The sequence below is a fragment of the Mixophyes fleayi genome, chromosome 3, assembly GCF_038048845.1.
Source record: "Mixophyes fleayi isolate aMixFle1 chromosome 3, aMixFle1.hap1, whole genome shotgun sequence".
Taxonomy (NCBI): Eukaryota; Metazoa; Chordata; class Amphibia; order Anura; family Limnodynastidae; genus Mixophyes; species Mixophyes fleayi.
The window spans coordinates 348,404,204-348,476,292 of record NC_134404.1 but is presented as its reverse complement, the minus strand read 5'-3'; the positions used below and the strand labels follow the sequence as shown (position 1 = coordinate 348,476,292).

At 46.3% G+C, this 72,089-nt stretch overlaps 1 protein-coding gene across 1 annotated transcript; it reads right to left on the bottom strand.

Annotated features, from left to right (window-relative positions):
* Positions 1-16,190: 16,190 nt before the first annotated feature.
* GNMT (glycine N-methyltransferase) lies at positions 16,191-50,560 on the bottom strand. The gene is made up of 6 exons (XM_075204531.1): positions 50,253-50,560; positions 23,823-23,950; positions 23,609-23,722; positions 19,467-19,609; positions 19,280-19,398; positions 16,191-16,757 (listed from the first exon to the last, which is right to left on the bottom strand). The coding sequence occupies exons 1-6, from the start codon at positions 50,456-50,458 to the stop codon at positions 16,586-16,588; spliced, it is 882 nt and encodes a 293-aa protein (XP_075060632.1). The 5' UTR covers positions 50,459-50,560; the 3' UTR covers positions 16,191-16,585.
* Between the last annotated feature and the right edge of the window lie 21,529 nt (positions 50,561-72,089).

Here is a 72,089-nt window from a genome sequence, read left to right as displayed (position 1 = left end):
GCGCTCTGTTTGATTAGTGTGGTCACGTGAGATGTGAGATCTCACGTGACCACACTAAGCAATAAACTGCAGCCACACTGACAGCGCAGCTAACAGCGTCGAATGCTGTTGGCTGCATGATTGGATACAGGAGCATGCGGGACCGCCCCCTTGAGGACAGGGACTGCCCCATTAGAGGAGAAAGAAGCCGATCGCCGGCATTTGAAGGAAAGAAAGAAAGAAAACATCTTGCAATTCTGCCGCGCTGCGCCCCCCAGGACTCAGCGCCCCAGGCTGCAGCCTGATCAGCCTAGTGGTTGATCAGGCCCTGGCCAGAAGTAACCAGCCACTGTAGTGTGTTTTATGTGAGAGATTAGACACATACAGACGTGAACAAATGTATTGGTACCCTTACAGCCTATTGAATCAATACTTCCTTCCTCCTGAAAATGATGTAAAGAAAATATATTGTCTCATGTATACTTGTATGGCTTTGGTATGTTGTAGAATAAAGCAAAGAAAGAGTGAAAAACAGTGTTAAATTATTGTTTATTCTCCAAAGATATTCTAAAATTGGCTGGATAGATTTGTTGGTACCTGTCAGGGGACATCCCCGCACTTTCTCCGTGTGCCGTGGACGTCCGTCTGCCTCTTCCTGCCAGGCACGTCCCGCTCACTAGGCAGCAAGACACTTCTCTTTTCAGTCCGGCACATAGTGGGCACATGCGTAGCAGGCACTGCATCCCGTTCGACCGGCTGAATTCGCTACTGGCCAATCAGGCCTCTCTCCACCTATAAATAGTATTAGGTCAAACCTAGCTCCAGCGTGTTCTCTGCCTGTTCCACTTACCTGTATCCTGCTTCCCTGTTTCTGTGTACCTTCGACTCCAGACCCATCTTGTTCCTGACTTTTCCTTTGGATTGTGATTTGGGGTTATCATCATCATCATCATCATCATCACCATTTATTTATATAGCGCCACTAATTCCACAGCGCTGTACAGAGAACTCACTCACATCAGTCCCTGCCCCATTGGAGCTTACAGTCTAAATTCCCTAACACACACAGACAGGGTAATTTTTTTGTTAGCAGACAATTATGTTTTTGGAGTGTGGGAGGAAACCGGAGCACCCAGAGGAAACCCATGCAAACACAGGGAGAACATACAAACTCCACACAGATAAGGCCATGGTCGGGAATCGAACTCATGACCACAGTGCTGTAAGGCAGAAATTCTAATCACTAATTCGGATCTCTCTGGTTTTGACTCCCTGGACAATCTCTGGACATCTCCTGTACTTCACTGCCTGAATGGTTCTGACCCTAATCGCTTGACTCCTCTAACTTCACCCACCACTTCGCTGGCTTTCAGAGAACCGCAACCTCTGCACCCTTGCAACCAAGTCCATACTTCTTTGCAGGGGTCCCTGGTGAATACCAAGGGTGTGTTAGACTCTTCACCTCCTTGTTCAGTTGCATTAAGCCCAGCAAATGGCCCCATCTAATCCTCAGTTCATGACAGTATACTCTGACACCATTGATGGACAAGGTGAATCCTCTGCTCAAGATCTCCTGATCCACTTGACCCAGCGCGTAGCTTAGCAGGAATCCAACCAAACGCGGCTCTTACCGTGCATTCAAGGAGTAGTCTCCCAGCTGAATTCTCTCCAAGGTTTTTTATCCACATGCCAAGCAACACCAACAGTTTCCTCTCCTCCCACAAGCCCTGCCTGTTCTAGGGGTCTTTGTAAACCTGCCCAGGAAAAGTATGATGGCGACCTGAAAACATGTTGAGGTTTTTTGAACCAATGAGCCATGCAATTGAAGTTAGCTCCTGAGAACTTTGCTACTGAGAGAACCAAGGTGGCCTGTATCATCTCTCTTCTCACCGGCCAGTCCCTTGCCTGGGCCACTCCTCTTTGGGAGCTAGATGACGCAGTTCTTCTTTAAAAGTTTCTAGTCTCCTGGCCCTCCATCAAGGGTCACTCTCAGCAGTACAGTACTCAGTACAGTTCCGGATCTCGACTTCTGAACATAAGTGGAATAAGGTTCTGGTAGCCACCTTCTGGCAAAGTCTATCTGACTGCATTAAGGACAATTTGGCCTCACGCGATCTACCCGCAAGTCTTGATGACCTGGTTTCCCTCTGCATTAAGGTGGATATCCACCATAAGGAACGCACTCAAGAGGGGCTGACGTTCATTTCCTCGGTTGGCACCTCGCTTTCAGTTCCCTGCACTGGCTACTGAAGAACCTATGCAGATTGGCCGCTCTCCCCTTTCTCAAGAAGAGCGAGATCGACGTATTAAGAACCATCTCTGTCTATACTGCGGACGGCTGGCCATTTGTTATTTACCTACCAGAGAGGCCCAGAAAATGCCACCTCCTAGGCAATGACAGACGGGTCATCCTAGGATCCAAGACTCTTACTCCCTGCCCGATGAAAGAATACGATGCCAGTCACCCAGATGGTCCCCTCCAGTTAGATGCGCTTGTGGACTCTGCCGGGAACTTTATTTCTGCTTTTCTAGTTACCAAGTTCCTTCTCTCTGCTCATCCCTTGCAGCATCCTCTAGCACAGACTGTAGATGATGATAATCAGGTCTCCAACGGTTCCATTATCTGTGTCACCTGTCCAGTTCGGTTGCAGGTAGGACCTCTTCACGTGGAGTGGATTAAGTTCCTAATTCTTCCTCAGTTCAATGTAGAAAGTGACATCAATAATTCAAACGAAGTTGAAACATGAAACCTAAATATTAAAATGCACATTGTCAATGGGTCTCCTGGAGGGGATGATGCAACTGCAGAACCACATACAATATAATCTGCAAATCCATTGTGAGTGAAATCCAGAATATGTCTCTACTCGTTTGCTCATTGGATAACTTCATCAGGAATTTTGAATTACTGAATTATTGATATCACTTTCTACATTGTACCTCTCATTTAAAAATACTGGTTGTGCTTATCTATATCCATTTTCTCTCATTCTAACCCCCCCCCCCCCCCCTTGTGCGCCTTTTCCCTTGCAAATTACTTTTGGTTTTATGTACTTAGAGGAATTTAGAGACCCCCATTAGGGTCTGTGGCAGCATCCCAAACCCTCCCCCCCCCCCCTTTCCCTGAGGAGCACCCTACGGATCTCACTATTTTCTGTAACTCCTGGTTTCTGTCTTTATATTCTTTGGTGCAGCACCACTTATCCAAAATATATTTACATATCAAGATGTCAGACACTTTTTTAATGTTGAGGGAATAAAGAGCCCTGACTACCAAATCATTATTATATCCTTAAATATCATAGCCACAAGGCTAATGAAACAAATTTCTGTGATACATTTTAACCTTTAGAGAAAATGCTCATCACAGAAGTAAAATTATGATGGGACACAACCACACTGACATTGGATAGGGACAACACACTCATATCTAGGGGTCTTAGGATTGTAAAAAATACAACCCAGAATTTTGATAGTAAGGAATTTGTGGAAAAGGTGCTGGACCATTGTTACTTATCTCTTATAAGTCTATTAGTTCAACAAAGACAGAGTGAATTTAACAGTTTAGATTTAAAAATGTAAAAAATATACAGGAAATTGAAACAATTTAAAGAAAATGATGACTACAGGGTACTTGAGAATCTAGATAGTAAAAAATTGAAAGGAATGAGTATGATCACAAACAGGATTTCAGGCAGGAGAATGAATCCACCAGTCCCATGCAAAGAATGGGATGTATAACCCCCAAAAAATGAGAAAAATATATGAGAAACTCAACCTACCAGTAATATATGAAACTGGTACATGTATGGTTCTGTATCTCCGGCTAAACAAGGATGACACCACTCTTTACAGTTCTAGCTGTAAGGACACTCCAACTTAATCCCAATATTTTGTAGGACTCAGACAGATATAAAATACCTCCCTGGAACAACCGGTGACATTAAAGAGAAGAAGACACGTCTCATCAGATGAGGAAAGAGAGAAGAAGAAACCCAAAAAAACAAGAAGAAATGATGGGCCAGTCCAACATACAAGATACAGATATGAAGGGGATTTTCAATCTTAGCTCCTTAAACCTAACAGAGGGTTAGTTATCACTACTGCAAAAAGGACGTTTGCCCCTCAAAACAAACTAGACAAGTTTCATACTTATAATGACGTACACAAATTCATATGCAACTTGACACTTAAGAAGCACTTTGCCAAGGAAGATAGGACAGTGCAATCAAATACACATGTGTCCATTTAGAAACACACACAATTGAAACCCTCCTCCATCTTTCATCCCACTTTTGTCAAAGGGAGTTACATAACTGTGTTTCAGAATGTGGTGGATGATGAATTACAAGCATTGGATAAGACAGGAAGTAAAGGGAAGCACAGGAATAATCTAACTAAAAAGAAAGGGAAAGCCTGGAGAAACTTTCAAATAACCAGTGGTTATAAAAGCAGCTGACAAGGGGGAAGGCTTGGTCATACTGGACAAAAGGGATTACTTGAAGAAAGCAAACAACCTATTGAAAGATAGTGATACTTACAGGATACTCCCTGGGAAACCTGTAAACAATTTTAAGAAGGGAATGCAAATCCTGCTAAGGTCAGGTTTGGACAAAGGAATACTAGCACAGAATAAATTTAGATTCCTCTCTGTGACACATCTTAAGTTACCTGTCTTTTACTATTTTCCGAAAGTGCGTAAGGATCGAGCAAATCCACCTGGATGCTCAATCATCTCTGGGATAAACTCACTTACTTCCCCTCTGTCAGAATACATCGATCAGTTTGTACAGGAAGTTGTCAAAAACAGAAATCCTATATCAGGGATACTACCCAAATATTGAAGGTTCCAGATCAGATAAAGTGGGAAAAGCATTTTACATTGGTCACCAGGGATGTTCAGGCCTTATACACGTACGTAGATCATACACAAGAGATGGATAGTGTTAGGCTTTTCCTGGTAAAAGAAAAAATGCTACCAAAAGAACAAATTGACTTCATCTTTAGTGGTATAGGTTTCATACTTACACACATTCATTATTGGTTTGAGGAAGTCTATTATCTACAAGTACAAGGGACTGCAGTGGGGACCAAGTTTGCACCAAGTTATGCCAACCTCCTTATGAGCAGATAGGAGGAGGAGGAATCCATCTGGGCAGATCCTTTCTTGGTTGCAAACTTGGTCCTCTGGAGGAGATTCATTGATATCATCTTTGAATGGAGAGGAGATGATAAGTCACTAAAAAAAAAACCATTACATTGAAAGCCAATTCACAGACCTTTAAGATCAAAAGTATACAAAGGAGGTGGGTGCAAGTGGGAAAGGGTAAATTGCATACACCAGGATACAGATAATATACCGCACTCCTCTTGGGCAATATCACTTGTATGTAAATGTCCCCTGATGAAGTCACAACCTGTGACGAAACGTGTTGAGCCAATCAGAACCATCCACGTAGGAAACACGCCCCCTTGACGTCACAGAGTCTTCACCGGCTCTCTGATGTTGAGGACAGCCATGTTCATCAGAGAAACGGAGGTTTATTAATACCGCACTATCCTGGGAGCATATGAGGAGATTGAAAAGAAACCTTTACAGGAACATATGCTAATACTCAATGTGAGTGTTTTTAATCTTTTATCCAATAAATAGCGTTATCGTTTTTACACTATGAGCGCTTTCCCTTCTTGTCTTTCTTCTCCTTTATATGATACATCCATGGTGAGGAGGACCTAAGACATCATTTGAGTATACTTGTCTACATTGGGAGAGAATTGTACCATCTGAACACTTCAGTCCGTACTTTTACATACAAGTGATATTCCCCAAGAGGCGTGGGGTAGGACTATACGTCTGACACTTTGTATATTGTCTGTCTCCTGGTGTATACAATTTACCCTTTACCACTTGCGCCCACCTCCTTTGTATACTTTTGGATGTTATAATTTGTGAAGCACAGGCTTCTCTTCACACGAGGTAGTGGCAGCACTCCCATCCCTTTCCCCCACCCTTTGGAGAGTGCAGACAAATCAGTCTCGTTTTTGGTTTCTTTAAGATCAAAGACAGAATGACTTGGGATTCCATAGTAGTAGTCTATCTAATCACATGCACTTGCGGCCTACAGTATGTTAGCTGGATACGTAGAAAATTAGGGGCCTGATTCATTAAGGAACTTATACAAGAATTTAATTAAGTTTTCTTACTTAAATGTTCTAGACAAAACCATGTTGCAATGCAAGGGGTGTATATTAGTTTATTATTTTGCAAGTTTAATACTGGCTGCGTTTTCATGGAGCACACAAATATGACCTTTAAATTTCAGTGTGCAAATAAGCTACCAAAAACAGCCAGTATTAACTTATGTGCAAAATAATAAATCTGTCATGTAGAATATTTAACATGCAAAATCTTTGAAAGGTATATGATTGGCTATTGAAAGTATTTAAACACACCTCTTAAACATCAAGGTTTCCCTGATTAAATTAGTCAATGATGAAACGAGTAGAGACATATTCTGGATTTCACTCACAACAGATTTGCAGATTAGATTGCATGTGGTCCTGCAGGTACATGGTCCCCTCCAGGTGACCCATTGCCAATGTGCATTTTGATATTTAGATTTCATGTTTTAAATAAATTTGAATTATTCATATCATTTTCTACATTGTACCTCTCATTTAATATACTTGTAGTACTTGAATAGGATTTATATCAAGCACTAAGGACAGTCGGTAGGACATGTACTCTATGTGGACAAGCTGTTAAAATAAACAAACTTTATTTGATATTCTCTCATTAAACAAATAGATATGATACAAAAGGAAGATACATATGCATGTGAACATAATCAACATAGACCAAATAAATCAACATAAATGTGATGCATCGATTGGCAGGGCACAGTTGAAAGGTGTCCCAATTGGTCCACTCTGTCTAAAAACCATATGATTTGCTATTGAAAGTATTTAAACACACCCCTTAAACATCATATCTATTTGTTTAATGAGAGAATATCAAGTACATACAGTATATGTCCTACCGACTGTCCTTAGCGCTTGATACAAATCCTTTTCAATTTATATCTCTAACAAGTTTGAATCACCTTGTTATATATCTAGCAGCTTGGACAGGATATTAGGCTCCTCATTTATGTCCAGTGCGCATATCATAATTTTTCGACTTATCCATATCCATTTTCTGTCATACATTTCCTTTATTCTCCCACCCCTCCCTTGTGGCCTTTTCTCTTGCATAATACTCGTGACAAAAAATTGAGGGACTGATGCACTTTCAAGATCTTTCGATTGTTTAGATTCCGGCCCAACTGGAGAAGTCTGGCCCATTAGTAGTCCACTCAAGATCCTGGCTCTGACCAAGCCAACAGCCAGTCAAAACCCCACCCCCTGGTTGTTCTTTTGTTGACGCTCATCTTCATATCAAAGTCCTTAAATTGACTCACAATTCCAACTTTTTCGTACATATGGGTATCAAGAAGACCATGGCCCTCTTGTCTCGTAGTTATTGGTGGCATTTCTTGGCTTTGGACATCCATAAATATATTCAAGCCTGCAATGTTTGTGTCCAGCGCAAGGTCTCAAGACAACCTCCAAGCCAAACTTCTTCTTCCCCTTTCTGTTCCGGAGTCACCTTGGACAAGCATCACCATGGATTTTATCTCTGCACTACCTGACAGCCATGGCTATGATACTATTTGGGTCGTGGTAGACTGCTTTTCCAAGATGGCCCATATCATACCACTGAAAGGGTTACCAATGGCCATTGGCAAGCGGTCCCATCCAATCCTCAGTTCGTGACAGTAACCCTTAAAAAATATTAGCAATAGTTTGATTGTAGTGATATTTCAAACAAATTGCTTTCTTGAATTAGCATCACATGTGTCTTCAATCTCCTGAATCAGACATTCTGCCTATCGAAATGGATAAAATAGTCACTCTGCGGTTTGGTATCATCGTGTGCACCACACTGAACATGGACCAGAGAAGGTAAAGTAGAGGGTTGTCTGAGGAGATAAGAAAGATAATTATAGACAAGCATGTTAAAGGTTAAGGCTATAAGATCATCTCCAGGCATCTTGATGTTCCTGTGACAACAGTTGCAAATATTATTAGGAGGTTCATGGGATGGTTTCCAACCTCCCTGGATGCAGCCACAAGAGGAAAATCATCCCAGATTATACAGAAGCAGAGCAATAAATGTAGAAAAAGAGCCAAAGAAATCTTCCAATGAGCGACAAGCTGAACTCCAAGGTCAGAGTAGGTCAGTGTCTGATCGCACCATCCAAAGATTTTTCAGTGACAGTGCGCTCTATGGAAGAAGATCCAGGAGGATTCCACTTTTTAAAGAACTCATAAAAATGTCAGACTGGAATTTGCTAAAATGCATGTTGACAAGTCTCAATGCTTCTGGAAGAATGATGAGATGAATCAAAACTGGAGCTGTTTGACAAATCAGCTCTATGTCCACAGACGAGAAAATTAGAGCTTTCAAAGAAATGATCACTATACCCACTGTGACACAAGGAGGAGGCTCGGTTATGACTATTAAGGTATTCTCGAGTGAAACTGCCCGGATGTCATGGATCCTGCAACAGGGTAATGACCCAAAACACACAGCTAAAAGCACCCAAGAAAGAATAAGTGTCACGGGCACTAGGAGTTCTGCCCAGGATTCACCAGTTGATAATGCTTACCAGAGGGACGGGGTTTACACAGCGGTCCTCTGGCAGTAGGGTGAATAGTAGGAACGGATATAACAGCAGATGGAGAGAGAATGCCAATGGAATAGATGAGAGTCAGTGACTTGCAGCTATGCTGGTACGAGAGTCAGCGACTTGCAGCTGTAGTGGAAAGACAGGTCTCAACCAAGGAGAGCAGAGTGGACGTGAACAGGTAAAGGGAGGTAACGGGAGAGTCAGTGGTCTGCGGATAGCAAGTTGTACCACTGCTGTGAAGGGAAGACTTGTCCAGGTGCAGGTAGGTAACAGGAGAGTCAGTGGTTTGCGTATAGCAAGTTGTACCACTGCTGTGAAGGGAAGACTTGTCCAGGTGCAGGTAGGTAGCGGGAGAGTCAGTGGTCTGCGTATAGCAAGTTGTACCACTGCTGTGATGAGAAGACTTGTCCAGGTGCAGGTAGGTAGCGGGAGAGTCAGTGGTCTGCATATAGCAAGTTGTACCACTGCTGTGAAGGGAAGACTTGTCCAGCTGCAGGTAGGTAGCGGGAGAGTCAGTGGTCTGCGTATAGCAAGTTGTACCACTGCTGTGAAGGGAAGACTTGTCCAGGTGCAGGTAGGTAGCGGGAGAGTCAGTGGTCTGCGTATAGCAAGTTGTACCACTGCTGTGAAGGGAAGACTTGTCCAGGTGCGGATAAGTGGAGTAGTGATAAGAGTCTATAACTTTATAAATACAATTAGAGAGCAGAGGAGCTAGTCCCAAACAGATATGCAGCGTCACAGCTAATAGTCTATAGCGGGTATGTATACCGCTGCTGAGTAGAGAGGCTTGTCCAAAGCGGATATGCAGGATAACAGCTGATAGTCAATAACAAGTATGCATACCGCTGCTGAGAAGAGAAGCTTGTCCAACGAGGATATGCAGGCACAGCAGGAGAGCTGAGAGACTGTAGCGGGTATGGGAACCGCAGGTGAGCAGAGCAGGTAATCCAGCAGACAGCTGAAGACACGAGCAGGACAAAGAAGTCAGTAGCGGGTATGGGAACTGCCGATGAGCAGAGCAGGTAATCCAGCAGGAAACTGAAGATACGAGCAGGACACAGGAGACACCTTCAGAGACTCACAAGGAATGAGACTCACAGGGAATGAGACTCAAGATCAGGCAACGATACAATGGCCACAGGTGCCTTAAATAGGGAGAGGTGACTGATCCACCAATTAGGTTAAAAGCAAGGTCATAAGAGTTCATGGATGCTGCGCATGCGCAGTCCATCAAGATGGCGGACGGCCGCGGCTCAGGACAGGCGCCGGCAGGAAGGATAGAGAACCACGCACCAGCGCAGAGGCACTCACGGTCCGGTGAGTGACAGTACCCCCCTTTTAAAGGTGGGCACAGAACACTTAGAGCCGGGTTTGCCCGGAAACTTGGAGTAAATTTTTTTTAGAAGAGCTGGAGCGTTGAGATCATCTGCGCGGATCCAAGAACGCTCCTCTGGACCAAAGCCCTTCCAATGCACTAGGAAGCGAAGAACTCCTCACGAAATTTTGGCATCCAGAATATGAGTAATTTCAAACTCCTCCTCTTGATGAACTTGTACTGGCCGAGGTACTGAAGGAGGAACAGAGAAACGGTTGATGATAAGAGGCTTGAGTAATGACACGTGGAAGGCGTTGGAGATACGAAGGTTCTTAGGTAATAGTAGTTTGAAGCACACCGGATTTATCACCTGAGTGATTTTATATGGACCAATGAAACGGGGGAGCGAACTTCATGGACGGAACCTTCAGGCGAATATTTTTGGTAGAAAGCCATACGCGGTCTCCAACTTTAAGTGGTGGAATAGCTCGCCTCTTTTTATCAGCAAAACACTTGTATCTGGCAGATGTCTTCAGGGAGGATTTAACCTGAGACCAGATAGTTTTGAAACTCTGACATAAAATCTCCACTGCAGGAACTTGGGTGGGAGGGAGGGCAGGAAATTCTGGGAGAGACGGATGGTGACCGTATACCACAAAGAATGGAGTTTTTGAAGATGACTCGTGATACATATTGTTATGGGCGAATTCAGCCCATGGAAGCAAATCTACCCAATTGTCTTGGTTGGCTGAGGAGAACATCCTTATGAAAGTCTCAAGATCTTGGTTGACTCTCTCGGTCTGTCCATTTGATTGAGGATGGTAGGAGGATGATAGTGACAATTATATACCCAAGGTCTTGCAAAGGGCTCGCCAGAATCTGGAGACGAACTGCACTCCTCTATCTGAAATAATCTCAGATGGACATCCATGAATCCGAAAGATCTCCTTGATAAAATGGTCAGCCAGAGTAGATGAGGAAGGTAATCCGGTCAAAGGAACAAAATGTGCCATTTTCGAAAATCTATCCACCACTACCCAGATGGTATTGCAAGTTTTGCTAGGAGGAAGATCGGTGACAAAGTCCATACTAATATGGGTCCATGGTTAGGAAGGAATGGGTAGTGGTTGAAGTAATCCCGCCGGTGTTCTGCGGGGGTTTTTAAACTGGGAACAAACCTCACACGCGGCCACAAATTCTTTGACATCTCTCCTCATAGAGGGCCACCAGTAGCTTCGAGAAAGGATTTCTAATGTCTTGCGTTCTCCCGAATGTCCAGAAAAACGGGAAGAATGATACCACGATAATATTTTTTTACGTAGAGATGGAGGCACGAGGGTTCTCCCAAATGGTAGCACCTTGGTGGAAGAAGTGGCCAGAGTCACACATTTGGGATCCAATATGGGATGATTAGGACTATCCTCAGTGTCAGAGGACACCACAAACGCCCGAGATAAGGCATCTGCTTTTTTATTCTTGGAAGCTGGTTTGAAGGTTATGATAAGTTCAAAACGAGAAAAGAAAAGTGACCATCTTGCTTGACGAGGATTCAAACACTGAGCTAACTGCAGATATAACAGGTTTTTGTGGTCAGTAAAAATAGTTACAGGAAGACGAGCCCCCTCCAGCAGATATCTCCACTCCTCTAATGCTGCTTTTATGGCCAACAACTCCTTGTCCCCGATGATATAGTTTCTCTCCGCAGGTAGAAGACCTCGAGAGTAGAAGGCACAAGGATGGAATTTGTGTTGCTCCGATCTTTGAGATAGAATGGCCCCTAGACCAACATTAGAGGCGTCTACTTCCAGAAAGAAAGGAAGGGTCACGTCAGGCTGTTGAAGAACAGGAGCGGTAGAGAACGCCTTCTTGAGGAAGTGAAAGGCTTGAAGGGCCTCGGAGGACCATTGTTTAGTATTAGCGCCATTACGGGTCAGAGCCACTATTGGAGAAGCAATGGAGGAAAAACCTTGAATGAAGCGTCTGTAGTAGTTTGCAAACCCTAAAAAGCGTTGTATTGCTCTGAGGGTAGTTGGCTGGGGCCAACGTAGTACAGCGTTCACCTTCTCCGGATCCATCTTTAGACCTACTCCGGACACGATATATCCCAAGAATGGAATCTGGGATAACTCAAAGGAATATTTCTCTAACTTGCAGAATAATTAATTTCTCTGGAGTCTGGAAAGGACCTCTGCCACATGTTGATGATGAGTGGGCAGATCCTGAGAGAAAATTAATATGTCGTCCAGGTAGACGACGACACAAACATACAACAAGTCCCGGAAGATCTCATTCACGAATCCCTGGAAGACAGCTGGGGCGTTACACAACCCGAAGGGCATAACTAGATATTCATAGTGTCCATCCCTGGTGTTAAAAGCTGTCTTCCATTCGTCTCCGGACTTGATGCGGATTAAGTTATAAGCGCCTCGGAGATCAAGTTTGGTGAATATCCGGGCTCCCTTAATGCGGTCAAAGAGCTCGGTAATTAGCGGAATAGGGTACCGATTTTTAATGGTAATGGCATTAAGTCCACGATAATCTATACAGGGTCGTAATGACCCATCTTTCTTCTTAACAAAAAAGAACCCCGCTCCAGCGGGAGAAGTGGAAGGTCGAATAAAACCACGATAGAGATTCTCCTTGATATAATCAGATGTTGCTTGGGTCTCTGGTAGCGAGAGAGGATACACACGACCCCTAGGAGGGTTCTTGCCAGGTTGTAAATCAATCGGACAATCCCACGCCCGATGGGGTGGAAGGCATTCAGACTGGATTTTATCGAACACATCCGCGAAGGACGCATACTGTGGAGGAAGACCCAGCGGACAGGGTGTAATAGAAGCTTGATTTATTTTGAGTGGAACAACTTGAGACAGACATCTATGACGACAATCCGGACCCCAGAAAGTGACTTGAGGAGTGTTCCAGTCAATCTGAGGAGAATGAAGTTGAAGCCATGGAAGGCCAAGTACAATGGGACTGGTGGTAACAGGAAGGACCAGCAAAGAAAAATTCTCCTGGTGTAAGGCTCCGATTTGAAGGGACAATGGAGTCGTACATTGAGTGATGAGCCCATTAATTATGCGAGAACCATCAATAGCGGTGACAGCGATAGCTGCTTTTAAAGGAATCACTGGTAGGGACCATTGATTCACTAGAGAACTAGAGATAAAGTTTCCAGCAGCTCCAGAGTCTAGAAGCGCTTGAGACATAAATGACTTGGTAGCAAAGGAAACGGTAACATCAAAAGCACAGATTTTAGAATCCATAGAACATGGAGAGGACTCCAGGGACCCTAACCTTACCTCTCCAGGACTGGTTAGGGCCTGGCATTTCCCGACCTTCTAGGGCATGAGCTAGCATGTGAGTAGAGTCAGCGCAATAGATGCAGAGTCTATTTTTCACTCGTCGCTCCCTCTCTTCAGATGTTAGTTTAGAACGTCCTACCTCCATGGGTTCTACTGGAGGTGGAAGATGACGAACTTGAGATGCTGAGCGAACAGTCGCTTTGGAAGAAGTTACTCTTTCGGAATCTCTCTCATGAAACCTCATATCTACACGGTGGCATAGAGAAATCAAGTCGTCCAAGGGGGAGGGTAACTCTTGTGAGGTCAGTGTGTCTTTGATCTTATCGGCAAGACCCTGCCAGAAGGCAGCTATCAGCGCCTCAGTGTTCCACTGAAGCTCAGAGGCGAGAATCCGAAATTGGATGACGTACTGGGCTACTGACCGGGATCCTTGGCGTAGTCGGAGAATACTGGAAGCCGCAGAGATAACGCGACCAGGTTCATCAAAAATTCTTCGAAACGTAGAAATAAACATGGCACTATCTTCCAATAAAGGGTCATTTCTTTCCCACAGAGGGGAGGCCCATGGGAGAGCCTGTCCGGAAAACAAAGAGATGAGATAGGCCACTTTAGAACGATGAGTAGAAAAGTTGTGAGGTTGAAGTTCGAAATGAATGGAACATTGGTTAAGAAAACCCCTACAGGTTTTCGGGTCTCCATCATACTTAGAGGGAGTAGGCAGGTGTAGCGTGGAAACGGTAGACACCTGGGATGGCACTGGGAAAGAAGAAGAAGGTACTGGAGGATCAACAGTAGCTGCTACATTTTGCGCAGGGATTCCTCGGGAGGCTAAAGCCTGAAAACATTGGAATAACTGTTGCTGTCGAACATCTTGTTGTTCAATCCGAGTAACCAGGTACTGCTGCATCTCTTTAGCTGTTGGTTCCGATCCTGGGTCTGTCATGGCCTGATCTTACTGTCACGGGCACTAGGAGTTCTGCCCAGGATTCACCAGTTGATAATGCTTACCAGAGGGGCGGGGTTTACACAGCGGTCCTCTGGGCAGTAGGGTGAATAGTAGGAACGTATATAACAGCAGATGGAGAGAGAATGCCAATGGAATAGATGAGAGTCAGTGACTTTCAGCTATACTGTTAGGAGAGTCAGCGACTTGCAGCTGTACTGGTAGGAGAGTCAGCGACTTGCAGCTGTAGTGGAAAGGCAGGTCTCAACCAAGGAGAGCAGAGTGGACGTGAACAGGTGAAGGGAGGTAACGGGAGAGTCAGTGGTCTGCGGATAGCAAGTTGTACCACTGCTGTGAAGGGAAGACTTGTCCAGGTGCAGGTAGGTAGCGGGAGAGTCAGTGGTCTGCGTATAGCAAGTTGTACCACTGCTGTGAAGGGAAGACTTGTCCAGGTGCAGGTAGGTAGCGGGAGAGTCAGTGGTCTGCGTATAGCAAGTTGTACCACTGCTGTGAAGGGAAGACTTGTCCAGGTGCAGGTAGGTAGCGGGAGAGTCAGTGGTCTGCGTATAGCAAGTTGCACCACTGCTGTGAAGGGAAGACTTGTCCAGGTGCAGGTAGGTAGCGGGAGAGTCAGTGGTCTGCGTACAGCAAGTTGTACCACTGCGAGCAGGTGAGGACTTGTCCAGGTGCGGATAAGTGGAGTAGTGATAAGAGTCTATAACTGTATAAATACAATTGGAGAGCAGAGGAGCTAGTCCCAAACAGATATGCAGCGTCACAGCTAATAGTCTATAGCGGGTATGGATACCGCTGCTGAGTAGAGAAGCTTGTCCAACGAGGATATGCAGGCACAGCAGGAGATCTGAGAGACTGTAGCGGGTATGGGAACCGCCGATGAGCAGAGCAGGTAATTCAGCAGGAAACTGAAGATACGAGCAGGACACAGGAGACACCTTCAGAGACTCACAGGGAATGAGACTCACAGGGAATGAGACTCAAGATCAGGCAACGATACAATGGCCACAGGTGCTTTAAATAGGGAGAGGTGACTGATCCACCAATTAGGTTAAAAGCAAGGTCATAAGAGTTCATGGATGCTGCGCATGCGCAGTCCATTAAGATGGTGGACGGCCGCGGCTCAGGACAGGCGCCGGCAGGAAGGATAGAGAACCACGCACCAGCGCAGAGGCACTCACGGTCCGGTGAGTGACAATAAGAACAAAACATTGGACTGTTCTGCTGCGGCCTTCTATGAGCCCTGATCTGAATCTATGGAAAAAGCTGAAACATACAGTCTGGAGAAGGTACCAATCAAACCGAGACAGCTGGAGCAGTTTGTTCAGGAAGAGTAAAATAGTGCAGAAGTCTGAGAGCTGCAGAAACAGATTCATGGCAGCAACTGCAGCTATAGGTTGTGCAACAAACTATCAGGTTCAGGGTCCCATCATTTTTTCCATTTAATTTTCATTTCTTCTATTATTTAAGATATTATGTTAAAACAAAATTCAAATGCAAAGTCTGCTTTCTATTAAATGTGGAATTTAACAATGATGGATGCCAATTACTTTTGTCAGTTTCAAATTATTTCAGCGAAAAATATGGGTTTTTCTTTTCTCATGGAATGATACCAACAAATGTGTCCACGTCTGTAAATGATTTCAGGATAATCTGTAAAGGTGGAGTAAACTGAAAGTGGAATCATAAAATCTCAATTATTAAAGCAAAAATGTAAATTTATCTTATTTAAAATTGTTTTAAGGTTTTTAAAAGTCTATTTTGGTGCTTTGTCAAAATGCTCACTTAACTGGCTGAACGATTAGAACAACATATCACCACTTTTATCCTTTACAGCATGAGAACATTTTGGATTATTCTCCAAAGTAACAGAACAAAAAACACGACACAAAAGGAAAAAAAATACAAAAACATTTAAATGTCAATTCTTCCGAGTAGTTTTCCAGATCAATCTGCTATGAGTGAAATTATTTTAACAATTGGTGGAAAAGATGTTGTGACTACAAAATTATACCATAGACTAAAAATAAATGTTGAAATAAATGTGGAAGATGGTAAATTGTGGAGAAAACTAAATGTACCACTAACTGTACAGACAATGGCGGTTTTAGAATGTAATAAATGAAGACGGTGTGACAAGAAGTTATAATGATAATTAACAATGTAGCAGCTGATTTATTGATCCAGTAAAACAAGTGCGAGATCCTCGGCTGCAGCAATTACAGGTTATTAAAGCTGATGATTCAGTTCTGACAGTTTTTGGACACGTTCATGTGGATTTCTTGGTGCTGTCTCACGCTGTCCTCTTGGTCACATGTATGAAGTAACACGGGTCGTTCTTTTGGCCTGGGGTATAGGGCAGGAAATCTCCATACACCCTGTGCTCACATTGCCCCCCAAAGGCCTCGTGCAGGAGATCAGTGAAGGACCCCAGGCGGTGAGGGTAATACGAGAGGCGGAATTTGCTGTAGAAAGAGAAAGTCTTATATAACGGCACCGAGTATGAAAACGAATCCTCAATAGAACTCAGATAATTCTTATTTGCAGATGAGACACAATAGAACGAACAGGGGAAGCAGCTACTTCTCAGTCTATAATTCAGTATAATAAGTTATATCTGCTCCAACCAGTTGGTGGGTAACGCTGCTGTCATCTGGGTGCGACCGGCATCGTCTTGTCTGTTAGCATAATAGGCCAAATGGGTCCAGCAATGTGGCCTCAGCTTGTGTGAGATGCATTATATTTCTAGCTACACTTTCAGGGGTAAATGCAAGATATCTGAGAGCGAATCATTATATATGTGGTAGGAGAAGTACAGAGCGTTGCCTCTGGTGCTCATTGCCCCTCTCCTATCCATTATAGCCCCCTCCCTTATCCCTAACTGCCCCCTCTCATATCCCTCACTTCCCCCTCTCCCATCCCTAACTGCCCCCTCTCCTATCCCTCATTGCCCCCTCTCCTATCCCTCACTGCCCGCTCTCCTATCCATTATAGCCCCCTCCCTTATCCCTCACTGCCCCCTCTCATATCCCTCATTGCCCCCTCTCCTATCCCTCATTGCCCCCTCTCCTAACACTACGGAGCACACTACAGAGCACACTACAGAGCACACTACAGGGCACACGTACACTACAGGACACACTACAGGGTACACTAGAGGGTACACTACAGGGCACACTACAGGGTACACTAGAGGGTACACTAGAGGGTACTCTAGAGGGTACATGAGAGGACACACTACAGGGCACACTAGAGGGTACTCTAGAGGGTACACGAGAGGACACACTACAGTGCACACTAGAGGGTACACTACAGGGCACACGTACACTACAAGGCACACTACAGGACACACTACAGGGCACACTACAGGGTACACTACAGGGCACACTAGAGGACACACTACAGGGCACACTACAGGGTACACTACAGGGCACACTAGAGGGCACACGTACACTACAAGGCACACTACAGGACACACTACAGGGCACACTAGAGGGCACACGTACACTACAAGGCACACTACAGGACACACTACAGGGTACACTACAGGGCACACTACAGGGTACACTACAGGACACACTACAGGGTACACTACAGGGCACACTACAGGGTACACTAGAGGACACACTAGAGGGCACACGAACACTACAAGGCACACTACAGGACACACTACAGGGTACACTACAGGGCACACTACAGGGTACACTAGAGGGCACACTAGAGGGCACACGTACACTACAAGTCACACTACAGGGTACACTACAGGGTACACTACAGGACACACTACAGGGTACACTACAGGACACACTACAGGGTACACTACAGGGCACACTACAGGGTACACTAGAGGACACACTAGAGGGCACACGAACACTACAAGGCACACTACAGGACACACTACAGGGTACACTACAGGGCACACTACAGGGTACACTAGAGGGCACACTAGAGGGCACACGTACACTACAAGTCACACTACAGGGTACACTACAGGGTACACTACAGGACACACTACAGGGTACACTACAGGGTACACTACAGGACACACTACAGGGTACACTACAGGGCACACTACAGGGTACACTAGAGGGCACACTAGAGGGCACACGTACACTACAAGTCACACTACAGGGTACACTACAGGACACACTACAGGGTACACTAGAGGGCACACTACAGGGCACACGAACACTACAAGGCACACTACAGGACACACTACAGGGTACACTACAGGACACACTACAGGGTACACTAGAGGGCAAACTACAGGGCACACTAGAGGGCACACGTACACTACAAGACACACTACAGGACACACTACAGGGCACACTAGAGGGCACACTACATGGCACACTAGAGGGCACACGAACACTACAGGACACACTACAGGGCACACTAGAGGGCACACGTACACTACAAGACACACTACAGGGTACACTACAGGACACACTACAGGGTACACTACAGGGCACACTACAGGGTACACTAGAGGGCACACTACAGGGCACACGTACACTACAGGGCACACTAGAGGGCACACTACAGGGCACACGTACACTACAAGACACACTACAGGACACACTACAGGGTACACTACAGGGTACACTACAGGGTACACTAGAGGGCACACTACAGGGCACACGTACACTACAAGACACACTACAGGACACACTACAGGGTAAGCTGTCTAACCATAATAATCCTGATAATACATTTTTAGTTGCCACTGAATATTTGATTAGGAGATATTGATATCACGGTGCTCTGTTATTCCACACACTTTTTTAGTACATATTTTAATATATAGATTTTTACACGCCCTCCACTTATTTTCTTGCACAAACGCTGCTATATACATTGTAAACACCTTTTGGTCAATTCGAGAGAAGTCCTATAAATCACTTTTGGACATTATGTCTCCATCTCTCGCAGCGCACAAGATAGAACGGCGGCATTACTGCGCCACACGTATGATTATAACCAATACCTCAGTTCGGGCTGTGACTCCCCTGACGTTGGTAACTGGACCGTGTAATCCAGGGTCACCATGTGCGGCTTGTTATTCACCCACAAGACCGAGGTGCTTATGTCCTGTGTCAGGTCACTCTGTGGAGACAGACAGAGGTTAGAATATGTCCCAAAGTAAGAACCGCTGCTCAGAGGACCCCCCTCACCTTGTAATAAATGTTCTTGCCCTGCGGGGCACAGCCGGTGTTCAGGATGTAGTCATAGTTTCTGTGATCAATGATCAATATTCCCCCAGGTCGGACCATCCCAGCAATGTTATGAAGAGCCAGTCGTTGGTCACTCTGGTCTCCTAGTGTTGAGGGATACAGTGGACAATGAGATGAACGATAGACTCCAGTTACATGTCCCCATATCATAGAACTCCCTGTAGGAATATGCTGGATTATTTTGCACATAAAATGTTGTTCTGGATGATTAAAGCACAGAGGTGGATTTACACTACATATTCCACGTCTGATGGTCCAGCCCCCTTTGCAATCCCCATTTTTGTGCTTTATTACCCTCCAAACTTGTCGGACCTTGTTACTATCCTCTATAGAGCGATACAACATGCAATAAGCCCCTCACCGTATGTCTAAACACCACTCGCCTCATACTTCATTAACCAACAAAACTGTCTCCACAAGTTCATTCTGATATACATCCACATGACAGCACAAAGAGCAAATATCCCTCATGCCTCGTACCTCTGGAAGGAGGTAACACAGAGTGACAACCAATCCATAAGGCGGCGGTTCCCAAAGTGTGCACCGCAGCTCCCAGGGGTGCCGCAGCGCTGTCACTGGGGTGCCGCGGGCCAGCCATTAAAAAAAAACAAAAAGCACAGAAACTAACCAATCCGTCGGGCGCCGGGACCCAGCAGCCTCCTCTCCCCCGCAGCTGTCACTGAATATCAACGTCACTAACAAGCTGCGGGAGAGAGGGGGCTGCTGGGTCCCGGCGCCCGATGGATTGGTTAGTTTCTGTGCTTTTTTTTTTTTTATGGCTGGTGCCTGGCGCGGGGCAGAGTGAGAGGGATCGTGGCAGAGGAGGAGAGCAGAGGATGGTGACAGCGGGACAGAGCAGGGGGACAGCGGGGCAGAGGATGGTGACAGCGGGGCAGAGGAGGGGGACAGCAGGGCAGAGGAAGGGGACAGAGAGCAGAGGAGGGGCACAGAGGGGCAGAGGAGGGGCACAGCGGGGCAGAGGACGGGGACACAGCGTGAGAGGGGCAGTGGAGGGGGACACAGCGTAAGAGGGCAGAGGAGGGGACAGCGTGTGAGAGGGCAGAGGAGGGGGACAGAGAGCAGAGGAGGGGGACAGAGAGCAGAGGAGGGGACAGCGGGGCAGAGGAGGGTGACAGAGAGCAGAGGAGGGGGACAGAGAGCAGAGGATGCGGACAGCGGGGCAGAGGAGGGGGACAGCGGGGCAGAGGAGGGGGACAGCGGGGCAGAGGAGGGGGACAGCAGGGCAGAGGAAGGGGACAGAGAGCAGAGGAGGGGCACAGAGGGGCAGAGGAGGGGCACAGCGGGGCAGAGGACGGGGACACAGCGTGAGAGGGGCAGTGGAGGGGGACAGAGAGCAGAGGAGGGGGACAGAGAGCAGAGGAGGGGGACAGAGAGCAGAGGATGGTGACAGCGGGGCAGCGGATGGGGATAGAGAGCAGAGGATGGGGACAGAGAGCAGAGGATGGGGACATAGAGCAGAGGATGGGGACAGAGAGCAGAGGAGGGGGACAGAGAGCAGAGGATGCGGACAGCGGGGCAGAGGATGGGGACAGAGCAGAGGATGGGGACAGAGAGCAGAGGATGGGGACAGAGCAGAGGATGGGGACAGAGAGCAGAGGATGGTGACAGTGGGGCAGAGGAGGGGGACAGAGAGCAGAGGATGGTGACAGTGGGGCAGAGGAGGGGGACAGAGAGCAGAGGATGGTGACAGCGGGGCAGAGGAGGCGGACAGAGAGCAGAGGATGCGGACAGAGCAGAGGAGGGGGACAGAGAGCAGAGGATGGTGACAGTGGGGCAGAGGAGGGGGACAGAGAGCAGAGGATGGTGACAGCGGGGCAGAGGAGGGGGACAGAGAGCAGAGGAGGGTGACAGCGGGGCAGAGGAGTGGGACACAGCGTGAGAGGGCAGAGGAGGGGGGACAGCGTGACAGAGCAGAGGAGGGGGGACAGCGTGACAGAGGGGGCAGTGTGAGAGGGGGCAGTGTGTCTGGATGCAGAGGGGGCAGAGTGCCTGAGGGCAGAGTGTCTGGATGCAGAGGGGGCAGAGGAGGGGACAGAGGGCAGAGGAGGGGGACAGAGAGCAGAGGAGGGGAACAGCGTGACAGAGGGCAGAGAAGGGGACAGAGGGCAGAGGGGGCAACGTGAGAGAGGGCAGAGTGTCTGGATGCAGAGGGGGCAGAGGAGGGGACAGAGAGCAGAGGAGGGGAACAGCGTGACAGAGGGCAGAGAAGGGGACAGAGGGCAGAGGGGGCAACGTGAGAGAGGGCAGTGTGCCTGGATGCAGAGGGGGCAGAGTGTCTGGATGCAGAGGGGGCATTTTTGCATACAACTAAATAAGTATTTCTGTCCTGACCTAAATACTTATTACAATTTTTTGACCCAACTACTTCTAAAACAGGACTGCTCAGTAATTATTTTGGAGGGGTGCCTTGAAAAAATTTGGAGACTCTAAGGGTCCCCTCCTCTGCCCTCTGTCACGCTGTTCCCCTCCTCTGCTCTCTGTCCCCCTCCTCTGACATCTGTCCCCCTCCTCTGCTATCTGTCCCCCTCCTCTGCTATCTGTCCCCCTCTTCTGCCATCTGCCCTCCTCCTCTGCTCTCTGTCCCCCTCCTCTGCCCCGCGCCAGGCCCAAGCTATAGAAAAAAAGAAAGCAAACAGAAACTTACCAATCCGCGTGGCGCTAGGACCCTGCAGCCTCCTCTCTTGCGCAGCTGTCACTGATGTTGATATTCAGTGACAGCTGCGGGAGAGAGGAGGCTGCAGGGTCCTAGCGCTGCGCGGCTTGGTAAGTTTCTGTTTGCTTTCTTTTTTCTAGGGCTGGCCCGCGGCACCCCAGTGACAGCGCCGCGGCACCCCTGGGAGCCGCGGCGCACACTTTGGGAACCACCGCATTAGAGGATAATGTTTGCTCTGAATCACAAATGACACCAATCCCTGTGGAGAGTCCATCCAACAGTGGGATGTCTAATCGTGAGCATTCTGTTAGTGTACCCATAAAGAGGGACCCTTTCAGCAGTTCTGCTGATGTGTACCTGAACAGCCCGAGTGTAGCTGGTGATACACAAATTGAGGATGCCACTTTGGAATTAGAAGAGGGGGAGATTTGTGTAGGCGACGAGGGCGCTAATGATGATGTTGATGATTATGATGCAGACAGATACCAAATTACCTTTCTCAATTTCTATTTATATTCTAGATTATATAACGGCTGAATAGTTTTCTATTTTACTCATAGTGGAGAGGGGATCTGATGCAGACAGAAACCAAACTGCCTTTGTCCATTTCTTTGTATATTCTAATTCTATAGTCTATGCAGGCTGCTTTTTTTCTATTTTACTACAAGTGGATGATGGGGGGGGGGCTGATGCAGACAGATACCAAACTGCCTTTGTCCATTTATTTTTATATTCTAGTTCTACAGTCTATGCAGGCTGCTTTTGTTCTATTCAACTACAAGTGGAGGGCGGGGGGGAGGGGGGGGGCATAGATAGCCACCAAACTACCTTGGTCCATTTATTTTTACTTTATAATTCTACAGTCTATGCAGGCTGCTTTTTTTCTATTCAACTACAAGTGGAGGGTGTAATATACACCCAAAGATGATGGTTGCATTGCCAATAGGCTAAGATGAAGAGGAAGACAACCAGGTTTGTGTGCAGCATTAAGGATAGCCTACCAGGGATTAAACTGTTTTCTTCCTAATTTATTAGCTTTAGAATTACCTTACTTATCCAAGAAACTGGTGGAGCACTAAATTAGGTTATTTTATGCCCAAAAACATTGATTTTTAAACAAAATTGCAAAACAAAACCAAACAAAACCAAAACCAAAACACGCAAGGGCGGTTTGGCAAAACCAAAACCAAAACACGACGGTAATCCAGATCCAAAACCAAAACCAAAACACGAGGGTCAGTGAGCATCTCTAGTTTTTGTATCATTTATCAGCAAAGTGTATAATTTATAAGAAGTCTGTTTGTATCATGTATCAACAATTCTTTGTACAATTTTCAGCAGTGTATTTATCATTTATCAGCAGTCTCTTTGTATCATTTATCAGCAGAGTGTTTCTATAATTTGTTACCTTTGAAGTCAGGAAGATGAGCAAATGAATTCCCAAGACATATCACAGCATCAAATCCAATCCCAGGACGTGCAATATCTTGATCCAGAGACAGCCAGTTCCCCTCTTCTATCACTGATAGAATAATACAAGGAGACATCATATTCTATCTAGAGACATTTTACAATACATTCCCAGTTTCCCATAGCCCACCACACCCTACCCATTCTCTCACCCCATTTGTCAAATGCTGGCTCCTTTCTCCGGTTCCATCGAGTTTTCAAAGCATATTTCAGCATTTTATCACTGGCATCAACACTGACCACGGAAAACCCCTCTTCTACCAACATCTCTGAGTCCACCCTGAGGGACAGTACAAGGACATGAGTGACTGTTCTCTACTGTTAGTGGTGAGCACACAACTGGGGGGGGGGGACAGACACAACTGGGGGGAGTTCCAGACACAACTGGGGGGGGGGTACAGACACAACTGGGGGGGTACAGACACAACTGGGGGGAGTTCCAAACACAACTGGGGGGGGTACAGACACAACTGGGGGGAGGTACAGACACAAATGGGGGAGGTAAAGACACTACTGGGGGAGGGGGGAGGTACAGACACAACTGGGGGGGGGTACAGACACAACTTGGGGAGGTAAAGACACTACTGGGGGAGGGGGGAGGTACAGACACAACTGGGGGGGGTACAGACACAACTGGGGGAGGTAAAGACACTACTGGGGGAGGGGGGAGGTACAGACACAACTGGGGGGGGTACAGACACAACTGGGGGGGAGGTACAGACACAACTGGGGGGAGGTACAGACACAACTGGGGGGAGGTACAGACACAACTGGAGGGAGTTCCAAACACAACTGGGGGGGGGTACAGACACAACTGGGGGAGGTACAGACACAACTGGGGGGAGGTAGACACAACTGGGGGGAGGTACAGACACAACTGGGGGGGGGTACAGACACAACTGGGGGGAGGTACAGACACAACTGGGGGGAGGTACAGACACAACTGGGGGGAGGTACAGACACAACTGGGGGAGGTACAGACACAACTGGGGGGGGTACAGACACAACTGGGGGGTGTTACAGACACAACTGGGGGGAGGTACAGACACAACTGGGGGGTGTTACAGACACAACTGGGGGAGGTACAGACACAACTGGGGGGGTACAGACACAACTGGGGGGAGGTACAGACACAACTGGGGGGAGGTACAGACACAACTGGGGGGAGGTACAGACACAACTGGGGGGGGTACAGACACAACTGGGGGGGGGGTACAGACACAACTGGGGGAGGTACAGACACAACTGGGGGGAGGTACAGACACAACTGGGGGGGGTACAGACACAACTGGGGGGGTACAGACACAACTGGGGGGAGGTACAGACACAACTGGGGGGGGTACAGACACAACTGGGGGGAGGTACAGACACAACTGGGGGGAGGTACAGACACAACTGGGGGGAGGTACAGACACAACTGGGGGGAGGTACAGACACAACTGGGGGAGGTACAGACACAACTGGGGGAGGTACAGACACAACTGGGGGAGGTACAGACACAACTGGGGGGAGGTACAGACACAACTAGTAAGAAAACTGAATCCATCCGATTTGATATTAACAGAAATTTTAGGAATGAATGATTGGTAGAACATTTTGTGTACCAGGACCATAAGATTAAGTTTTGATATTGTTATATCTCAGTACGTGAAGTATCTGATTACTTATGTTGTTGTGTTGGATGTGAGAGGGTGAATGTTGTGTTGGATGTGAGAGGGTGGATATTGTTGTGCTGGATGTGAGAGGGTGAGTATTGTTGTGTTGGATGTGGGAGGGTGAATATTGTTGTGTTGGATGTCGGAGGGTGAATATTGTTGTGTTGGATGTCAGAGGGTGAGTATTGTTGTGCTGGATGTCAGAGGGTGAGTATTGTTGTGTTGGATGTGAGAGGGTGAGTATTGTTGTGTTGGATGTGAGAGGGTGAGTATTGTTGTGTTGGATGCGGGAGGGTGAGTATTGTTGTGCTGGATGTCAGAGGGTGAATATTGTTGTGTTGGATGTGAGAGGGTGGATATTGTTGTGCAGGATGTCAGAGGGTGAATATTGTTGTGTTGGATGTGAGAGGGTGAGTATTGTTGTGTTGGATGTGAGAGGGTGAGTATTGTTGTGTTGGATGCGGGAGGGTGAGTATTGTTGTGTTGGATGTCAGAGGGTGAATATTGTTGTGTTGGATGTGGGAGGGTGAATATTGTTGTGTTGGATGTGGGAGGGTGAGCATTGTTGTGTTGGATGTGAGAGGGTGAATATTGTTGTGCTGGATGTGGGAGGATGAGTATTGTTGTGTTGGATATGAGAGGGTGAGTATTGTTGTGTTGGATGTGAGAGGGTGAATATTGTTGTGCTGGATGTGGGAGGGTGAATATTGTTGTGTTGGATGTCGGAGGGTCAGTATTGTTGTGTTGGATGTGAGAGGGTGAGTATTGTTGTGCTGGATGTCAGAGGGTGAATATTGTTGTGTTGGATGTGAGAGGGTGAGTATTGTTGTGTTGGATGTGAGAGGGTGAGTATTGTTGTGTTGGATGCGGGAGGGTGAGTATTGTTGTGTTGGATGTGAGAGGGTGAATATTGTTGTGCTGGATGTGGGAGGGTGAATATTGTTGTGTTGGATGTCGGAGGGTCAGTATTGTTGTGCTGGATGTCAGAGGGTGAATATTGTTGTGTTGGATGTCAGAGGGTGAGTATTGTTGTGTTGGATGTGAGAGGGTGAGTATTGTTGTGTTGGATGCGGGAGGGTGAGTATTGTTGTGTTGGATGTCAGAGGGTGAATATTGTTGTGTTGGATGTGGGAGGGTGAATATTGTTGTGTTGGATGTGGGAGGGTGAGCATTGTTGTGCTGGATGTCAGAGGGTGAGTATTGTTGTGTTGGATATGAGAGGGTGAGTATTGTTGTGTTGGATGTGGGAGGGTGAGTATTGTTGTGTTGGATGTGGGAGGGTGAGTATTGTTGTGTTGGATGTAAGAGGGTGGATATTGTTGTGCTGGATGTCAGAGGGTGAATATTGTTGTGTTGGATGTGGGAGGGTCAGTATTGTTGTGCTGGATGTCAGAGGGTGAATATTGTTGTGTTGGATGTCAGAGGGTGAGTATTGTTGTGTTGGATGTGAGAGGGTGAATATTGTTGTGTTGGATGTGGGAGGGTGAATATTGTTGTGCTGGATGTGAGAGGGTGAATATTGTTGTGTTGGATGTGGGAGGGTGAGTATTGTTGTGCTGGATGTGGGAGGGTGAGTATTGTTGTGCTGGATGTGAGAGGGTGAATATTGTTGTGCTGGGTGTGAGAGGGTGAGTATTGTTGTGCTGGATGTCAGAGAGTGAGTATTGTTGTTTTGGATGTGGGAGGGTGAGTATTGTTGTGTTGGATATGAGAGGGTGAGTATTGTTGTGTTGGATGTGGGAGGGTGAGTATTGTTGTGTTGGATGTGGGAGGGTGAGTATTGTTGTGTTGGATGTAAGAGGGTGGAAATTGTTGTGCTGGATGTCAGAGGGTGAATATTGTTGTGTTGGATGTGGGAGGGTGAGTATTGTTGTGTTGGATGTGGGAGGGTGAGTATTGTTGTGCTGGATGTGGGAGGGTGAGTATTGTTGTGTTGGATGTGAGAGGGTGAATATTGTTGTGCTGGATGTCAGAGGGTGAATATTGTTGTGTTGGATGTGGGAGGGTGAATATTGTTGTGTTGGATGTGGGAGGGTGAGCATTGTTGTGCTGGATATGAGAGGGTGAGTATTGTTGTGTTGGATATGAGAGTGTGAGTATTGTTGTGTTGGATGTGGGAGGGTGAGTATTGTTGTGTTGGATGTGAGAGGGTGAGCATTGTTGTGCTGGATATGAGAGGGTGAGTATTGTTGTGTTGGATATGAGAGTGTGAGTATTGTTGTGTTGGATGTGGGAGGGTGAGTATTGTTGTGTTGGATGTGGGAGGGTGAGTATTGTTGTGTTGGATGTAAGAGGGTGGATATTGTTGTGCTGGATGTCAGAGGGTGAATATTGTTGTGTTGGATGTGGGAGGGTGAGTATTGTTGTGTTGGATGTGGGAGGGTGAGTATTGTTGTGTTGGATGTGAGAGGGTGAATATTGTTGTGCTGGATGTGGGAGGGTGAATATTGTTGTGTTGGATGTGGGAGGGTGGATATTGTTGTGCTGGATGTCAGAGGGTGAATATTGTTGTGTTGGATGTGGGAGGGTGAGTATTGTTGTGTTGGATGTGGGAGGGTGAGTATTGTTGTGTTGGATGTGAGAGGGTGAATATTGTTGTGCTGGATGTGGGAGGGTGAATATTGTTGTGCTGGATGTGGGAGGGTGAGTATTGTTGTGTTGGATGTGAGAGGGTGAGTATTGTTGTGCTGGATGTGGGAGGGTGAGTATTGTTGTGTTGGATGTGGGAGGATGAGTATTGTTGTGCTGGATGTCGGAGGGTGAGTATTGTTGTGTTGGATGTGGGAGGGTGAGTATTGTTGTGTTGGATGTAAGAGGGTGAGTATTGTTGTGTTGGATGTGGGAGGGTGAGTATTGTTGTGTTGGATGTGGGAGGGTGAGTATTGTTGTGCTGGATGTGGGAGGGTGAGTATTGTTGTGTTGGATGTGGGAGGGTGAGTATTGTTGTGTTGGATGTAAGAGGGTGAGTATTGTTGTGTTGGATGTGGGAGGGTGAGTATTGTTGTGTTGGATGTGGGAGGGTGAGTATTGTTGTGCTGGATGTGGGAGGGTGAGTATTGTTGTGCTGGATGTGGGAGGGTGAGTATTGTTGTGTTGGATGTCGGAGGTTCAGTATTGTTGTGCTGGATGTCGGAGGGTGAGTATTGTTGTGCTGGATGTCGGAGGGTGAGTATTGTTGTCCTGGATGTGGGAGGGTGATAATTGTTCTGTTGGATGTGGGAGGGTGAGTATTGTTGTGCTGGATGTCGGAGGGTGAGTATTGTTGTGCTGGATGTCGGAGGGTGAGTATTGTTGTGCTGGATGTCGGAGGGTGAGTATTGTTGTGTTGGATGTGAGAGGGTGAATATTGTTGTGTTGGATGTGGGAGGATGAGTATTGTTGTGTTGGATGTGGGAGGGTGAGTATTGTTGTGCTGGATGTCGGAGGGTGAGTATTGTTGTGCTGGATGTCGGAGGGTGAGTATTGTTGTGTTGGATGTGAGAGGGTGAATATTGTTGTGCTGGATGTCGGAGGGTGAGTATTGTTGTGTTGGATGTGAGAGGGTGAGTATTGTTGTGTTGGATGTGAGAGGGTGAGTATTGTTGTGTTGGATGTGGGAGGGTGAGTATTGTTGTGCTGGATGTCGGAGGGTGAGTATTGTTGTGCTGGATGTCGGAGGGTGAATATTGTTGTGTTGGATGTGGGAGGATGAGTATTGTTGTGTTGGATGTGGGAGGGTGAGTATTGTTGTGCTGGATGTCGGAGGGTGAGTATTGTTGTGCTGGATGTCGGAGGGTGAGTATTGTTGTGTTGGATGTGAGAGGGTGAATATTGTTGTGCTGGATGTCGGAGGGTGAGTATTGTTGTGTTGGATGTGAGAGGGTGAGTATTGTTGTGCTGAATGTGGGAGGGTGAGTATTGTTGTGCTGGATGTGGGAGGGTGAGTATTGTTGTGTTGGATGTCGGAGGGTGAGTATTGTTGTGTTGGATGTGAGAGGGTGAATATTGTTGTGCTGGATGTGGGAGGGTGAGTATTGTTGTGTTGGATGTGAGAGGGTGAGTATTGTTGTGTTGGATGTGAGAGGGTGAGTATTGTTGTGCTGAATGTGGGAGGGTGAGTATTGTTGTGTTGGATGTGAGAGGGTGAATATTGTTGTGTTGGATGTGAGAGGGTGAGTATTGTTGTGTTGGATGTGAGAGGGTGAGTATTGTTGTGCTGAATGTGGGAGGGTGAGTATTGTTGTGTTGGATGTGAGAGGGTGAGTATTGTTGTGCTGAATGTGGGAGGGTGAGTATTGTTGTGTTGGATGTCGGAGGGTGAGTATTGTTGTGCTGGATGTCGGAGGGTGAGTATTGTTGTGCTAGATGTCGGAGGGTGAGTATTGTTGTGCTGGATGTCGGAGGGTGAGTATTGTTGTGCTGGATGTCGGAGGGTGAGTATTGGCAACTTCCATGTGAGTTTGTTGTCAATCAAAGTTCTTATATGTGACTGTTTTTTTCAAGTCAAAGGAATCTATTTCTGATACAAAATTCCTCTACAGGCCGTGTCCATTAATAATGTGACGTTGTGGCTTCTAAAGACCACCCTGGTGTGATAATATTTCCTTTGTGTGTGTCTGTGGTCCAGTGCAGGGGTCGGAGGGTTCCTTGGTCTATCTCTTGTGTTGATAACTCCAGGGGGTTAAATGTATCAAACTGAGAGTTTTCCGGCTGGTGTGATACGGAGTACAAGGTAAAGAGTTTATATGCAGACTGGACACACAAAGACTAGTACACACACCAGAGCTAAGGAAAGGGGGTGTTACATACAAAAACAAGTTTCATGCATTAAAACAGACTTTAGTGACTATTTTACAGTCCTGTAATGTGTTCAGTCATGTTTGTTACTTCTCTATTATAATGCCACGTGTACTGCACGGTTAGGGGCAGACAGTAGTGAAGTCTATGATGGAACAATATGTTGATTTTAGGGATGAGCGCGCTCGGATTTCTGAAATCCGAGCCCACCCGAACGTTGCGGATCCGAGTCGGATCCGAGACAGATCCGGGTATTGGCGCCAAATTCAAAAGTGAAACTGAGGCTCTGACTCATAATCCCGTTGTCGGATCTCGCGATACTCGGATCCTATAAATTCCCCGCTAGTCGCCGCCATCTTCACTCGGGCATTGATCAGGGTAGAGGGAGGGTGTGTTAGGTGGTCCTCTGTGCTGTTTAGTTCTGTGCTGTTTAGTTCTGTGCTGTTTAGTGCTGTGCTGTTTAGTGCTGTGCTGTGCTGTGCTGTGCTGTGTTCTGCAGTATCAGTCCAGTGGTGCTGTGTGCTGTGCTCTGTCCTTCTGAGGTCAGTGGTGCTGCTGGGTCCTGTGCTGTGTCCTGTTCAGTCCAGTGGTGCTGTGTCCTGTGCTCTGTGCTTCTAAGGGCATAGTTATTTCCCCAATATTCCCCTGTGTTTAAAAAAATAAAAAAAAGTTTTTTTTATAAAATACCAAAAACTACTTTAATATTTTTTAATTACCACAAAATTTTCACAACCAATCCTGCAGTATAAGCCCATTGGTACTGCAATATTACCAAGTTCACACATTCAGCAGTAAAAGTCCAGTGGTACTGCAATATTACAAAGTTTACACATTCTGCAGTATCAGTCCAGTGGTGCTGTGTCCTGTGCTCTGTCCTGCTGAGTTCCGTAGTGCTGCTGGGTCCTGTGCCGTGTCCTGTTCAGTCCAGTGGTGCTGTGTCCTGTGCTCTGTGCTTCTAAGGGCATAGTTATTTCCCCATTATTCCCAAGTTTGTAAAAAATAAAAAAAAAGTAAAAAAAAATAAAAAAATTAAAAAAAAAAAAAAATATATAATAATTATAACCAAATTTGCAAAACCAATCCAGCATTATAAGTCCATTGGTACTGCAATATTACCAAGTTCACACATTCAGCAGTAAAAGTCCAGTGGTACTGCAATATTACAAAGTTTACACATTCTGCAGTATCAGTCCAGTGGTGCTGTGTCCTGTGCTCTGTCCTGCTGAGTTCCGTAGTGCTGCTGGGTCCTGTGCCGTGTCCTGTTCAGTCCAGTGGTGCTGTGTCCTGTGCTCTGTGCTTCTAAGGGCATAGTTATTTCCCCATTATTCCCAAGTTTGTAAAAAATAAAAAAAAAGTAAAAAAAAATAAAAAATTAAAAAAAAAAAAAATATATATAATAATTATAACCAAATTTGCAAAACCAATCCAGCATTATAAGTCCATTGGTACTGCAATATTACCAAGTTCACACATTCAGCAGTAAAAGTCCAGTGGTACTGCAATATTACAAAGTTTACACATTCTGCAGTATCAGTCCAGTGGTGCTGTGTCCTGTGCTCTGTCCTGCTGAGTTCCGTAGTGCTGCTGGGTCCTGTGCCGTGTCCTGTTCAGTCCAGTGGTGCTGTGTCCTGTGCTCTGTGCTTCTAAGGGCATAGTTATTTCCCCATTATTCCCAAGTTTGTAAAAAATAAAAAAAAAGTAAAAAAAAATAAAAAATTTAAAAAAAAAAAAATATATATAATAATTATAACCAAATTTGCAAAACCAATCCAGCATTATAAGTCCATTGGTACTGCAATATTACCAAGTTCACACATTCTGCAGTATCTTGTGCTACATATAATGGAGACCAAAAATTTGGAGGATAAAGTAGGGAAAGATCAAGACCCACTTCCTCCTAATGCTGAAGCTGCTGCCACTAGTCATGACATAGACGATGAAATGCCATCAACGTCGTCTTCCAAGCCCGATGCCCAATCTCGTAGTACCGGGCATGTAAAATCCAAAAAGCCCAAGTTAAGAAAAAGTAGCAAAAAGAGAAACTTAAAATCATCTGAGGAGAAACGTAAAGTTGCCAATATGCCATTTACGACACGGAGTGGCAAGGAACGGCTTAGGCCCTGGCCCGTGTTCATGACTAGTGGTTCAGCTTCACCCACGGATCTTAGCCCTCCTCCTCCTCCCCCCCCCTACAAAAAATTGAAGAGAGTTATGCTGTCAGCAACAAAACAGCAAACAACTCTGCCTTCTAAAGAGAAATTATCACAAATCCCCAAGGCGAGTCCAAGCGTGTTGGTGGTTGTCAAGCCTGACCTTCCCATCACTGTACGGGAAGAGGTGGCTCGGGAGGAGGCTATTGATGATGTAGCTGGCGCTGTGGAGGAACTTGATGATGAGGATGGTGATGTGGTTATTGTAAATGAGGCACCAGGGGGGGAAACAGCTGATGTCCATGGGATGAAAAAGCCCATCGTCATGCCTGGTCAGAAGACCAAAAAATGCACCTCTTCGGTCTGGAGTTATTTTTATCCAAATCCAGACAACCAATGTATGGCAATATGTAGCTTATGTAAAGCTCAAATAAGCAGGGGTAAGGATCTTGCCCACCTAGGAACATCCTCCCTTATACGTCACCTGAATAACCTTCATAGTTCAGTGGTTAGTTCAGGAACTGGGGCTAGGACCCTCATCGGTACAGGGACACCTAAATCCCGTGGTCCAGTTGGATACACACCAGCAACACCCTCCTCGTCAACTTCCTCCACAATCTCCATCAGATTCAGTCCTGCAGCCCAAGTCACCAGCCAGACTGAGTCCTCCTCAATACGGGATTCATCCGAGGAATCCTGCAGCGGTACGCCTACTACTGCCACTGCTGCTGTTGCTGCTGTTAGTCGGTCATCTTCCCAGAGGGGAAGTCGTAAGACCGCTAAGTCTTTCACCAAACAATTGACCGTCCAACAGTCGTTTGCCATGACCACCAAATACGATAGTAGTCACCCTATTGCAAAGCGTATAACTGCGGCTGTAACTGCAATGTTGGTGTTAGACGTGCGCCCGGTGTCCGCCATCAGTGGAGTGGGATTTAGAGGGTTGATGGAGGTATTGTGTCCCCGGTACCAAATCCCCTCGAGATTCCACTTCACTAGGCAGGCGATACCAAAAATGTACAGAGAAGTACGATCAAGTGTCCTCAGTGCTCTTAAAAATGCGGTTGTACCCACTGTCCACTTAACCACGGACATGTGGACAAGTGGTTCTGGGCAAACGAAGGACTATATGACTGTGACAGCCCACTGGGTAGATGCATCCCCTTCCGCAGCAACAGCAACAGCTGCATCAGTAGCAGCATCTACAAAATGGCTGCTCATGCAAAGGCAGGCAACATTGTGCATTACAGGCTTTAATAAGAGGCACAACGCTGCCAACATATTAGAGAAAATGAGGGAAATTATCTCCCAGTGGCTTACCCCACTTAGACTCTCATGGGGATTTGTGGTGTCAGACAATGCCAGTAACATTGTGCGGGCATTAAATATGGGCAATTTCCAGCACGTCCCATGTTTTGCCCACACCATTAATTTGGTGGTGCAGCATTACCTCAAGAGTGACAGGGGTGTGCAGGAGATGCTTGCGGTGGCCCGCAAAATTGCTGGACACTTTCGGCATTCAGCCAGTGCCTACCGCAGACTAGAGGCACATCAGAAAAGCTTGAACCTGCCCTGCCATCACCTCAAACAAGAGGTTGTGACGCGCTGGAACTCCACCCTCTATATGCTGCAGAGGATGGAGGAGCAGCAAAAGGCCATTCAGGCCTACACAGCCACCTACGACATAGGCAAAGGAGTGGGGATGCGCCTGAGTCAAGCGCAGTGGAGACTGATTTCCGTGTTGTGCAAGGTTCTGCAGCCATTTGAACTTGCCACACGAGAAGTCAGTTCCGACACTGCCAGCTTGAGTCAGGTCATTCCCCTGATCAGGCTGTTGCAGAAGCAGCTGGAGAAAGTGAGGGAGGAGCTGGTAAGCCATTGCGATTACAGCAAGCATGTAGCTCTTGTGGATGTAGCCCTTCGTACGCTTTGCCAGGATCCGAGGGTGGTCACTCTTTTAAAGTCAGAGGAATACATTCTGGCCACCGTGCTCGATCCTCGGTTTAAAGCGTATGTTGTGTCTCTGTTTCCGGCGGACACAAATCTACAGCGGTGCAAAGACCTGCTGGTCAGGAGATTGTCCTCTGAAGAGGACCGTGACATGCCAACAGCTCCACCCTCATTTTCTTCCACATCTATGGCTGCGAGGAAAAAGCTCAGTTTTCCCAAAAGAGGCACTGGCGGGGATGCTGATAACATCTGGTCCGGACTGAAGGACCTGCCAACCATTGCAGACATGTCTACTCTCGCTGCATTGGATGCTGTCACAATAGAAAAAATTGTGGATGATTACTTTGCTGACACCATCCAAGTAGACATGTCAGACAGTCCATATTGTTACTGGCAGGAAAAAAAGGCAGTTTGGAAGCCCCTGTACAAACTGGCTCTATTTTACCTGAGTTGTCCCCCCTCCAGTGTGTACTCGGAAAGAGTTTTTAGTGCAGCGGGGAACCTGGTCAGTGAGCGGCGAAGGAGGTTGCTTCCTCACAACGTTGAAAAAATGATGTTTATAAAAATGAATAATCAATTCCTCAATGAAGTACAGCACTGCCCTCCAGATACTACAGAGGGACCTGTGGTTGTGGAGTCCAGCGGGGACGAATTGATAATGTGTGATGAGGAGGAAGTAGACACTGTAGGGGGAGAGGAATCAGAGGTTGAGGATGAGGACGACATCTTGCCTCAGTAGAGCCTGTTTAGTCTGTACAGGGAGAGATGAATAGCTTTTTTGGTGTGGGGGCCCAAACAAACCAATCATTTCAGTCAAAGTTGTTTGGTAGGCCCTGTCGCTGAAATGATTGGTTTGTTAAAGTGTGCATGTCCTATTTCAACAGCAGACCTCTCAACTGCAGCTCATCCCTCCTCTGCGGGGATAATGTCTCCTGTGCTCTGACACGTCACTCTGTGTACTCTCAGCCTCAGGATCTGACACTACAGCTACCATGCCTCTTGTAGCAGCCCTCACTCCAGGGCCTCTTCCATGTGCAGTGTCCCCCTCTCTCTTGGGTTCACTATAGTGGCATGGAGTTCTCCCCCTCATCCAGGGCACACATTCCTTGCCCTGGCTCAGTCACCACGCTCAGACTTCCAGGCAATGCTGGGGGAGCCTGGGAGCTTCCACCCCAGGTCCCCAGCTACAACTCTCCTCTCCTGTGTCTTCTCTCTCTTTCTGACACTTGAAAGATCGTGCCTTTAAATGAAAAAGTCAGTCTTGATTGCACGACTATGTGCAAGTGCAACAGGGACATTTTTTTGGGTTTACAAAGTCAAACAGTAACACTACGACCCTGTCTGTCTGGGGTCTGTCAATGACGAATTGTCTGGAGCATGTTTTGAGGAGGTATTGTGGCCCCGGTATCAAATTGGGTACCGGGGCCACCCCACTATGCAGTCCAGATACTTGTTTGGTGGAATTCCGACACGTGGAGGGTTTTTTAATTATATTGTGGCCTCGGTACCAAATTGTGTACCGGGGCCACCACACTACGCAGTCAAGATACTTGTTTGGTGGAATTCAGACCAGTTGAGGGTTTTATTATTATATTGTGTGGACCACTCTATCTATACCACACTACAACTCTATACCACTCTATTTCCTACTTTAATTCTATTTAATTCTATTTCCTACTTTAATTCTATTACTAATTAATTAACATAAAGAGGAACCAAAAAAACCAATTTTACCAAAAGTATAATATGACTTAGACTTACAAACACTACACTTGAAAGATCGTGCCTTTAAATGAAAAAGTAAGTCTTCATTGCACGACTATGTGCAACAGGGACAGTTTTTTTCTTTACAAAGTCAACTAATAACACTTGGACCCTGTCTGTCTTTAACATACTTAATGGGATCTCAATGACGAATTGTCTGTAGCATGTTTGGAGGAGGTATTGTGGCCCCGGTATCAAGTTGGGTACCGGGGCCACCCCACTACGCAGTCCAGATACTTGTTTGGTGGAATTCTGACACGTGGAGGGTGTATTTATTTTATTGTGGCCCCGGTATCAAGTTGGGTACCGGGGCCACCCCACTACGCAGTCCAGATACTTGTTTGGTGGAATTCTGACACGTGGAGGGTGTATTTATTTTATTGTGGCCCCGGTATCAAGTTGGGTACCGGGGCCACCCCACTACGCAGTCCAGATACTTGTTTGGTGGAATTCTGACACGTGGAGGGTGTATTTATTTTATTGTGGCCCCGGTATCAAGTTGGGTACCGGGGCCACCCCACTACGCAGTCCAGATACTTGTTTGGTGGAATTCTGACACGTGGAGGGTGTATTTATTTTATTGTGGCCCCGGTATCAAGTTGGGTACCGGGGCCACCCCACTACGCAGTCCAGATACTTGTTTGGTGGAATTCTGACACGTGGAGGGTGTATTTATTTTATTGTGGCCCCGGTATCAAGTTGGGTACCGGGGCCACCCCACTACGCAGTCCAGATACTTGTTTGGTGGAATTCTGACACGTGGAGGGTGTATTTATTTTATTGTGGCCCCGGTACCAAATTGTGTACCGGGGCCACCACACTACGCAGTCAAGATAGATAGATGCGTATCATAGATAAAGTACATTCAGTGGTGTGGGGCAAATTGAAAAATATTCAAAATGCACTGACATTATCAAAAACAAGAGGTTGTCACATGCTAAAACTCCAACATGTATATGATGGAGAGGATGGAGGAGCAGCCGTATGTGTAGTGTAATGCAGACCTGTTGAAGGTTTTTTATATATTTTATTGTGGTGCCCAGTGCCCACTCCTCTACGCAGTCCAGGTACATTTATTGGTGCGAATCAAACAAGTTGATGGTTTTCTTATTATATATATTGTGGTGACCCACTCCTCTACGCAGTCCAGGTACATTTATTGGTGCGAATCAAACAAGTTGATGGTTTTCTTATTATATATATTGTGGTGACCCACTCCTCTACGCAGTCCAGGTACATTTATTGGTGCGATTCATAAAAGTTCAGGGTTTTTAAGATATTGTGGTGACCCACTCCTCTACGCAGTCCAGGTACATTTATTGGTGCGATTCATAAAAGTTCAGGGTTTTTAATATATTGTGGTGACCCACTCCTCTACGCAGTCCAGGTACATTTATTGGTGCGAATCAAACAAGTTGATGGTTTTCTTATTATATATATTGTGGTGACCCACTCCTCTACGCAGTCCAGGTACATTTATTGGTGCGATTCATAAAAGTTCAGGGTTTTTAAGATATTGTGGTGACCCACTCCTCTACGCAGTCCAGGTACATTTATTGGTGCGAATCAAACAAGTTGATGGTTTTCTTATTATATATATTGTGGTGACCCACTCCTCTACGCAGTCCAGGTACATTTATTGGTGCGATTCATAAAAGTTCAGGGTTTTTAATATATTGTGGTGACCCACTCCTCTACGCAGTCCAGGTACATTTATTGGTGCGAATCAAACCAGTTGATGGTTTTCTTATTATATATATTGTGGTGACCCACTCCTCTACGCAGTCCAGGTACATTTATTGGTGCGATTCATAAAAGTTCAGGGTTTTTAATATATTGTGGTGACCCACTCCTCTACGCAGTCCAGGTACATTTATTGGTGCGAATCAAACAAGTTGATGGTTTTCTTATTATATATATTGTGGTGACCCACTCCTCTACGCAGTCCAGGTACATTTATTGGTGCGATTCATAAAAGTTCAGGGTTTTTAAGATATTGTGGTGACCCACTCCTCTACGCAGTCCAGGTACATTTATTGGTGCGAATCAAACAAGTTGATGGTTTTCTTATTATATATATTGTGGTGACCCACTCCTCTACGCAGTCCAGGTACATTTATTGGTGCGATTCATAAAAGTTCAGGGTTTTTAATATATTGTGGTGACCCACTCCTCTACGCAGTCCAGGTACATTTATTGGTGCGAATCAAACCAGTTGATGGTTTTCTTATTATATATATTGTGGTGACCCACTCCTCTACGCAGTCCAGGTACATTTATTGGTGCGATTCATAAAAGTTCAGGGTTTTTAATATATTGTGGTGACCCACTCCTCTACGCAGTCCAGGTACAATTATTGGTGCGAATCATAAAAGTTCAGGGTTTTTAATATATATTGTGGTGACCCACTCCTCTACGCAGTCCAGAAAGATACCTTGTTGCAACGTTTTGGACTAATAACTATATTGTGAGGTGTTCAGAATACACTGTAAATTAGTGGAAATGCTTGTTATTGAATGTTATTGAGGTTAATAATAGCCTAGGAGTGAAAATAAGCCCAAAAACTTGATTTTTAAACTTTTTATGTTTTTTTCAAAAAAAATCCGAATCCAATACCTTAAATCCGAACCGAGACCTTTCGTCAAGTGTTTTGCGAGACAAATCCGAACCTCAAAAATAACGAAAATCCGGATCCAAAACACAAAACACGAGACCTCAAAAGTCGCCGGTGCACATCCCTAGTTGATTTCAGAGGTAATTTATTGTTTCTGAATATTCCCAAGTCCCCAAGTTGTAAAATATAAGTCCTTAACCAATTAAACAGCTATCTGGCTCTAATTAGATCAAACACATAATGAATATCTTAGAAACAAATATTTCTTCTGCTGAAAACATGGAGCCGTATACAAGTCTCTTATGTTTATGGAACCGCCAGGCTTAATTTCATACTTGCCAACTCTCCCGGAATGTCCGGGAGACTCCCGCATTTTGCGAGAGTCTCACGGACTCCCAGGAGATTGTGGCAATCTCCCGCATCTGGCAGAATTCTGCCAACTTCCTAGTGAAGTGGGCAAAATTAGGTCCACAACACTGCGATTCACCGGGAATCGTGGCGTTTGGCCCCGCCCCCTACTGTCAAATGACGTGTCTGCGTCATTACGTCACAGGGGCCAAAATGATGCAGATTTTGGAGCCCCGCCCCCATCACGCCCACCTCCCCCGGCAGGCTCCTGGGGCAAGTCTTCAGCAAGTTGGCAAGTATGATTAATGTACCCCTAACCGTAGGGCTGAAGCCTGGATCCTGCAGGAAGATGTGACAGAATAGAGATCACTTATCTGTGCTGCTCGTTCTCATGTTCACTTCAGCTCAGTTTATCCATTTAGGTTTCAGCTCAGCAGAGTTATAATGATCAGTAACATCCAGGAAATAATACTCTTTATGACTATCTCTGCACTTTATTATTGCTGTTTCATCAGGGAAATTTTGTTTGTCCAGTTCAGGCATCCTGAGCTCTTTTGTAGTTTAGTATTGCTGGGATCCAGTAATTCCTCTTTAGGAGCTGCAGAGTGGTAGATATACAATATATACATATATATATATATATATATATATATATATATTGTTGTAAGGTTAGAGGTGCCGTCTCCTGGGGTAAACGGCAGCACTTCCCAGGCAGCAGCCAAGTAACAGCGCTCCAGTCCAGCGCCTCGGTACAAGTAGCCACAGATAGTTTTATTTAGCAGCTCAGCTGCAAGAGCCGGCATAGCTCTCGGTAGAGCATCAAGTTTTAATCTGAGGCTCAGTGGTTACACTTCTGCCTTACAGCACTGGGGTCATGAGTTCAATTCCTGACTATGGCCTTATCTGTGAGGAGTTTGTATGTTCTCCCCGTGTTTGCATGGGTTTCCTCCGGGTGCTCCCGTTTCCTCCCACACTCCAAAAAAACATACTAGTAGGTTAAATGGCTGCTAACAAATTGACCCTAGTCTGTGTGTGTGTGTGTGTGTGTGTTAAGCAATTTAGACTGTAAGCTCCAATGGGGCAGGGTCTCTGTACAGCGCTGCGGAATTAGTGGCGCTATATAAATAGCTGATGATGATAAACTCAAAATAAACAAAAAATAAACATAAAAGCTAGACTGTCAGGCTCTAACTAATACAATAAGGAAATCCCTCTCTGAAGTGGAAGGACCTAGTGTTCCACACACACAAAATAACAGACCTTACAGGTAACAATGTCAGTGTCTCTCAGCGGGCCTCTGATCTGTTGCCCAGGTAGTGAGAGACTGAGGGAAAAGCCTCACACTCTTTTATCAGCACATCACAGATGCAACTGATGATTACCAGCAGAGTGTCTGGTAAGTTGGAATCCCTGCAATGGGCCTAATAATCATCGTCATCACCATTTATTTATATAGCGCCACTGATTCCACAGCGCTGTACAGAGAACTCACTTACATCAGTTCTTGCCCCCTTCAGGCTTACAGTCTAAATTCCCTAACACACACACACACACACACACACGCAGACAGAGAGACTAGGGTAAATTTTTGATAGCGGCCAATTAACCTACCAGTATGTTTTTGGAGTGTGGGAGGAAACCGGAGCACCCGGAAGAAACCCACGCAAACACGGGGAGAACATACAAACTCCACACAGATAAGGCCATGGTCGGGAATTGAACTCATGACCCCAGCGCTGTGAGAATGAATGCAGCCCACCCCTCTCGCTCTCCATTCATAACCCCAGGGACCCTTACACCGGCATTTTGCGGAGGGGGGTGAAGAGAATGCTCACAAACTTTGGTGGCCAATCGCTAGGCAGCCTGTTGCTGTATGGGGTCCCAAAGTGCTGTGCGGCAGAGAGGAAGTCCCTTCACTCCCTGTCTGCCTGATGTGAGGAGCGATGCTGAGAGCAACTAAAGGTGAGTGAGGGGAGGGCTGTCTATCCTGTCCATACTAAACTATAGGGGGGGCTGACTATACTAAACTACAGAGGGGGATGCCTATGCTAAACTATAGGGAGGCGGGCTGCACAGAGAACACTATAGTAAGGGGGGCTACTATAATGTGTGAGGGAATGGGGGGTTGTCTTAATAGTACATGGGTGGAAGGCAGACTATTAATGTAATGGAGGAGTGCAGGTGGGGGCTATTTATTTAATGGATGGTATTTTATATTATTGATAATGGAGCAATTAAATGTATTGGTGGGGCCTATTAAATTAAGATGAGGTGACAACACCTTTAATTTAATGCTGGGGTGGTCTGGGTCTATAATTGAATGTGCGCTGAGTGTGGGGAGGAGGGCTATCTATTAAATGTGAATATGAATTATTTAATGCTGGGAATGGTCCTGGGAAATGGTTGCTGTGAAGATACGCGGTTCCCAAATCACTCGGACACGGTATTAGGGGAAAAATAGATGGATGATTTATTCTGCAGAACAGGATTAAATACAGCACAGTCCCGTAATGATAGCAGGTCCAACAAGTGAGGAAATCAGTACAAATACATCCAGTGAGATATGTTCCACAGCACATCTCTGGCAGAGCATCACCTCTTGGCCCAAGTCAGTCACTTACATGTCCAGCTTCCCGGGTAGCCTCTTTTATCACCTCATAATCCCATCTTCGGATCTGCCTGCCCAGGGGAGTTGCAAAAGGTCTCAATTGGTGGGTTTCTCACACTATCCAGCCCCCTCTTCTACCTCCCCAGGTGTCCTCTCTCAGGTGACCCCTGCTGGGCTTGGCTCCTGGCAGTCTGTAGAGCTCACTAGTGGACAATAGGGAGCGAACAGAAATAACAATGGTAACTTAATTCCCTTAACTCCTGAGTGTTCCCTGTTGAGGTGGAATGTAACCCCTGAAGTACTTTTCCAAGGTGATGTTATAGTTACATCACTGATACTTTCTGATAACAACATGGCTGAAAAGTGCAGTTCAGGTATGGATTAGATTAAGGGGTTGTAACACCATACACCATGCCCGTTGCTGTACAGTTGTATTAAACATAAATGCTAGAAATTTATTGCTGGGGCTGTTTGGAGGGAGGGTAATAGGTTTACTTATTAAATGGGAATACTTTCAATTTAATGTTGGGTTTAGTTGGAGGGAAATATTTATCAAATGTTTATTTATCAAATTATCTATTTATCAAATATTTAAACTATTACTTTCATTTTGGGGCTGGAGAGAGGCCTAATTATTAAATGTGGGTGCTGTTAGTTAATGCCAGGGATAGTTGGAGTTTTCTAATTTTCATGAACCCATTTTTTCTCCCCAAAAAGGCCTCCAAGGATCCAGACAAGCAGCAGCTAAAGACACAGCAGCCACAGGTGGTGACAGTGACAAGAACAGGTAGGAGAGAGCAGGACAGTCTGCCAACTGCCCTGAATATGGTGGGGCAGCCCTGAATTTGGGTGACACTTGGGAGGTATGTCCCACTCACACCGTACTGCTGGTGGAGGCAGAGCTGTGTGCACCTAACAGTAGTGCTCTCAGTATTGTCTGTGTATTGTATAAAATTTGTCTAAAATGATAATAAATGTCTTAAGTGCACCAGGCTCCCCAACACCCCCTTTGCAGCGCTACATGATATTAGGTGGGAATCAATCATTGGTTTCCCCCGTGGGCCCTTCATGCCCCAGTCCGACACTGTATATATCACCAACATTGTGATTTCTGTGCAGAGCTGCAGTGTTACCGTCCATGACCTCTGCCTGTGGGTCACTGTTCTGAGCTTGTCCTATGTTTGTACATCCTGGTTCTGGCAGCTGGCCCAGAACTGTGTTTGTGTCTGAACAAAGTGGAGACAAAGATAAGTCAGACCCTTGCCCATATTTACGTCATCAATGCACCGATTCATAGATTCTTCATGTCCTGAACACCCAGGGAGTGAGACGTGTGTGTGTACATACTGTATATATATATATATATATATGTTTGTTTATTTCTTTGTATCTTCCACAGCTGTGAAGATAATGCTGCCAAATCTTACATAATTATTTAGTATCGAAAAAGTAACCTATTAGCGCAGATAGCAGCAATGTGACAAAGTGACAGAGCAACAAATATTGAAAATATAATTTTTTGGTTGCAAACAATTGTTTGACTGCTGGAAGAAAACCTCAACACAACACAACATAACGACAAAGCTGAAAAACTATGTGAAATCCTTCCGGACAAACCATCTATTGTACACAGAAAAGTAAACAGTCTCAGGAACCATCTTGTCCCTAGTTTCTGACCCCCTGTCATAAAAACAGACGTCTGAGACTTGGTTAGGAGAGAAAAACCAGGTTCCTTCCACTGTTATTGGGGTCTTGCTTGCAAAACTTGTAGACAAACTAAAATGTTCTGCAAACTTTTTTTTTATTGTCCTGTTTGTTTATTTAATTTAAAAAAATGTGATCAGAACATTGGTGTATTTTCTAATTTAAAAACAATTTAAAAAATGATAAAGGTATTAATAATACATGAAAGTAATTTATCCCTGGTGCACTACAGGTCCCAGGACGGTCAGGTTGCCATTAATTAGCACTAGTACTACAAGCACAAACATACTCCATGGCTGCAATACCATGCTGGGACTTATAGTGCTCCTAACGGACACGTACATACAACACAGGCACTGTATGAATGAATTACAGACATATTATTGGTGCAAAATCAGCTCCTAAGAAATCTCCTGCAAAATAAAGTCGTGCATCCATAGTTATAACTATACCAATGCCGAGCGTACTGTTACGTAAGTGAGCCATATGGCGAAAAGTCTAAATCCCTGTGGTCGGGCGCAGTGAAACACTGCGTCTATTTTGTGCGACATAAACCACTTGCGACAGAATTCATCTAGCTGTGTATCATGAGATCCGCTGCTTGTTGTATTCTGCCGTTTGTACGTTGCGTTTATCTGCATAGATTACGTTACGCAAGTTGCGCTGAGAATGCGTTCACTGGTGAATCAGGCCGTAATGTTTGAAGTATTTGTTCACTTCTCACTTCAATCTGCAAATGATGGTAACTGAGAGGTTCTCAGTGGCTACATATTCACAGTCATCAGGAGAGCGAGGTCGACAGCTGATTACCCCACCTATCACATCATCATCATCATTTATTTATATAGCGCCAGCAGATTCCATAGCGCTTTACAATTAGGAACAAACAGTAATAAAACGATACAGACAGAGAGGTAAGAGGGCCCTGCTCACAAGCTTACAGTCTATGGGATCCATTCATGTACCTGGGCTTATCAGCTATGATTTGACAATTTCGACCAAACAAGTTGCAGGATTAATGACACTACTGTCTCCGATTGTGTATGAGATCAGTGTACTCTATGTGCAATACCATAACTTTATTTTACCAATGAACTGTAAACATATTACCTCTACAATGATTGGCTCTGTTATTAGCATCACACTCAGACCACTATGACTACGGTCATCAAGAGACCATAGCTGATAGAGGATTGCCCTTCCAATCAGAGTCTGCCATAATGAGTATAAATACTTGCACTTTACCAGACTACACCTATCCCTGAGGAAGCTCGATTACCTGAGCGAAATGCGTTGGTATTACCACTTACCCTGCAGTATGTAAAGACTTTATTCCTACCTTGCCTACCATCTATCACTTGTTCATTCATTCATCTGACTGGGATGAAAGTGTCTGTTCTCTGCCGTCCAGCACCCGACGCGGAGTAAGGAGGCAAAGTGCTTTACAGAGTGATCCACAGGCCCCACACTGCCTAAGGCACAGTGCTTCTGTGAATCCGGCTCCTCTCACACACACTATTGTGACTACATAAAGAGCTGCTGGGAATTTCAATTTGCACCATTCCCTCAAGCGGTAAAAGGATTCCTACAAACAATCACTTCCATGCTCACCTGCCATTCATGTATTTTTTTTATGTTGCCCAATGCATAAATAAAGTTCTTAAAAAGAGTTCTGACACTAATGAAGAATGACCCTGTAATGTGTTATAAATGAGAGATACATCTGCTTATGTTTTCTTTTTACTAAAGGAGATCTCCACAAAAAAATGCATTTTCCCTGTTTAGTATGTGGAGCAGCTGCCTCCTCACAAGAGAGCGGGCCCCCTCAGCGGCATGGGCCCCTCCAGGGCTATGGTCCCCTCAGTGGCATGGGCCCCTCCAGGGGTATGGGCCCCTCAGCGGCATGGCCCCTCCAGAGGTATGGGGCCCCTCTGCGGCATGGCCTCTACAGGGGTAGCTCCTCCACTGTCCTGAATACTATTATCATCATCACCATTTATTTTTATAGCGCCACTGATTCCGCAGCGCTGTACAGAGAGCTCATTCACATCAGTCCCTGATGTCTATGTCAGAAGCTGCCGTAAATAGAATGCGGTAAATTAATCTCTGTTAGTATAAGAAACAATTTGTATCATGTCAACTCCACGTACTCAGTGATGATGACACTGTAAGAGGTGGGCAGTGTACACAGCAGTACTGAGCCACTAACAACCAGGAGGAATGGATGTCCGCAACATGCTCCTTTTATAAAGTAAAGCCCATGTGATGGATGCTGTTGTTTTGTGATTGGCTCATCACAATGTCTGTAACAATTCTAACTTCAGTGTTGTCAAGGCCCCTCCCATATGAGATAACCAAATAGATGACAGCTGGAAGGGACAGTTGCCCGAACTGAAGAGGCTTCTCCATGAATGACTGCCCCTCTCATGTGTCTATAGACAGGTGCTGAACACAGTTGGTCTCTTGATCACTGTTCCATCCAATATTTTAATAGCATCAGGAATGTTCTCCAGTGAGCAACATTTTTTGTATATTCTCATTTTATTGAGGATTTGCCCTAGACCACAACCTCCGCAACAGAAAGAAAGGAACCTGGTGATATAGGAGAACTGGGAAGACAAACAACGTGGAATGGATGAGGGTGAAGAGTCAGAGGGAGGAGGAACCTTTTAGGAAATATATATTTGCTATTCAATTTAGTGCGCTCTGGCAGAAACACTTTCAACCTGATGAACTTGTGAAAATTATGATCAAAGTTGTGGAACTTTCTTAAGAAAGAGACCTGTCCCCAAAATGGAGTGAACAGAGAAGTCCCCCAGAATCTTCCAACGAGGCCAGAAGAGAAAGGATCCCTTATCAGCCATGTAAAAGAGAGACTATTAAATAAGAAGAGATTTATAATGATTAGTTTCTTTGTATTCTGACCATCGAAGTCAGGAATTATCAAACTCCCTAATGAGGATCGTTAGATGACAATGTGAGGTCCTCTATGACCAGACACAAAGCTGGTCTATTGAACTATTCCTTTAAGATTGGGGGGAAATGAAAATCTGCAGAAGGTGGGCAGATCCTTTACTGCTACAGAAGATATTTCTTATACCTGGAAATCAGAATACTTATTAAATTATAGAGCCAGGACTCTGGTCCTACTGGCCCTTCTTCACTCACAATATAAGCTGCTACTTTTAAAATACTGGGCTAGCATGTGCTAAGCACACCAAACATGGAAAGAGCTACCAAAACCAGCAGCAAGTGCTCGGTGCCCCAGGAAGGTGGCTTGGACATCTAAACCATCTGGCGAGGAATTTAACAACTGAGACTCGTGAGAAACAAACCTGAGTAAATTGAAAACGTTTTAACCATTGAGAATGATTAAATGGCCCAGCAATGTCCTCTCTCGTGTTTGTGTATAATTAGGCATCCAGAAAATAGACTTTCGACCAGAAATTTGTACATTTTTGAGATTACGTTTTGGAAAATTTTCTACCATACAAAGATCCTCAAATGGAGACAACTCTCTCCCCAGGACTGAAAGTGAAGTTCTCTTGTTCAAAAAATGTCTAACCTGAAGATATGACCAAAAGCCCCAAGTGGATAGAGAGAAAAATTCTCTTTGAGCTTCGGGAAAGTTTGAATTCCATTTGGGCCTCCCACACAAAAGATCCCGAGTACTCCCGTCCACAATCACACCATAAGAGGGTCCATGACGTTCTTAGCAGGAGGTCAGAGTTTAACACTAGGGGTGTTAAGGGGGATAGGTTGTGAGCAAAGCGAACAGTCGTCAGTAAAGTGGGTATGTTTGTGAAAATTAGTGAGTGTGGATTTATTTTGGGAGTGGTGGTATTTTGTTTTGTTATTATCCTTTCAAATAATGCATACAACTATGGGACAGTATAACATAAAACATCATGCTGAACTAATCATGCCTACATAGCAAATGGCTGACAGTGTATCAGTGACACAGTACAGGGTGTTACATCAGTGTATCAGTGACACAGTACAGGGTGTTACATCAGTGTATCAGTGACACAGTACAGGGTGTTACATCAGTGTATCAGTGACACAGTACAGGGTGTTACATCAGTGTATCAGTGACACAGTACAGGGTGTTACATCAGTGTATCAGTGACACAGTACAGGGTGTTACATCACTGTATCAGTGACACAGTACAGGGCGTTACATCAGTGTATCAGTGACACAGTACAGGGCGTTACATCAGTGTATCAGTGACACAGTACAGGGCGTTACATCAGTGTATCAGTGACACAGTACAGGGTGTTATATCAGTGTATCAGTGACAGAGTACAGGGCGTTACATCAGTGTATCAGTGACAGAGTACAGGGTGTTACATCAGTGTATCAGTGACAGAGTACAGGGCGTTACATCAGTGTATCAGTGACAGAGTACAGGGTGTTACATCAGTGTATCAGTGACAGAGTACAGGGCGTTACATCAGTGTATCAGTGATACAGTACAGGGCGTTACATCAGTGTATCAGTGACACAGTACAGGGTGTTACATCAGTGTATCAGTGACAGAGTACAGGGTGTTACATCAGTGTATCAGTGACAGAGTACAGGGTGTTACATCAGTGTATCAGTGACAGAGTACAGGGTGTTACATCAGTGTATCAGTGACAGAGTACAGGATGTTACATCAGTGTATCAGTGACAGAGTACAGGGTGTTACATCAGTGTATCAGTGACAGAGTACAGGGTGTTACATCAGTGTATCAGTGACAGAGTACAGGGTGTTACATCAGTGTATCAGTGACACAGTACAGAGTGTTACATCAGTGTATCAGTGATACAGTACAGGGTGTTACATCAGTGTATCAGTGACACAGTACAGGGTGTTACATCAGTGTATCAGTGATACAGTACAGGGTGTTACATCAGTGTATCAGTGACACAGTACAGGGTGTTACATCAGTGTATCAGTGACACAGTACAGGGTGTTACATCAGTGTATCAGTGACAGAGTACAGGGCGTTACATCAGTGTATCAGTGACAGAGTACAGGGCGTTACATCAGTGTATCAGTGACAGAGTACAGGGCGTTACATCAGTGTATCAGTGACACAGTACAGGGTGTAACATCAGTGTATCAGTGACACAGTATAGGGTGTTACATCAGTGTATCAGTGACAGAGTACAGGGTGTTACATCAGTGTATCAGTGACACAGTACAGGGTGTTACATCAGTGTATCAGTGATACAGTACAGGGCGTTACATCAGTGTATCAGTGACAGAGTACAGGGCGTTACATCAGTGTATCAGTGACAGAGTACAGGGCGTTACATCAGTGTATCAGTGACAGAGTACAGGGCGTTACATCAGTGTATCAGTGACACAGTACAGGGTGTTACATCAGTGTATCAGTGACAGAGTACAGGGCGTTACATCAGTGTATCAGTGACACAGTACAGGGTGTTACATCAGTGTATCAGTGACAGAGTACAGGGTGTTACATCAGTGTATCAGTGACAGAGTGTTACATCAGTGTATCAGTGACAGAGTACAGGGTGTTACATCAGTGTATCAGTGACACAGTACAGGGTGTTACATCAGTGTATCAGTGACACAGTACAGGGTGTAACATCAGTGTATCAGTGACACAGTATAGGGTGTTACATCAGTGTATCAGTGACAGAGTACAGGGTGTTACATCAGTGTATCAGTGACAGAGTACAGGGTGTTACATCAGTGTATCAGTGACACAGTACAGGGCGTTACATCAGTGTATCAGTGACACAGTACAGGGTGTTACATCAGTGTATCAGTGACACAGTACAGGGTGTTACATCAGTGTATCAGTGACAGAGTACAGGGTGTTACGTCAGTATATCAGTGACACAGTACAGCACTGTATTAGATCAGGATGTAAGAGCTGTGTATTAGTGGTAGGACATCAATGAGGTGATTGAGCACTATATTTGTGAAACAATGGGGTGATGTGAGAGTACAGTGTGATAGAGCTGTATGTTATTAACAGTACTGACTGGTAGAGCATTATACAATAGATCAATATTTTAGTATTAATCTTTGTGACTTCTCTTGTCTCCAATATAGTAGAGCCAGACACGATAGTCTGGTATTTTAGAGCAGCATATTAGTGATAGAAATAGGTGATAGAGCTGTGTGTTTGTGAGAGCATGGGGTGATAGGGCAGCACGCTAATGACCGTACTGGAGATATGACAAAAAAGCAGCACATTAAGGAGAATACAGGGTGATTGAGCAGGTTATTGTGAGAGTGGAGCGTGATAGAGCTTAATTTTTGTATAGTGGTGGAAATATTGAGTGATAGAGTGGTATATTAATTATAATACTGGGCGATGGAGAAGATAATTATTGAGATTACAGTGTGATTGAAATGCATATTAGGAATAGAACCAAGGTACAGATATGTGTATTAGTGACAGCTCTGAGACAGTACAGACGATAGAGCCTGTATCAGTGATAGCTCAGTGTGTTACAGATAAGATTGGCTGATCACTGCAGTAGACAGGTCAGTGTGTTACAGATAAAATCGGACAATCAGTGCAGTAGACAGGTCAGTGTGTTACAGATAAAATCGGACAATCAGTGCAGTAGACAGGTCAGTGTGTTACAGATAAAATCGGACAATCAGTGCAGTAGACAGGTCAGTGTGTTACAGATAAAATCGGACAATCAGTGCAGTAGACAGGTCAGTGTGTTACAGATAAGATCGGACGATCACTGCAGTAGACAGGTCAGAGTGTTACAGATAGCATCGGACAATCAGTGCAGTAGACAGGTCAGTGTGTTACAGATAAGATCGGACGATCACTGCAGTAGACAGGTTAGTGTTACAGATAGCATCGGACAATCAGTGCAGTAGACAGGTCAGTGTGTTACAGATAGGATCGGCCCACAGTGCAGTAGACAGGTCAGTATGTTACTGATAATAGCGGCTGATCAGAGCAGTAGACAGGTCAGTGTGTTACAGATCGGACGATATTGCAGTGTACTAGTGACCTCCTCTCACCCAGTGCCACAGGCGACGTCCAGCACTGTCTGACAGCCATGACTCTGCAGCAGGGACAGGATCCAGGACCGATATTCATCTGTGCGACTTCTCTTGTCTCCAATATAATAGTGCCAGACACGAGCTGCTCGGCCATCAGCATACTGATCCGGAAGCCCCTCCGCTGCTACCCCCAGAGAGCGGGTCCGGTACACACTGTCCACCATGGTACCTACCTCAGTATCTGCTGCAACAATGTATCCGCAAGTGTCAGCACATACTGCAGGTTACACACTACACACTGCCAGAGCCAATGGCTGCACCGCTCTCCCAGACACCCCCTATACAGACAGACTGTCATCACTAATACCCCTCCACCAATCATAGCTGGGGCAGCTGCAGAGCTTCTCACAATGCACACAGTGACACACCTTCCGGCCAGCCAATCACAGCGGGGGCATGGCAGAGGACTGGTGAGGACTGTTTAATATTGAGAGATAAGTCTGATTATTTAACATGGTGAAAAGAAATGTCCAGTTTGTATGAATGTTCAGGTGCTGTTCATGGCACATGTGTGAGAGAGAGGAAGAGACAAGAGGGGGATATATACACTGATGCAGTATTTGGATAGGTATCCTGTGCACCAGTGTCAAAAAACTGAATATCTCAAAGTGCTTTTTTTTAATTCATGGGGTAAATATATCAATCTGCGCTTTTTGCAAGTCCACGATATTCTGCAAAGCAAATTTAAAACGGCAATGTCTTCACAGGCAAGTTTTGCCTGTTTGGTATGCTGTTATCTTCACAGCTTGTCATTGCTAGCCTTTGCTGCAAGGTATTGGGACTGATTGATGTTACTGATCATGTGTTTAACCATATATAATCAGTGTCCTATAGCTGCATTAGATTGTGTGTGTCTAGCTCTAAGTGTGTTTAGTTACAAGTGTACTAGAATTATATTGCTTAATTTAGAGTTATTCTGGAGTTAAAGCAGACATAAAATGGAGAAGAACATGCTACCCAATACCATTGCTACAGAAGTTCATAATCTGAATTGCTTTTTGTTATTTGATATTTAATTTATAGTTTGCTTAATAATTTCTCACTGTCTTTATAATGTGCTCTCAGTGGTGGTTTATTCTTTTATTGAACAGACAAAGGCTGTGCAGGTGTGTATTTGTTCCAAGTGTATACACCGTTATTTTATAGCAAAGCAAAAATGACACAAGACTTGAAGAATTGGAGATCAGGAGGTAAACATGGTAACACAAGGACAACAGTGAACAATCACCTGCAACTCCATATTTTACCCCTGATGTTCCCATCTCTCCCTGGCAACAAGCTTCTTCCCTATCATGTCCCAACACTGCTGTCTCTCTTTACAACTCCACACTCTCTGTTACCTTTGATACTGCAGTCCCAGCCACTCCCCTTCGTCCCCACCAATTTATATCCCAACCATGACACTCCCATCTTACTCGTCTCCTCCAAAAATGCTCCCGCTCTTCTGAACACCAGTGGAGGAAATCCAGTTCTGTTGCTGACTTCACTTTAAATTTATCCTTCCTTCCTAGTATTCTGACCTTTCTCTTACCAAATAAACCTATTTCACATCCCTCATATTCTCCCTGTCAAATAAACCCCGACGCCTCTTTGCTACCATTAATTCTCTACTGTATCCTCCCCCACCTCCTCCCCCTTCGTCCATCACCGCTCTTGACTTTGCCACCTACTTCAAAGACAAAATTGACTCTATTCACAATGATATCTGTTCTCGTCAGACTTGCCTCCCCCCACCTGTCCTCTCTATCACTCACTCTGCCACCCTTGATTCTTACCCTCCTCTAACTGTGCCTGAGATGCACTTTCTTATCTCCTCCTCTTCTTTTACAACCTGTCCTCTCGATCCTGTCCCCTTCAAGTTCCTCTGTTCTCTCTCTTCCAATGCCTGTTGTCACCTTGCTCACCTCTTTAACCCCTCTCTCACCACTGGTATCTGCCCCTTGGCCTTCAAGCATGCACTCATCTCCCATTCTCAAGATACCCTCCCTTGACCCATCCTCTCTCTCCAATTATCGCCCCATATCTCTGCTTCCCTTTGCTTCTAAAATTCTCGAACGACTTGTCTTCAAATGTCTGACCCACTTTCTCTCTTCCCATTCTATTTTTGACCCTCTCCAGTCTGGCTTTCATCCCCTTCACTCAAATGAATCTGCTCTCACTAAAGTAAAAATGACTTACTCTCAGCTAAGTCCCAAGGTCACCTCTCCCTTCTGATTCTCCTCGACCTCTCTGCTGCTTTTGACACCGTCGATCATTCTCTTCTCCTCACTGCCCTTCACTCCCTAGGTCTTCGCGAAACAGCGCTCTCATGGTTTGCCTCCTACCTCTCTGGCCGCTCTATTAGCGTGTCTGTTTCTGGCTCTTTCTCCCCCCCCCCTCTTCCCTTTCTATTGGAGTCCCACAAGCCGCTGTCCTTGGCCCTCTGCTCTTCTCTCTCTACACCACCTCTCTCGGTGAACTCAATCATTTGGCCTCCAATACCATCTCTATGCTCATGACACGCAAATCTATCTTTCCTCCCCTCACCTCTCTCCCGCCGTCCTAACCCAGGTATCTAGCTGTCTCTCTGCTGTAACCACCTGGATGTCACAGCGCTTTCTGAAACTCAACATCTCCAAATCCGAGCTCATCATCTTTCCTCCTGCCAATTTTGCTATACCTCCCAATATCTCCATCTTGGTTGACAACATCACTCTTTCTCCTGTCACCCAAGCCCGCTGCCTTGGAGTCACCTTGACTCTGCCCTCAGCTTTACCCCTCATATCCAGTCCTTCACCAAATCCTACCACTTCCTCCTCCATAACATCACAAAAATCCGTCCCTTTCTCTCTCAGGAAGCAACTAAAATCCTGTTCCATTCATAATTTCTTGTCTCGACTATTGCAACCTCATTCTCAGTGGCCTTCCCACATTTCTGACCTTCAATCCTTCCAGAATGCTGCGGCTCAGCTCATCTTTTTCTGCCGCTGCACCTCTTCCGCTTCTCCTCTACGTAAATCCCTTCCTTGGCTCCCTGTCTGTTTCAGGATTCGGTTCAAACTCCTTACCATCACTTACAAAGCCCTTAACACTTCTCCCCCTTACATCTCTGACCTTGTTTCGAGGTACATACCTACCCGACCACTCCGCTCTGTCTCTATTCTCCGCCTCAATTCACCTCTTATTACCTCCTCCCATGCTCACCTCCAAGACTTCTGCCATGCTGTCCCTATGTAACAAACTTACCTGCTCCACGCTCCAGCACTGTCCCTTTCGTGCCGATCCCGACACTACCGGGTAGCAGGTGTCATGACCCGTCTGTCGGGACGGGTGTTTTGAATTGTCTTCTCTATGTAGATGCTGCACTGACACTCAGCCTGTGTTAGTGCAACGGTGTTGCAGAGTGTTTGACTCTCTGCTTTGCTGTCCTCTTGGTTTTTCTCCGTACTCCCTCTGAGTGCCCTCTGCTGATTTCCTGTGCACTGTCCTTCTGCCTGTCTGACGATGCATCCCTGGATCTTCTGTGTACAGAACTAGGCTTAGCTGACCATTCTGTGCCTGACCACTTGTGTACTGGATCCTAGCCCGTCTGACCATTCTGTGCCTGACTACTTGTGTACCAGATCCTAGCCCGTCTGACCATTCTGTGCCTGACCACTTGTGTACCGGATCCTAGCCCGTCTGACCATTCTGTGCCTGACCACTTGTGTACTGGATCCTAGCCCGTCTGACCATTCTGTGCCTGACCGCTTGTGTACCGGATCCTAGCCCGTCTGACCATTCTGTGCCTGACCACTTGTGTACCGGATCCTAGCCCATCTGACCATTTTGTGCCTGACCACTTGTGTACCGGATCCTAGCCCATCTGACCATTCTGTGCCTGACCACTTGTGTACCGGATCCTAGCCCATCTGACCATTTTGTGCCTGACCACTTGTGTACCGGATCCTAGCCCATCTGACCATTTTGTGCCTGACCACTTGTGTACCAGATCCTAACCCATCTGACCATTCTGTGCCTGACCACTTGTGTACCAGATCCTAACCCATCTGACCATTCTGTGCCTGACCACTCGTGTACCGGATCCTAGCCCGTCTGACCATTCTGTGGCTGACCGCTTGTGTACCAGATCCTAACCCATCTGACCATTCTGTGCCTGACCACTTGTGTACCGGATCCTAGCCCGTCTGAGCACTCTGTGCCTGACCACTTGTGTACCAGATCCTAGCCCGTCTGACCATTCTGTGGCTGACCGCTTGTGTACCAGATCCTAACCCATCTGACCATTCTGTGCCTGACCACTTGTGTACCAGATCCTAGCCCATCTGACCATTTTGTGCCTGACCACTTGTGTACCAGATCCTAACCCATCTGACCATTCTGTGCCTGACCACTTGTGTACCAGATCCTAACCCATCTGACCATTCTGTGCCTGACCGCTTGTGTACCAGATCCTAGCCCGTCTGACCATTCTGTGGCTGACCGCTTGTGTACCAGATCCTAGCCCGTCTAACCATTCTGTGCCTGACCACTCGTGTACCAGATCCTAACCCATTTGACCATTCTGTGCCTGACTACTTGTGTACCAGATCATAGCCCGTCTGACCATTCTGTGCCTGACCACTCGTGTACCAGATCCTAGCCCGTCTGACCATTCTGTGCCTGACCACTTGTGTACTGGATCCTAGCCCGTCTGACCATTCTGTGCCTAACCGCTTGTGTACCGGATCCTAGCCCGTCTGACCATTCTGTGCCTGACCACTTGTGTACCAGATCATAGCCCGTCTGACCATTCTGTGCCTGACTACTTGTGTACCGGATCATAGCCCGTCTAACCATTCTGTGCCTGACTACTTGTGTACCGGATCCTAGCCCGTCTGACCATTCTGTGCCTGACCACTTGTGTACCAGATCCTAGCCCGTCTGACCATTCTGTGGCTGACCACTTGTGTACCAGATCCTAGCCCGTCTGACCATTCTGTGCCTGACTACTTGTGTACCAGATCATAGCCCGTCTGACCATTCTGTGCCTGACCACTTGTGTACCGGATCCTAGCCCATCTGACCATTCTGTGCCTGACCACTTGTGTACCAGATCCTAGCCCGTCTGACCATTCTGTGGCTGACCACTTGTGTACCAGATCATAGCCCGTCTGACCATTCTGTGCCTGACCGCTCGTGTACCAGATCCTAGCCCGTCTGACCATTCTGTGCCTGACTACTTGTGTACCAGATCATAGCCCGTCTGACCATTCTGTGCCTGACTACTTGTGTACCGGATCCTAGCCCATCTGACCATTCTGTGCCTGACCACTTGTGTACCAGATCCTAGCCCGTCTGACCATTCTGTGGCTGACCACTTGTGTACCAGATCATAGCCCGTCTGACCATTCTGTGCCTGACTACTTGTGTACTGGATCCTAGCCCGTCTGACCATTCTGTGCCTGACTACTTGTGTACCGGATCCTAGCCCGTCTGAGCACTCTGTGCCTGACCACTTGTGTACTGGATCCTAGCCCGTCTGACCATTCTGTGCCTGACCGCTTGTGTACCAGATCCTAGCCCGTCTGACCATTCTGTGCCTGACCGCTTGTGTACCGGATCCTAACCCATCTGACCATTCTGTGCCTGACCGCTTGTGTACCAGATCCTAGCCCGTCTGACCATTCTGTGCCTGACCGCTTGTGTACCAGATCCTAGCCCGTCTGACCATTCTGTGCCTGACCACTCGTGTACCAGATCCTAGCCCGTCTGACCATTCTGTGCCTGACCACTCGTGTACCAGATCCTAGCCCATCTGACCATTTTGTGCCTGACCACTTGTGTACCAGATCCTAACCCATCTGACCATTCTGTGCCTGACCACTTGTGTACCAGATCCTAACCCATCTGACCATTCTGTGCCTGACCGCTTGTGTACCAGATCCTAGCCCGTCTGACCATTCTGTGGCTGACCGCTTGTGTACCAGATCCTAGCCCGTCTAACCATTCTGTGCCTGACCACTCGTGTACCAGATCCTAACCCATTTGACCATTCTGTGCCTGACTACTTGTGTACCAGATCATAGCCCGTCTGACCATTCTGTGCCTGACCACTCGTGTACCAGATCCTAGCCCGTCTGACCATTCTGTGCCTGACCACTTGTGTACTGGATCCTAGCCCGTCTGACCATTCTGTGCCTAACCGCTTGTGTACCGGATCCTAGCCCGTCTGACCATTCTGTGCCTGACCACTTGTGTACCAGATCATAGCCCGTCTGACCATTCTGTGCCTGACTACTTGTGTACCGGATCATAGCCCGTCTAACCATTCTGTGCCTGACTACTTGTGTACCGGATCCTAGCCCGTCTGACCATTCTGTGCCTGACCACTTGTGTACCAGATCCTAGCCCGTCTGACCATTCTGTGGCTGACCACTTGTGTACCAGATCCTAGCCCGTCTGACCATTCTGTGCCTGACTACTTGTGTACCAGATCATAGCCCGTCTGACCATTCTGTGCCTGACCACTTGTGTACCGGATCCTAGCCCATCTGACCATTCTGTGCCTGACCACTTGTGTACCAGATCCTAGCCCGTCTGACCATTCTGTGGCTGACCACTTGTGTACCAGATCATAGCCCGTCTGACCATTCTGTGCCTGACCGCTCGTGTACCAGATCCTAGCCCGTCTGACCATTCTGTGCCTGACTACTTGTGTACCAGATCATAGCCCGTCTGACCATTCTGTGCCTGACTACTTGTGTACCGGATCCTAGCCCATCTGACCATTCTGTGCCTGACCACTTGTGTACCAGATCCTAGCCCGTCTGACCATTCTGTGGCTGACCACTTGTGTACCAGATCATAGCCCGTCTGACCATTCTGTGCCTGACTACTTGTGTACTGGATCCTAGCCCGTCTGACCATTCTGTGCCTGACTACTTGTGTACCGGATCCTAGCCCGTCTGAGCACTCTGTGCCTGACCACTTGTGTACTGGATCCTAGCCCGTCTGACCATTCTGTGCCTGACCGCTTGTGTACCAGATCCTAGCCCGTCTGACCATTCTGTGCCTGACCGCTTGTGTACCGGATCCTAACCCATCTGACCATTCTGTGCCTGACCGCTTGTGTACCAGATCCTAGCCCGTCTGACCATTCTGTGCCTGACCGCTTGTGTACCAGATCCTAGCCCGTCTGACCATTCTGTGCCTGACCACTCGTGTACCAGATCCTAGCCCGTCTGACCATTCTGTGCCTGACCACTCGTGTACCAGATCCTAACCCATCTGACCATTCTGTGCCTGACAACTCGTGCATTAGATTCTTATCCACCTGATCACCCTGTGATACACCCGGTGTTCCTGACTTCAGTAGCTGCTATATCTTCTGGGTACGCCTTCCACCTTTTGGGCTTCCCCTTGTGTTACATCCCGAGACAAGTCCATACCACCTTTCGGCGGTTCTTGGTGAATACCGGGGAACTCGTTAGACTCCGTGCCCCTGGTCTGCCAGTGCTAATTGGGATGAGCACAGGTTCCTGTCCCACAGAGACTAACATCCTAATCTTTGGAACTCCCTACCCCATCTTACTCGACTCTCCCCCAACCTTCAGTCCTTCAAACACTCACTCAAAACTCACCTTTTCAGGCTCACATATCCTACCACCTCCTAATCATTATATCCATCACCTCTTCTTCCTTGCCTGCCATCTCCATTTCTACCAGTTGTTCCTACTGTCTCTCACCACCCTTCCCTCTAGAATGCTTTCGCAGGCAGATCTCTGTCTACCTATTGTCCCACATCTGTCTACTGTCTGACTCCCTCGTACGTCCTGTCGCTTCTTTTGCTGCACTCTGTGTGAGTCCCCATAGCATTACTCACAGGCATCTGTGTTACGTTTATGTATTACTTCATCTATTTGTTACTTGCTTCTGTATTCAGCGCTACGGAATCTGTTGCGCCTTATAAATAATAATAATAATAATATGCAAGTTTGATGATAAAAGCAGAATCTAGTTTCACCCATTTGCTGGGCAGGCAGCGACCAAGCTCAATGTCCCCCTACTTTTGGCAGACATGCAAAAAAAGCAAAGTTCCCTTAGTCTTGTAGCCTTGCCCAGGTGTCCTCGAACTCAGATCTTTACCAGTCCCAAAGGACCTGTACCCCATCCCATCTGTGCTGACATTACTTTAATCTATAGTCACATTCTCACAGTTCAGTGGCTTGGTTCCTGGGAGGACTATAAATAGCGAGCCCTGTCTGAATTGGCTCCTTCTTATCGCAGGGGTTGGCACCCCTGCTGAGTTTGGCCCCCGGATTGTCTGGACTGTCTTGCTGCAGAACTATAGACTCTCATTTGCCCATACAGAAAAGCATAATTACCTTGATAAAGGGACTTTGTGGGCTGCCTCTCAGGTTAACCCCTAATGTCTTTTTTGGGATAACCACACATAAACAAGATTCTTGAAAGAGAACCCACTGAGGAAGCCACAAACCAGTGGCGAAAGACATCTGGTACACTCCCTGCATTAGAAAAAGACTCCTGGGTTTAAATGAAGGATGAGCGGGCTCGGATTCCGCTAATCCGAGCCCACCTGAACAGTGCGGATCCGACGGGATCCGAGCACTGTTCGGGTACTTCCGGCCGCCAAAGGAATCCGAAACGAGGCTATGACATCCAAGTCTCGCGTCGGATCTCGCGATACTCTGATGCAATAAATACTCACCTTGCGGCCGCCATCTTCATTTCGCCTGACATCAGGGAAGAGGGAGGGTGTGTAGAGTAGTGGTGCTCCTGCGTGATCAGTGCTCTGTCCTTGCTGAGTCCAGTGGTGCTTTATGCCTGTGTCCAGTGCTCTGTCCTTGCTGAGTCCAGTGGTGCTTTATGCCTGTGTCCAGTGCTCTGTCCTTGCTGAGTCCAGTGGTGCTTTATGCCTGTGTCCAGTACTCTGTCCTTGCTGAGTCCAGTGGTGCTTTAGTCCTGTGCTTTGTTGTGCTAAGTCCATACAAATTTTATAATTATTAAAATCTCTTAAAAATTACTAAAGAAAAATTATTTTAAAAATTATACAAAATTAATAAAAAAAAAAAAATGTAAGCAGTTCCAGAGATTAGGTACTGACATCTATATTACATTTACTACGTTGATTTTTAAGCAGTGCAAGAGAATAGGTACTGCAATCTATATTACAAGAGAAAGTGAGGGAGGAGCTGGTAAACCATTGCGATTCCGCCAAGCATGTAGCTCTTGTGGATGAAGCCCTTTGTACGCTTTGATGATATATTGTGGCCCCGGTACCAAATTGGGTACCGGGGCCACTCCACTACGCAGATGCGTATCAACTACATTCAGTGTTGGGGCCAAATCCAAAATTAATGAAAATGACCTGTCATCGTCAAAAACAAGAGATATTGACGCGCTAGAACTACACCCTGTATATGCTGCAGAGGATGTAGGAGCAGGCAGCTGTGCAGTGGAATTCAGACCAGTTGAGGGTGATATATTGTGGCCCCGGTACCAAATTAGGTACCGGGCCCACTCCACTACGCAGTCCAGAAAGCTACCTCGGTGCAACGTTTTGGACTAAAAAGAATATTGTGAGGTGTTCAGAATAGACTGGAAATTAGTGGAAATGATTGTTATTGAATGTTATTGAGGTTAATAATAGCGTAGGAGTGTAAAAAAAAACAAAAAATGGATTTTAGCGCTTTTTATGCTTTTTTAAAAATAAATCAGAACCCAAAACCCTAAATCAGAACCAAAACCTTTCGTCAGGTGTTTTGGCAAAACAGATCAGAACCCAAAACCTCAAGCTAATCAGAACCCAAAACCCAAAACAGTAAAAGTGCCCGGTGCACACCCCTAGTTTAAATCCATCAATCAGTGATTTCAAATTGCTGCAAATCGCTTGAGATCACTAGTGATTTTATGTGCAAAATCGCCATATGCAATAACCTGCGACTTTGACATTCCAAAATCCAATCTCTGGCTTTAAAACACCTATCTCACCGACAGTTTAGTCAAACTCGCTGGAGATTCAACAGAAACAGAAACTCACCTGAGATTTAACAGAAAACATAAGCGATGCTGTTAGAGCGATCTGGACATTCTTAACATAACAGGAAACACAGCACAAGTCTTAATTATGAGCATAATCATGATTTCTTGTTTAGAGGGGCAAAAATTATAAGTATATAAATAGTGGGGAAACAACAGATAACATTTTCTTTTAATACATTTAAATTAAGAAAAACATTTTTAATACCATAATAAAGCATTTATTACTTGTACTGAACCCTGAGAAGCCGATAGCCTTAGGGCACAGTGGCGGTTATTTGGGGACACTGTGATAATTGGTCTCTGTGCTGTAATAGTTCCCACTCCTCTCTACACTGATGTGTTTTGTAAATTCAGCTTAAGTATTTATGATTTGTGTTACTGCGACTGCACCATACAACTAACACTTGTAAACACACTACTTCCTGGTGTAGTAATACATTATTGGGTACGACTTGTGTACTGCAAATTTACTATTAATATTTAACATTATTACACTGTGTACTTCTGTCACTAGTTCCCTCCATTATATTAATGGGAACTTTAAGCAACTCATGATGAAGCCACATAGTAAAGACGACAACTTGATGACACGTGATTATTGTATAATTGAACAAAAAACTGAGTTCCCCCCTAAACTGAACTAAGCACCAGTGCCTGGGTCGTTTCACACTAAGCAAGGAAAGAAACAGGGTGTGGTCCCCCCAGCACAGGGGTATGAAAGGCTGATGGAAACCATAGGGGTGCCTGTTATAGTGGGCACAGCCTGGTCACCATCAAACTGAATTTGATGGTTAATAGGGTCCCTAGGGATAATAACCCTGGCAGGTGAGTGTTGGGGTAATAAAGTTTTTAAGTACAACAATAGCATTTTCATATGTGGCACTACTGGACACAGTAATCCCTGATAGCCACTAACCAGGGGTTTTGGGAGGAGCCCAGTGTAGTTGGCACAGGGCAGTTTTTTCCTATGATGGGCACCTACATTTCTTTTCTGGCCCAATTCAGCCCCATGCTGAAGAGATTGGGATTTCATTTGTCATAGAGTGACCAGCCCAGCCTGACACAGCCTGGGGATCCTTGCAGCTTTTGTGGGGGGACCAGACGCTGGCGATTGGTTCATTTTTGTGGGGAGAGGACACTAAAAAAAGTTATATTATTCTTTTTTTAACAATGCAAAGATCCGTGCTGATGGTCATCTTAATCTCCAGGGATTGAGCACCTGTTAGATACACCTCTAATTATATCACAGTTACTTTAACACTTCCACCACACAGAAAATGGGAAGAAATAACTTGTTTCAATTTATTTATTTTATCGGCACAGCGTGCCTGGTGTATGTAAATGTAAACGTGGTTACCAGCGGCAGTCCGCCCTGCGCTCACACCGTCTTCAACCCGGGTATACAGAGGAGCAGCCTGAATTTCCTTGGCTTCGGTATTTGACTATTCTACTTAGATCCTGATTTTGGCTGCTGTACTTGTCTGACTCTGATCTTTGGCAGTCAAACCCGTCTCTTCCTCTTCCTCCTCCTCCGAGTCAGGGCTGCTTTTCCTCCTCCTTCTGTGGTTCCGGAGTGGGGGCTGCCTCTTCCTCCTACTGCTCTGGAGTCGGAGGGTCATCTTCCTTCTTTGCCGCTAGAGTCAGGGCTGCCTCATCCTCTCCTCTTCCAAAGTTGGGCTGTCTCTTCCTCCTCTTCCTCTGGATTTGGAGGGTGTCTCTTCTCTGCCCCTGAAGTTGGGGCTGCCTTTTTCTCCTCTAGATTCAGGGCTTCTTCCTTCTACTCCTTCTTTGCCACTGACTGCCTCTTCCTCCTGTTCTTCTGGAGTCAGAGTTTCCTTTTCCTTCTCTGTCACTGGAGTCGGGGCTGCCTCTTCCTCCTCCTCTGGAGTCGGGGGTTCCTTTTCCTTCCCTGTCACTGGAGTCGGGGCTGCCTCTTCCTCCTCCTCTGGAGTCGGGGGTTCCTTTTCCTTCCCTGTCACTGGAGTCAGGGCTGCCTCTTCCTCCTCCTCTGGAGTCGGGGATTCCTTTTCCTTCCCTGTCACTGGAGTCGGGGCTGCCTCTTCCTCCTCCTCTGGAGTCGGGCGTTCCTTTTCCTTCTCTGTCACTGGAGTCGGGGCTGCCTCTTCCTCCTCCTCTGGAGTCGGGGGTTCCTTTTCCTTCTCTGTCACTGGAGTCGGGGCTGCCTCTTCCTCCTTTTCTTCTGGAGTCAGAGTTTCCTTTTCCTTCTCTGTCACTGGAGTCGGGGCTGCCTCTTCCCTCTCTTCTTCTGGAGTCGGGGGTTCCTTTTCCTTCCCTGTCACTGGAGTCAGGGCTGCCTCTTCCTCCTCCTCTGGAGTCGGGGGTTCCTTTTCCTTCTCTGTCACTGGAGTCGGGGCTGCCTCTTCCTCCTCTTCTTCTGGAGTCAGGGGTTCCTTTTCCTTCCCTGTCACTGGAGTCGGGGCTGCATCTTCCTCCTCCTCTTCCAGAGCCAGGGATGTCTCTTCCTCCTGAACTGCCTCCATTGAAAGGGCTTCCTCTACATATGTGGCCTGCTACTCTTTCTCTGAGGCCTATTCTGTAAAACGTAATATATGAACATTTCACTTTTGTGTCACATGTATTTTAGTTTCGTAAATCTAGGAATGTGGGACAAAAATGGTGGAGCACAGTTTAGATGCTAGAGATACAAATCATAATAAAACTTATTTATGTGTAAACTGTGGAATATTGTTTCATATCTTAATAAAAACATGAGATTCTTAGTGCCCTGTTATAAGAAAATTTGATTGTGCTTGTACAAGGACATAGTGACCGCACATAGATAGTTACCTACCATAACAATTCAATTTCCAAACATTCTTGTAGGTATCCTCTATATGCGCTCACCTTGTCCCCTGTTGAAGCACCCACAGGCTGTGCAGAAAGTACATAGACTCTAAACCTGGTGCACAAGTTGGTGTAAATATCGTCTCGGCCCTACACATGCAGTGGTGTAGTAGCACTAGTCTTGGGCTGCCTAACACTGCCCACAGGCATTAGTGCTCTAGCCTGTAGTAAATAAGGGACTGAATAGAGTAACACGTGGCTACCAGCAGCAGCCTGCCCTGCTCCCACACCGTCTTCAACTATTCCCCTTGGATCCTGATTTTGGCTGCTGTACTTGTCTGACTCTGATCTTTGGCTTCATCTGACTTCTCTTCGGATCTCGATTTGGCTCTCACATTCCTGTTTTGGCTTTGAACTCGGACTGCCTGATTCTATTCACCTACCTGCTTTGCCAGTGACTGACTCTGAGAACGTCCCATGCAGCGAATCCTATACATCCTTGTGGGGGTACCTGGTGAACACCGGTGACATGTTAGACTTGCGCCTCTTTGTTCTGTTGCGCTGACTACTGGTAAGCAGCTGCCATCTCACAAATTGGCTTGTGACAATGGGATCCTCAGGGCAGCAGTTTCCCCTTTGGCATGCACCATTCCCTTTAGATTCCTGGCTTTAAGCCATTACCAGAGATGTAGGGTAGTGACACAGAACTGTCAAGTAGTCCATGGACCGGGAATTAATAGTCAGTAATCAGCCTTGACTAAGTTGGAGGCACTGAGTGCAAGGAAATAAGTAGCCATGTTTTTCTAGTTCTGGATTATTGAAGTCCCTATGGCCTCTTTAAAATCCCTTTAGTAATACTGTTTCCCTTAGGGAACAGCGTTGTTTATGTCCAAGATGGATGCATCCTGAGATCTTGTGAGCTTTAGAGAGTCAAACCCCTCCGACGTCGTCTCTCCACAGTAGGTGGCTACTATTGGAATAATGTCACCATTATTATAATTTCTAATAAGTTTCGTATTTTCAGATTTCCGACTGGTTAAATAATTAATAAACTAGGGCATCGTATGCCCCAAAGTTACAATAACTAGCCATATCAGTACTGGGAATACATTGCTGTACATTGTAACATAAAGATATAAATTGACAAATATGATACAATCAATGTAAACAAGTGAAAAGATATCGCTACAGCGAGAATACACAGGGTCATTAGGTGACAACAATCTTTGTTTGTTTTCCCCCGAGATTTTTAGATTATTTTATTCTATAGCACTTTTCCTATTTATTCACTCATTTTAATCCATATTTCGCAACATCAATTAAACATTACCATATTCGACAAGTTTTAATTATTTGCAATAAAATGTATAACTTTTAATGCATTTATACCAAGGAATCAATATTACTGCCTCCATAACATTACGAAAATTCGTCCCTTCCTCTCTCAGGAAGCAACCAAGATCCTGGTTCATTCACTCATCATTTCTCATCTCGACTATTGCAACCTCCTTCTCACTGGCCTTCCTGACTCTCGCACTTCTGACCTTCAATCCATACAGAATGCTGCGGCTCATCTCCCTCTCCCATCGCACCTCTTCTGCTTCTACTCTGTGTAAATCCCTTCATTGGCTCCCTATCCGATTCAGAATTCAGTTCAAGCTCCTCAATCTCACTTACAAAGCCCTTACCAACACTTCTCCCCCTTACATCTCCTCCGCCTCAATTCGCCTCTCATTACCTCCAGCCAAGCTCGTCTCCAAGACATCTGCCATGCTCCTAATCTTTGGAACTCCCTACCCTGTCTGACTTGACTCTCCCCCAATCTTCAGTCCTTCAAGTGCTCACTCAAAACTCACCTTTTCAAGCTCGCCTATCCTACCACCTCCTAACCATTATATCCATCACCTCTTCTTCCTTGTTTGCCATCTAAATTTTTTCTTCCAGTTGGTCCTACTGTCTCTCACCACTCCTCCCTTTAGGGTGTAAGCCCTCGCGGGCAGGGTCCTTTCTACCTGTTGTCCTTCAGAAGTCCTGCCTCAAATTTGCCCAAATGGCTTTTCTTGGGTATATAGTCTCAGGCTCTGGTCTCCAAATGGATCCAGAAAAAGTTTGTGTGGTGTTGGATTGGCCACAATCTGTGGGGCTCAAAGCTATTTAATGATTCATTGGTTTTGCCAATTATTAATATTTATTCGGGGATACTCCACTCTAGCTGCTCCCTTCATTGCTCCCACTTGTAAAAGTGCGGATGTGAAGAATTGGACTTCAGAAGATTTTTTTTCCCTCAAACTGACTTTTCTTTCGGCCCCTGTCCTCAAACTACCTGACACTTCAATGCTTTTTCTTGGAAGTTGATGTTACCTCAGTCAGTGTAGGAGCTGTTCTTTCCTAGAGATATTCCATGGGGAAGTTGCACCCTTCCAGTTTTTTCTTTCAAAAGTTCCTTCCAGCAGAGGGAAATTATACTAATGAGTATAAGGAACCCTTGGGAAATTGACCTTGTCTTTGCAGAGTGAAGATATGTTCTTGAAGGATCTCATTTTTAAGTATACATCTTTATAGATCATAAAAATCTGCTGTATCTTCAATCTGTCCATTGCTTGAACCCTTGTCAAGCCTGCTGGTTCTTATTTTTCTCTTGTTTAAATCTCCATATAAACTTCAGACCAGGGGTAGGAACAAAAAAGTAGATGCTTTTGAAGATGGACAGAATTTTGTAAATCAAGAGAATTGTCCCATACTAGTGTCACGACTGGTAGTGGGTGTATGACTGATAGTGGGTACCTGCTGTTGTTGGCGCAACTCAGAGGAAGGCGCGGAGTCTAACGTGCCCCTGGTATTCACCAGGAACCCCCGCAAGGAAGTATGGACTCCGCTGCAGGGACACGCAGGTCGCGGTCCTTCCTAGAGTCCACAGCGAGATACAAGGGGGTGTCAGACAGGCCGGTTCAGCAACGTTCAGGTAGAGGAGGTACAAAGGGAAATCCAGAAGAATGGTGAGGCAAGCCGGGTCGGTAACTTTCAGGGAGCGCAGTACAAAGGCAGAATCCAGATAGGGGTGGTCAAACGGTCCGGGTCAAAAGGGTCACAAGCAGCACGAGGAATGTCAGGAACAAATACAGCAACTGGTACACACAAACGCTGGAGACAGGAAGACCTGATACTCTGGCACTGGTTAGAGGGCAGGAAGAGGTTTAAATAGTGTGGTGACCCAATCAGCATCAGCGCTGCAGCGCTGTCATACCTGCCGCCGGGAATCCTACATAGCGTCCCGTTGCCTAGCAACGGGGCGCGTCATACAGCGAGGAGTCAGATAGCAGGGGGGATCCGGAAGTGATGCGTCTGGTTGCATAGCAACCAGACGCGCGGTCAGGCAGTCAGGCGGCCGTGCGGACGGCGCCTGACAGTATACCCTCCTCTTCTTCCTCCTGTTTGAAGGAACTTTTTGAGAATTCTAGGAGCGTGAAGGTCCTGCTTGTCCACCCATGATCTCTCCTCTGGGCCAAATCCTTTCCAATGGACAAGAAATTGCTGTTTGCCACGAAGAATGCGAGAGGCCAAGATCCGATTGACTTCGAATTCAGTTCCAGAAGAGGTTTGTATTGGTGGGGGACGACAGGGAGGTCGATAGAATTTATTGAGTACCACTGGTCGTAGTAATGAGACATGAAAAGTATTATGACATCTCAGAGAAGGAGGAAGTTTCAATTTAAAGCATACAGGATTAATGACTTGCATGATGGTGTACGGGCCAATAAATCGAGGAGCCATCTTCATAGAAGGAACCTTTAGTCTTAGGTCCCGGGTGGATAGCCATACTTGGTCTCCCACCTTTAAGAGAGGAGTGGCCCTCCGATGACGATCTGCAAAGATTTTGTGATGCTGAGTAGCCTTGAGTAAAGCCATCTTAGTCTTAGCCCAAATGAGAGAAAACTCCCGATAAAGAGTATCTACGGCTGGAACCGGTGAAGAGGACACTGGAAAAGGATCCGGAAACACAGGATGACTTCCGTATACAATAAAGAATGGGGAGAATCCGGTAGACTCATGAATGTGTTGATTATGGGAGAACTCCGCCCAAGGAAGGAATTGAGACCATTTATTCTGGTTGTCGGAGGTAAAACAGCGGAGGAATGTCTCGAGATCCTGATTGATTCGCTCCGTCTGTCCGTTGGTTTGCGGATGGTATCCCGAAGAGAATTTCAATTCTATGTTCAATCTCTTACAAAAGGTTCTCCAAAAATGGGATGTGAATTGGACTCCACGGTCCGAAATGATCTCCTTCGGGCAACCATGTAGTCTGAATATCTCCTTGATAAAGATATCTGCCAGACGACTGGCCGTGGGCAGTCCAGTTAGAGGAATAAAATGTGCCATCTTCGAAAATCGATCAATAACCACCCAGATAGTGGTAAACCCTGCACTGAGGGGTAGGTCTGTGATAAAATCCATGGCCACACTTTCCCAAGGAGCATCGGGGATAGGGAGTGGACGAAGAAGGCCTGCCGGAACTCTTCTACAAGTTTTGTGTTGAGCACAAGTAGTGCAGGAAGCAATAAATTTACCAACATCGGCACGTACATTAGGCCACCAGAAGCGTCGGCAAAGCAGCGATGTTGTCTTCTTTATTCCAGCATGGCCGGCAATGCGGGATGAATGAGCCCACTGCAGGGTCTTGAGCCGGAGATGGGGTTCCACGAATGACCGGCCTGGAGGAGGAGAGGACGTTTTGGTCCTAGTAAGGGCTACGATATTAGAAGGATCAATAATATGCTGAGGAACCAACGGTCTTAAACGATCGGAATCGTCAAATGAGCGAGATAATGCATCGGCACGTCCGTTCTTGGCTCCCGGGCAGAATGTGAGCTTCATGTTAAATCGAGCGAAGAAGGATGCCCAGCGGGCTTGCCGAGGATTAAGGCAACGAGCCTCTTGAATGAACACTAGGTTCCGATGGTCGGTAAACACAGTAACAGGAAATATAGCCCCCTCCAACAGATGTCGCCATTCCTCCAGAGCCGCCTTGATGGCCAGTAACTCCTTGTCCCCTATTCCATAATTACATTCACTTGGAAGAAATCGTCTGGAGAAAAACCCACACGGGTTGTGTGAGCCAGCCGGAGACTCTTGAAAAAGCACCGCCCCAATGCCTACACAGGATGCATCTACCTCTAAGAAGAAAGGTCGTTCTTGATCTGGCTGGGACAGAACTGGGGCTGAAGAAAATGCTTTCTTTAACGTTATGAAGGCAGACATGGCTTCCGAGGACCAAACCCTGGGGTTGGCAGTCTTCCTGGTTAAAGCTGTAATGGGGGCTATAATGGTGGAGAATCCCTGAATAAATTGGCGATAATAGTTTGCAAAGCCGATGAACCTTTGAATAGCTTTAAGGCCTTGTGGCTGAGGCCAGTCCAGAATAGCTGACACCTTGGTGGGATCCATACAAAGACCTTGACCCGACACAATGAAACCAAGAAAAGGTACCTGGCTAATCTCAAACACACATTTCTCCAGCTTGCAGTAGAGGTGATGTTTCCGGAGTCTACGTAAGACCTCCTTTACTTGTTCCCGATGAGTCTTCAGATCTTTAGAAAATATTAATATATCGTCTAAATACACTACCACAGAAGTGTATAACAGGTCATGAAAGATATCGTTAACAAAGGTTTGGAAGATGGCTGGGGCGTTGCAGAGGCCGAAGGGCATCACCAGGTACTCGAAATGTCCATCTCTGGTGTTAAAGGCCGTTTTCCATTCGTCTCCTTCTTTGATGCGAATCAAATTATAGGCCCCACGGAGATCTAGTTTGGAAAAGATTTGAGATCCACTGAGTTTGTCAAAGAGGTCGGAGATGAGAGGTAGTGGATATCGATTTTTGACAGTGATGCGGTTGAGAGGACGATAATCAATACAAGGCCGAAGAGACCCATCCTTCTTCTTAACAAAAAAAAACCCTGCACCCGCTGGGGAAGTGGATTTGCGGATAAATCCCCGTTTCAGGTTTTCTGAAATATATTGAGACATGGCTGACGTCTCTGGACGAGATAAAGGGTAGGTCCTCCCTTTGGGGATGGGTTGGTCAGGAGATAAAACAATAGCGCAATCCCAGGGACGATGAGGAGGCAAGATCTCCGCTTCCACTTTACTGAATACATCTTGGAATTCTATATAGGCCTCAGGAAGGTGGGTTAGCTCGGAATGAGCCATTACTTGACATTTTGGAGGCAAGACTCTAGACAGACATTCAAAGCGACATCCTGAACCCCACGACGTAACTTGAGCGTGGTCCCAATCCATCTGAGGAGAATGTTTTCTCAGCCACGGTAGCCCCAAGATGAGGGGATTAATGGACCTCGGCAACACCAAAAGTTGGATCATTTCGCTATGAAGTACTCCTACCATCAACCGAACAGGAGAAGTCACGGAGGAGATGGAGCCGTGAGTGACACGACTTCCGTCGACTGCCGTCAGAGATAACGGTTGGGGCAATGGGTTTAGAGGTATTTGGAGCTGCGAAGCTAGATCTGCCGAAATGAAGTTCCCGGAGGAGCCGGAGTTCACAAAGGCCGTGGTGGAAAAGGTACCCTTGGGGGTGCTCAGGATGACAGCCATCTGAAATTCTGGGGAATTTTCTTTAGAATAGGGAGCAACTGTGGATTCTCCTAAAACGGCCTCCCCGCCACCGTTTAGGAGGAAGAGTTTCCCGGTTTCTTGGGACAAACTCTTAGCAGGTGTCCCGGATCTCCACAATACAGACACAGGCGTTGTTTGAAGCGTCTCTCCCTCTCTTCAAGGGATAATTTAGAGCGTCCTACTTGCATTGGTTCGTCCACTGGCAGGATGGGATTTTGGAACTGGGGTGCTAGCCGTGGTATGAACCGTTTGCCAGGAGAGCGTTCCTGCGTGCGCTCTTGGTAGCGCAAATCCACCTTGATGCACATGGAGATGAGAGAATCTAACTCGGCCGGGAGTTCTCTGGAAATTAGCTCATCCTTAATCCGGTCCACCAGACCTTGCCAAAAGGTTGCCACCAGTGCTTCGTTATTCCATTTTAACTCGGAAGCCAGGGTTCGAAATTGAACTGCGTATTGCCCCACGGACAGGTCACCTTGGCGGAGGTTTAACAAGCTGGTAGCTGCAGAAGCAACTCTTCCGGGATCATCGAAGACTTTCCTGAAAGCTTCAATGAAAGAGTTGGAGTTATTAAGAAGTGGACCCCCTTGTTCCCATAAAGGTGAGGCCCAGGCAAGGGCTTGACCACTGAGGAGGGAGATGAGAAAGGCTACTTTGGTGCGTTCTGAAGAAAAGGCCCCTGGGTTGCACTCAAATTGAATGGCACATTGGTTCAGAAAGCCCCTGCACTTCTTGGGATCACCGCCAAACTTTTCGGGTGTCGGGATGCGTACACCAGAGGCCGCTGTAGAGACCGTAACCACACTGGATGCTGTGGATGCCGCAGAGGTTATGGCTGGTGTAGCGGGTGCAGCATTCTGAAATGTATCGAAGCGGGTAGCAATCCCTTGGACACATTGTAGAAGATGCGCTTGGGCTGCTTCTTGTTGCTCCACTCGTTGAGCCAAATGCAGGAGTAGGTCACGAGCAGACGGTTCACCAGACCCCTCCGTTGTCATGGCCAGAGTATACTGTCACGACTGGTAGTGGGTGTATGACTGATAGTGGGTACCTGCTGTTGTTGGCGCAACTCAGAGGAAGGCGCGGAATCTAACGTGCCCCTGGTATTCACCAGGAACCCCCGCAAGGAAGTATGGACTCCGCTGCAGGGACACGCAGGTCGCGGTCCTTCCTAGAGTCCACAGCGAGATACAAGGGGGTGTCAGACAGGCCGGTTCAGCAACGTTCAGGTAGAGGAGGTACAAAGGGAAATCCAGAAGAATGGTGAGGCAAGCCGGGTCGGTAACTTTCAGGGAGCGCAGTACAAAGGCAGAATCCAGATGGGGTGGTCAAACGGTCCGGGTCAAAAGGGTCACAAGCAGCACGAGGAATGTCAGGAACAAATACAGCAACTGGTACACACAAACGCTGGAGACAGGAAGACCTGATACTCTGGCACTGGTTAGAGGGCAGGAAGAGGTTTAAATAGTGTGGTGACCCAATCAGCATCAGCGCTGCAGCGCTGTCATACCTGCCGCCGGGAATCCTACATAGCGTCCCGTTGCCTAGCAACGGGGCGCGTCATACAGCGAGGAGTCAGATGGCAGGGGGGATCCGGAAGTGATGCGTCTGGTTGCATAGCAACCAGACGCGCGGTCAGGCAGTCAGGCGGCCGTGCGGACGGCGCCTGACAACTAGATCCCAAATTTATTTTTCCTACTTCAATGGATCGTCCTGTGACTCCTCTCCATAGTAAGAACTTTATTTCCCAAAAATTTCGGAAGAGCCTTCTATATTGAGCACATTCTTCTCCTTTCTTTGTGAATGCTGGAAAAACTCTGGAGCTCATATCTAGGAACTACTGGTGGCCAATCCTATGTCTAAATGTAAGGGAGTTTGATTCTGTATAACCTGTACTAAACACAAGAGTCTTCGTCAGTCCTCTGCTTCCCTTGCCCTTTCCCGTGAGGTCATGTACTCCCATTGCGATGGACTTCACTACTGACCTTCCTTCAAGTAAAAAGAAATGTAACACGATTTGGGTAGTTTTAGATCGCTTATCCAAAATGTCTCATTTCATCCCATTGAGTGGATTACCTTCTGCCTCATCCCTTGCTAAAATATTTATTATTTTTACTGCACAGTGTTCCCAGGAGCTTGTCTCAGACTGAGGAGTTTAATTAATTTAAAAATGTTGGAGGTCCTTTTGTAAACATAGTGATATCCATCTCAAGGCTTGGAGACTTTCATTAGCATCTACACTTCTTCTAATAAAGACAATTGGACGGACTTGCACATAACAACCTGTTTCCTGAATCTTCAAGCGATCAACCCAGTGGCATTTCATTTCAAGTT

Coding starts and splice junctions, on each gene's coding strand:
- GNMT (XM_075204531.1), bottom strand. CDS start 50,458: ATGGTGGACAGTGTGTACCGGACCCGCTCTCTGGGGGTAGCAGCGGAG. Junction 19,610..23,608: donor TCATCTTCCTGACTTCAAAG/GTAACAAATTAT, acceptor CCTCAACACTAG/GAGACCAGAGTGACCAACGA. Junction 16,758..19,279: donor GAGTCACAGCCCGAACTGAG/GTATTGGTTATA, acceptor CTCTTTCTACAG/CAAATTCCGCCTCTCGTATT.